Raw genomic sequence first — 60,911 nt, 5'->3', positions numbered from 1 at the left:
AAACTGACCTCACCCAACCTCATGCTAGTTGAAATGTATGTTAACTAATAACTGGGAATAATCAGTTCCATGAGTCTCTTCCATGGGGCTGCGGAAATCCCCGGGGTACCTTCCCACGGAACCTCACTGGCAAAGCAGACAATAAATCAAAGAGGTGTTATTATTCTTGCTCACAGTTGCAGGCAGAGGCTTTGTGCTGTGATCTCAGGTGGCATTTGCTGCACGAAAATGCCAGTCCTGGTAGGAAAGGACAGGACTTTGAATCTGTCATCGTCAAACCAGTCATAATAATTCCTAATATTTATTGAGTGCCTACCCAAGAAATTGTGTGTATTAATTTAAGCCTGATAATGATCCTCTGAGGTAGACTTTATTATTATTCCCTTTTTAAAAAAGGTTTTCTTTATTTATTAGAGAGAGAGAGAGCATGAGCAGGGGAAGGGGTAAAGGGAGAAGCAGACTCCCCGCCAAGCTGGGAGCTCGATGTGAGGCTCCATCCCAGGATCATGGCCTGAGCTGAAGGCAGTTGCTTCACCAACTGAGCCACCCAGGAGCCCCTTATCATGCTCATTTTAACTGTGGGATTGAGGAAACAAAGGCACAGCAAGATTGAGGAACTTGTCTGAGGTCACACAGTAAGTGGGCGGTGGATAAGGGATTTGATCTGACTCCAGACAGTCTGACTCTACGGGCCACAGCCTCACCCACCCCCTCCCACCGCATCGCTGTGCTGTCTGCCCGAGGAGCAATGAGTGCTGTGGGTCCACCGGTCTTGAATCAACTGGAGGGTGCAGAGGCCTGAGACCCCCTGATTGGGGCTGGTTTCTGGTAAATTCTTTTGAGAATAGCACACTACAGAAATTTCAGGAACCTGGGGTAATCTGCTGAGATGCTATGTCCATCACAGGACTCGAGGTGTGACAGGTGGAAGATGGTTCTCATCCATTTTCCTTTGTGTTCAGCGAGGGGGGACGTTCCCTGGAGCTCTTGCCTGTGCTGCCAAGGGCGAGCAGTGCTGAGGAGCCACGGGGCCACCAAGATCCCCTGGTCCTGCCCAGCCACACCGGCTCTGGCCCCCTCCAGCCTCGGCCGGGCGGCGGGAGTGTGGTGTGCACACGGTGCACACAGTCTGGAGTGGGGAGAGGACAGATGCTCCCTAAAGGTTTCAGCACGGTTTCTTCCCCGAGTCCCCATGAGACTGTCAGCTCCACGCGTGCAGTGCCATGTCCCCAGAGCTCAACACCGTGTGACGCTCCGTGGACAGCTGGGTGTTAGGTGAAGGTAGAGCGGAGAGATCACCAAATACACATACAAAGGATTCCGTTGTTTTGAAGTGAGGAAAATAGCCAGAGGAAGGGGAGGTCAGATGTGGAGGAGATGGCAGTGGGAGGAAGGGAAGGGAGCTGCTGATGTGGGGACAGAGTGACAAGAAGACACAGCAGGTAAAGGAGGAGCAAGAGCAGAGCAGGGGGTACAGGTGAGGGTGGTGTAGGCGGGTGCAGGGAGAAGAGGTTGGCAGGGTGCCTGGGGCTACCTATCTGTCCAGGGACCCCACCCTGGGCTACATCACAGTCCTCCGAAGGGCCTGTTCACATGGGGTGCTGGGCCCGCCCCCAGGGTTCCTGACCTGCAAGTCTGGGAGAAGCCTAAGAATCTGCATGGCTGGCCCTTCCTCCTGACACCTGTATGGCTCTGGGACACCCTGACCCTTCTTCCCAGGCTGAGCCCAGGGCTCAGGAGCAGCCCTATGAGTGGGGCTCGGGTTTCCCTGCTCGATGGGAGGCTGCCTCAAGCGACGTGGGCGGAGGAGGCCTGGGGTGGCTGCGTGGTTTCCTGCCCACGTGGGGTCCCACCTGTTCCTCTCCAGCTGTGCGGTCCTTGAGAGCACACAGCGGGACACGCGATGCACACAGCAGCACGAAGCAGGGCTGACTCACTGAAACCAAGGTGGGCTTTCGTCCCCTGTCTCCACCGGCCTGTGCACCACCAGGAATGCCAGCGGTGGGCCTGGGTGCAGGGAGCACCACAGGGGGAGGCCTTAGCAATGGAGCCTCTTCCCATAAGCAAGTTCCTGAGTGATGCCGAATGTGTACACACTTGCATGCTCTGGGCTGAGAGATCCCAGGGCTGAGACCTGTAGAATAGATTCAAGCTCTGCCTCTGCTCTGCCTCTGCTCCTCAAGGGCCCAAGCCCACAGGCCAGCCTGTGTGACCGGCCCCCCTCCCCGGGATGCTGGCCAGAGGTGATCAAGCTTAAGCACGCATGGGAATCACCCGAACAGGCTGCTGGGCTGATTCGGTAGCTTTGGGGTTGGGCCTACGAGTCTGCAACAGGTTCCTGGGTTCCTTTGAGAGCCACCGTGTTAGGTTCGTCTGTGCCAGGCATTTTACCACTTCCACCCAAAATGGTGTTGCTAAGGCCTGGCACTGTTCGGACCTCGTGTCGACAGCACGGGGCTCTGGGAGCCTCTGCAGGTCAGTGACTGTCATGTGGCTCCATGTGCAGGCCCTCGGCATCTGGTGTCGCTGCAGTGGCTGGTTTCTGTTACGGTTCTGTCCTGTGAGCCTTCCCTTCTGCTATCGCTCCAGGAACCACCTCCGCCTCCTCAGCCCTCTGCTCCAGAGGGGTGTCCAAACCTGGATGGGCTTCCAGGGTCCCCTGTCCCCTGGAGAGAAAGAACACACTCATTCTTTTCCCCTGCCTTTGTGCCTCTGCGGGACCTCCTCCCTGAACCCTGTTTGCCACACTCACCCCAGGATGGCTCCCCTCCTCCCACTGCCTCTTTTATTTATTTTTTTTAAGATTTTATTTATTTACTCATGAGAGACACACAGAGAGAGGCAGAGACACAGGCAGAGGGAGAAGCAGGCGCCTGCGGGGAACCTAATGCGGGACTCGATCTCAGGATCCTGGGATCATGGCCCGAATGAAAAGCAGATGCTCAACCACTGAGCCCCCCCAGGTACCCCTTAGTGCCTCTTTTTGACAGGGGCCATGCTCTTGTATCTCCGAAGCTCTACCCACCCCCGCACGACCCCCACTTCACCTCTCTGGCCTTGGGCTTTGTCTTGCTCGGCTCTGTTTTGGCCAGAGCCCCTTCTCCAGAGCTTTCCTCTAGCCCCACAAAGGGGGCAGTAAGGGAAGGACCCAGGAATGTGTTGGTCCTGGTGGGAAAGTCTTGCCTCCTACAAAGTACATATGAAGCAATTATTTAACAAAGGGAAAGGTGAGAAAGGAGCTCAATAAATATTTGTTGAATAAAGGAACACAAAAGCTACTTTCTGTGATGCACACTCCAAAACTCCTCTTAGGAAAAGGCACTTTGAGTCTAAGATCCTTGCAGGTGTGCATGCAAAGTGGGATGGGAGTCCCCTAGGTGGGCATTTCTCTTGGCACAGTGATTTCCAGTGAGTTTCCTGGCAGCAAGGGTCCCACACGCAGAAGGGGCCCCGGGGATAATACATCTGGCAAGCACTCAAGTGAACAACTACCAGCCTGACCCTGCATTAGGGGGGCTTCCCTGAGCCTGAGCAGGGGAGAGGGTTGTGTCAGGCTCTAGGTTGTGCCAGGACGATGCCTCGAGCCCAGTGGTCCCGGAGCCTGTGTCTACTGAATATTTGTGTGGAAACTTGGGGTTGGTTAAAAGTGAGGGTGAGGTGAGGACAGGAATGACGGTAGTTTTATTTTCTCACGGAGCCCCTCCCAGACCAGAGGTGCCCACATACCTGCCCAGGAAGCAGAGGGTTCTATTAGCTTCTACTAGCAAGGCCGGAGAGAGGTGCCTGCCTCCCTTGCCTCCCAAGGGGATCCTGGGGCCATGGGGGTAACTGCTGAGTTGGTCCAAGCCTGATGACTGGGAGTCAGAGGTCTCCTCATGTACACGTGTGTGCATGCACTTGTGCAAATACACACTCGTGCATGCACACAGATGCTGGGACCGTCCGCGTGGTGAGCCCTGTGGCTCTAAGTCATCCTGCCCGGGGACTCATGAGCCAGAGGAAGACTTTGGTAGGAATGTGGGCAAGCAGGAGGACGGAGGTTTGGAAAGGCTGCCCCAGAACCCTCAGCTCATGCTTTTCTCCTGCCATGTCATCCTATCGCCGGGGGAGGAGCAAAGAGCAGGAAGGGGGTCACAAATCAGAGGGACACCTGGGAGCCAGAGACTTTGGGGAAGGCAGTAACCCTGATCCGTCCCTTCCTGGAGAAACCACTGCTCCGGCACCTGGGAGACGATTCCTTTTGTTCTGTTTGAGGACCTACGTCCCCCGAGTGGCTTGGCTGAGGGGAAGGTGGGGTGGCTCAGGTCGAGAGGGAGGGCTGGAGGAGGGGCAGGTGTAAGGTGGGGAGGCAAGTAGGGCTGGTGACTATCCTAACTGTTCTGGGGAGCAGCTGGAGAAGGGAAGGGCTTGAATGGGGAGAAGGGTAGAGAGGAAAGCTGAACTGGGGTCCCCTGAAGCCCCTGGTGATGGGTCACGTGAGCTCAGAATCCCAAATGCAGTCATCCAACGGGGACTCACCGGGCCTGGAATGGGCCTCCCACCCCCCCACCCTCCTCCACACACATTGTGGCCATGGGTTAGGCCTGTCCCTTACAGCAGCCCCCACCACCCCTGCACCTCTGGGGAGCCCTGCCCCTCTCTGCCCCCATGTGTGTGGCGGCTGCTGGGGCCAGCCCAAGGCCAGTGTGCTCTCACGGCTGGCCGGTTGCCCTCCGCTTGCCTGCACCAGGTCCCATGCAGCTCCTCCCTCCGCCTCTCGTAGCCTCATCTAGCTCTCCTCTCTAGTTTCTAGCAGGCAGTCTTGAAGCGTCCAGAATGAAGTAGAGGTGGGTGCTGGTGGGGTGAAGGGAATGGTTCCCCCCCACCACCCCGGCCCAGCCACTGGCTTAGAGTTCCCAGGCCCTTGCTGAGGGGACACAGGCACCTTGGTTTCCCTTCACAGCAGGGCTGGCCATGAGGACATCTGTCTAACAGAAACCACACTTCCTGTTGCCCTGGCTGTCACCTCAGAAAGACCAGACTTCTCACCACTTCAGACCATCCTTCACTCTTGGTGGCCCCCGTTGCTTCAGCTTGTGCCTCCCTGAGCCGACCGACAGCAGTGAGGTGTCCACACAGCCTGCAGCCCACAAGCAGCACTGCCATGTGAGGAGACTGTCCCTGGGGTCTTTACACCTCCAGAGAATTCCTCAGCTCCTGGCCTGTCTACGAGGCAGCTCTGGGGTACAGGAACCGTCCCGGGACTCTCCAGTCACCCCCAGCCTGTTATCGGTCATGGTTTGTCGGTTCCCATGAAGCTGCTCAGGATGAGTTCTTGTGCAGAATTAAGGGGACCCAGCAACCCAGAGAAGGTGGATCTCCTGCTGGGAAATGGGGACAGTATTTAGCACCTCCCTCCTCTCCGAAGGTCCCACAGGCAGGATGGGCAAGGCCCAGGAAGGCCCTGCTGTGCAAACACGTTTCTGCTGCGGAGGAGAAGACAGCTCTGGGATTCAGCAGGCTAAGCCGAGGTCTTGAGCACCGTTTGCTTGACTTTCCAGACCCTCAGCTCTCTCCTCTGAACCATGGATTGGTGACAGGACCTGCCCTGCCCTCTTCAGCCTTGCTCTGAGGGTCCAGAGCAGGCCCACCTAGGGTGTTGGCTGTGTCACAGGGCCCTGGGGGTACAGGGGTTGGGGGCTGGGGGCCCTCCAGAGGCGCAGACTTTACTGTTACTGATGAACCTCTCCTCAGTTGTGTGGATTCCCAGCTCAGCCCAAGAACCAGGCCAGGCTTGGGAGCGACAGAGTGTGTGAGGGACAAGAAAGCACCTGGGCAGGGTTCCCCGCTGAGGACCATACCACAGTCTCCTGGTTCCTGGGATTAGCTGGGGCCGCTGCCCACCTACACAGGAAAGCCCCCAAGCTCCCTCAATCCCATTCACCCAGAGTGACTACAGATGGGCCACGTGTGCAACGAGACCTCCCCAAAGTTTGGGAGGCAGAAAGACGCCTAGCTGGGTGTGAACAGGATAGTGCGGGTCATGCTGGCCTCTCGCCGAGGAACAGGGGGACAGTGCGAGAGCATGGACCTGGCTGGCTCAAAGCTCCGAGACACTCAGGGGCAGGACCTCTTGGAAATGTGAAGGCGGGCTCCAGCCTTCTTGCTGGAACCCTCAGGAACATTCCTCCCCCAGTTCTGTCCCTCAGGCCCTCGCTGTCGCATGAGGCCCTGCCTGGGCTGGCCTTGGACTCAGGCTCGCCACAGTCCCACTCCTTTTCACCCCCTCAGTGACTGGTGACTCTCCCGTTCCACCATTCCTCTCACCAACCCTCCTGCCTCTTATCGCAGGGGCCTTTGTGGGGGCTGCCCGCCCCCCTTCTAGAATGATTTTCTTGCTCCTCTCTGCCTGTTACCACCCACTCTTCTCTCAGATCTCCCAACCGGGTCAAACCTTCTTTTTTTGAGCACCATGTCCTTGTTCTTTGAAGCATTTGCCACTGCGGCAATTTGTGCTACATGGTGAACATCTGCTTCCCTGACTAGGCTGCAAAGCTTCCTGATGACCTGGTGGTAGCCCCCGACCCCAAATGTCCCCAGTGCCAAGACTGAGCAGGACTCTGTAGACATTTGTTGGTGGGATGGATGGATGGTTTTCCCTCTCTGCATGTTGGCCAGGTCCAGTGCCGAAAGGGATGTCCCTGGGTGGCCAGATGACCGTTGACTGAACTTAGGACTACTTGCTTTGGCCAAGTCAGCTATGAGTCCTAGGGACCACAGGTGGGGAGGGCAATGTTACTCCTCCTGAGGGTGAGATCTGTCCTCCTTGGCCTGGTCTGACCCTCCGTCTTAGTCCCTGCAGGCTGCTGTAACAAAAACATTATAGACTGGATGACTTAAAACAACAAAACTTGATTTCTTACAGTTCTAGGGACCAAGAAGTCCAAGATCTGGGTACCAGCAGCTTCTATGCCTCATGAGAGCCCCTTCCTGGTTCGTAGGCAGCTGTATTCTCTGTGCATCCTCAAATGGTGGAAGGGGCGCGGCCTCCACCCTCACCACCTCATCTCTTCCCAGAGCCACGCCCCCACCCGCCTCCTCTAAATGCTATCACACCGAGGATTAGGATTTCATCTGCGAACTTTAGGGGGACCCACACATTCTGTCTACAGCACACCTCCAAGCCCCATCCCGGCCAACCCCACCTGGTAACTCAGCCCTTCCAAGGGCACATAGACCATTGACACAGCAGACACAGGGATGGACAGGGCCCTTGGTTGGGCCTGCTCAAGCCTCCATTTGCCATATACTTGCTGTTAAGTGAGTGACCTTGGGCACTCACTTAACTCTTCCAGCCTCCGTCCCCTCCTCTGCCCTGACACCCCACAAAGCTGCCAGTGAGATGGGACGTGGTCATGTGCAGACACTCCAAAGGCCTTTGGGAAGCACCACATGCTGTGTGGACGTCAGAGGTCCTGCCACTGGTGAACTACTGTCACCAGGTTTCGTGGTACTCGGGCTGAAAGTGAAGTCTCCCAGACTCCTCTCTGTTTCAGGCTCCCATCTGCCCTCCGCTCAAACCCTCTGCTGGTGCCACTCTTCCTTGAGGCGGAGCCTACGTCCACCCAGGCCCTGCGAGGCCTACAGGCCTTAACCTGGGAAACGCGGCTTCCCTGCCCGAGCCCCAGGCCCACCCCTGGCTCCTGGCCCCCACAGCCCCTCGCCCCCATCCCCTCGGCAGCGACTTTCCTCACCACCTCCGCCTCCTTCCTTTGCCTCTGGCGGGGTGCTGACCCCACACGACCTGAATCCTGGTTCTGCCAACCTAGCTGCAGGCAGTGACTCAACCGCTCTGCGACTCGAGTCCTTGTCTGTGAAACTGTCACCCAGTCCCTCTGCGGGTTGCAGCGAGGATACAGTGAGGACACAGGTGAAGCGCTGGCTCAGGCCGGCCAGTGTGGGGTTTACTCCCCTCTGAGGTGTCCCTTCTCACAGCTCTGCTCTCAGGCCTCCAAAGCTGTGCCACCTAAACCTGGTGACACACACAGGGAAGGCTTGGAAGGCCTCCGCCTGTCAACCTCGTTTAATCTCCTCTGAGTTGCTCACTAGGCTTTTTCTACCCTCCTCCATGGCTCCTGAGGACAGAGGAGGCCCAGGCTCCTGCCCAGCCTGGAGCCTCTGGTGTCAGGTGGAGAGGGAGAGAGCCTGGCGTGGGCCAGGGAGTGGGACCGCACACGCCTGGCAAGTCACTGGCCACGGGCTCTGACAAGCACTCCCTCCTCATGGCCTGCCCTGGAACCCGGGGGCCCCAGGGACATGGTGGTCACGGCCAAATCCCTACTGAGCTTTGCTGGGCCCGACTCCTGCACCCTGGGGTGGGGGGACACCCACTGCCACAGACAGCCTCAGATCCCTCCAACCGGTTCAGCTGCAATCCACACCATATGCGGTCTACCCACTGTGTGTAGAGCACCTCCTAGGTGCCAGCCACTGACGGAAGCTCCGGGGATGCAGACGTGAGTAAAGCACGATCCCTGCCTTCCACGGGCTTCCAGCCTAGCTGGACAGACCGACAGACGGACGCCGACAAGCACCAGCTACACTGGTGGTGCCCAAGCTGCAGACGTTTGGAAGAAGGTTGACACCTAGTCTCACCCCGAACATGGAAAGCAGGTGCACGTGCGTGGGCGTGCCTGAGCGTGTGTGTGTGCACCCCCCCCCACACACACACACACTAGCTCTGCTCCGGTGCATCTGTGCTGCCCCCTCTGCTGTGGCCAGCATGCGGCTTCTGGAACCCTGCACAACTCCGCCAGCCACACTCTCGCCTCCATGTTTCTGTTGTCTGAGATACTCTGTCACGATGTTAGGTCTCTCGTGGCCTCATTTATTCACGTGAGGGGCACCGGGTGGTTCAGGGGGTGAGCGGCTGCCTCTGGCTCAGGTCTTGATCCCGGGGTCCTGGGATCAAGTCCTGAATTGGGCTCCCCACAGGGAGCCTCCTTTTCCTTCTGCCTGTGTCTCTGCCTCTCTCTGTGTCTCTCATGAATAAATAAATAAGATCTTAAAAAATTATTCACATAAGATGCTCCATGTTTAAGTGTACAGCTCAGCAGGTACAGCTCAATGCATAGGATTGCATCACCCCTACATGGTCAAGAGATAGAACATTTCCAGCACCCCCGGAAGTTCTGTCAGTTACCCATATGGCTGGGTCCTCACCCCTGGGTCACCCACTCACCACGGGCACTTACTCCCTCTGTCCTGCCTGCTTAATCCCAACTGGACCCCCCAGTACTAAACATCATACTTATGTAGACAACTTTTACGCATCTCAGATACTTTCCGTCCAGTACGTGAACACAAGGAGGAGTTGTGTTGTTTGCTACCGTATGGCGAGCGCTAAGTTATTAGAGCTGAGAATTCTGAGTCTGAGAGCGAGGTAGCGGGGGTGTGGGGCTGGGGCTGTGGGCACACTGGGGACAGATGGGGACGGCAGCAGGTGGAGAAGGGAGGAAAGGGCGTTGTCATCTGAGAACCAGAGGTCGTTGGGTGGGAGTGAGGAGGGGCAGCTGGAGAGGCCAGTAAAGGGTGTTAAGTCTGCCAGGCCGGGAGTTCAAGTGCATTCGACCCCCTGCCTCATTCCCGGGAGCTGCCTCCTGGAGAGGGTGTGATAGGGGAGAGTCTTAAACAGGGTCCTATTTACATGTTAACAGGGACTGGGTGCATGCTGGGGGTAGGTCTAGAAGAGCGACAGCCCCAGAGGCTGGAGACTGGACACCAGGTGGGAGGTGACGGGGACTGAGATTGAGCCTGGGGCAGTGGGTCAGAGAGGAGAGACTCAAAAGAGGGCTCCCTTTCTCCTCCAGGGCAGCTCTTCCTGTTACTCCCAGCCTGCAAGTGCCGACGTCTCCGCGCTGGCCCCACTCTGCGTGTTCATTCTTCGTGCTTCTGGCACTTCAGATCTTCCTCACGCAGGACACCAGGGGGTGACTTGTGAACCCCTCGGGCAGCTTCTGACTCCTCTTTCCTGAAGGTGGACGCATCCTGAGGCCGTGTGATGTTTGGGGCCTTGTCTTGATGCCCAATTAGATGTCCAGCCCCACAGAGGGCTTGGGCTGGGAGATGCTTTGCCAGGAGGAGGTGTGTGAACGATTAGCCGAAAGGTGCTGTTGTTGCTTATCATTTTAATGAATTTTAGCTGAGCTTTCCCTGAGTGTCAAACTCTGTGACAGGAGCTGGGGATATAGAGATGGACGAGACGCACTCTCTGCCCAATAAACCACAACTCGGAGAGATACACAGATGCAAAATATACTGTGAGACACCACAAGAGGGTGTGATTGACTATGGAAGGGAGTGTTCAGGGAAAGCCTCCTGGAGGAGGTGGCATTCCAGTTGGGTTTTGAGGATAAAATGGAGTTCACTCATGGGCCATAGCAGGGAAGGTTGGCAGGCATTTTAGCAGAAGGAATAGTTTCTGCAGGGCCTGGGAGGTCTGAAGGAACGTGATGGGTGCAGAGCTATAATCACTGATAAAGTACTTTCTGGGTTGCTTGGGTGACCAGGAGCGACTCCTGGGAGCAAGGTGTTCATCTTGGGGAATAGGGTGGACAATTCTTCCACGATTGCTTTGTAGCCTCATACTAGTCTGACTGGGCATCCTGCATCTCGCCCTGCTTTCTCCATGACCTCTTCTCTTTCCCTCTAACTCCCTTGGCTTGCTCTGGGTGTGCCCCTTCTGAGATGATCTGGTACTGGGTGCGAGGCACTGCAGGACTTTCGTAGCCATACAGCGAGCTCTAGAGCTGCTCCAGCAGCAACAGGGCAGGAACCCCAGGAGGAGGCAGATGCCCAGGGAACGAGTGGGGATCTGTCTGTTGGGGGCAGGACCCCAGCTGTGGAGCTAGGTAGAGGAGAAGGGAAAATCTCTCCCACGGCTCCCTAGTCACTAAGTGGGGCTCAGGGAAGGACTCCCTGACTTTGGAGAGCACCTGGTACCAGCAGGGTGGCTGGGCAGAATAAGGCATAAGAGCCAGGGTAGCTTCTCTACCTTCTATGGGGCTACGCCCAGGGGGTGGGGCGAAGGCACCAGTTAAGGATGCCATCCCCGGGGCAGCAGGGTGGGGGTTCAGAGAGCACAAGTAGGGAGCAAAACCAGCCTAATCACCTTAAGAAAGGAGGCATTTCATGCTGGATTGTTTTCCTCCACAGAGTGTTGAAGCCTTGGCCAGTGTGACTAGCCTACTGTTTCACACCGATACCTCATCTTATTTGGGGCTTCCCATGTGCCAGGCACTCTGCTATGGGTTTTGAAAACACCGCCTCACCTAATCTCCACACCAGCTCTTCATGGGAGGTGCTGCTAGTTACCACCGCTTCTTCAAGATGAGAAACCACAGTGCAGGGCACGTACCCAACCCGGCCAGGCCGAGAAACTGTAAGAGGCGGCGGGGCCAGGAGCTGCACCCCCGACCCCTGCACAATGCCACCTTCTCCCCAGGGTACAGAGAGAGAACACGGAGCTGTGTCTACACTGCCTGCCTGCCGCCCCTCTGCACCCCACTTGTCTTCCAGTGTTTGCTGCTGGGGGGTGGGCCGGTTCAGAGGTAGTGGCAGGGAGAACAGGGCTGCTGGAAGCTAAGCCATCCTGTTCCACCCTCCCCCTCCGCCCTCTAAGTAGAGGCCAGGGCATCTGAAAATTGGGTTGGCCCTCCTGGAGCTCAGAAGCCACCGGGAGCTGAGTCATAGAGATTTCCTTGGGATTAACGATCCTCCTAGGTCCATGGTACCTGGTTGCGGTGGAGGCAGTTGGCTCTTCCAGTCAGGCATTAATCCTAGTGAAATACTTGGTATTTCCAGTCATTCCGGCTGGAATTAAACTTAAATCAAGCCCAAAAAAGCACAGCCAGGAGAATGTGAGCAAACTCGCCAAAGTAACCAGGCATCCGGCCTGTTCAGATGCTGGTCTCCATCCTCAGGAACTGTGGGTCCTTCATAGCCGGTGCCTGGGAAGCAGGAGAGGTCACGAACAGAGTACCCCCACTGCCCTTCCAGTCGTCTTCCCCACCCTCATCCCTGCCTTGTAAACTGCCCAGCAGTCAGACACCAGGCATCTGGGCCAGGTAGCAGAGCGAGGCAACCCGGGGCCAGAAGCTCTGGGGTGTCAGCCGGGTTGTGCTGCCTAAAGCAGACTCCATCGCCCACTGTGGGACCACTGACCGATGGCCTCCTGGGCCTCCGCTTCCCCATTTGGAAAAACAAGAGAATAGGTGTCTCACTGGGTTACTGGGTGACTGAATATAAAGCGGGCTGATACACAAAGAGTTTATGTTGTGAGTGTTGTGAGTGCCATGTGTTAGCTACTATGGCTCTCGGGGCCTTGCTCCCCTGCCGGCAGGGTGGGCCTGGGGAAGGGCCTGACCGCCAGCGCACACTTCATGCGGGTGATCTGTGCCTGTGAAGAAGTCCCTGCCTCTGGGAGGGTGCTCCCCCTCTGTGGGAGGAAGTGGGTGGACAGGCAGCTACATGCTCCGCTAGCCACACCCCATCGGTGGCTGTGCATGTGTGACTGTGCCTGTGTGTGTGTATTTACGTGTGTGTGTTTACTTGTATATGTGTGCATGGATACATGTGTGTATCTGTGCCTGTGGGTTTGCATGTACATATACACATGGGTCTATGTGCCTGGGTGTGTATGTGTGTTTGTGCATATATGTGTTCATGTATGGACGTGTGCATGTGTGTCGTGTCTGTGTATGTGTGCACGTGTGGGTTTTGGTGTGCACGTGTGTATATATGCATGTGTAGATGTGCGTGTGAGCTGTTCCTTCATGCATGTGTATATGTATTTGTGCTTCATGTATGCATATGTTCATGGGACATGTGTGTGGGTACATGTGCACATACATGTGTGCATGTTTGTACACCTGTGTGTGTGTGTCCAGGAGGAGAGTACAGAGAACCAGCCCATTGGTTCCTCAGTGATGTGTGGATGAGAATGTGTTCCCCCTTCCTCTTGTACCTGGCCTGGACCTGTCTGAGTGGGCAGTGGAAGTCCCCCAAACCCCAGAAGGGGGATGCAGGGATGGGGGGAAGTGAAGGAGATGAACATGAGTGCTTTAACCCAAGAGACGCATTGGGATGTAGACTGGAGGAGCTGAAAGGGGAGAGCAAGCCTGGGGGGTACCTCGGGGGCTTAGCGGTTGACCGTCTGCCTTCGGCTCAGGGCGTGATCCCGGGGTCCTGGGATCGAGTTCCGCATCAGGTTTCCCACAGGGAGCCGGCTTCTCCCTCTGCCTGTGTCTCTGCCTCTCTGTGTGTCTCTCATGAATAAATAAATAAAATCTTAAAAAAAAAAAAAGAAAAAGAAAAAAGGAAAGCAAGCAAAGCTGGTTACTCAGCGGTGGACACAACCCCCTACCTAAGCACTAATGTCATAGAGAGGAATCTCCCAGAAGGCATCAGTGACCAAGCTGGGACTCGAGAGTGGGTGCGCTGATCCCCAGGCCCTGGCTTTCTCACCACCCTGGGATGCCTGTCAGGGGAAAGACAGACAGATGGGCTGGGGACAGTCCCTGAGGGCTCACTTGGCCCGGCTCCAGGGCGGGTGGGGGTGGGGGGTAGGGAGCTCCAGGCTTCCAAGTGCTGGATTCCCAGGCCAGGCCCGGGGGAGAGATTGCTGAGGAAGACAGGAATGCTTGGGAGCCCCCAGAAAACAGGGGGGCCAGCGAGGTGGTTGGAAAAAGGCCAGGATATTGGTATTTTAGTTCTGTTTGTGACACATTATCTTTGGCCAAGTCAAGTCGCCTTTCTGAGCCTCAGTTTGTCCATCTGTCCCTCATCCAGCCCTGGCCTCATAGGAAGCAGCCGTGTAGGGCCCAGGTTAGAAGGACAGGCTTTAGTGGCTCCCAGAGCAGATCCCAGCCCAGCCCTGACCCTTCCCAGCTGTGTGCCTTGTAGCCTGTTTTTTATGTTGTATGTGAAACAGGGCTCACAGTGGTCTCTACCTCATAGGGTTGCCGTGTAACTAACTCCAATAATGCCTATAAAACACCCGACACAAAGACAGGGGCCAGGGAATGTTTATTACTGTTGCACTTGCTATTATTTCACAATATTGTTAGAACAAACCCAGCTTGCATAGAGGAGGCTGCTGAGCTGTCAAAGCCCCTCTGGGAAGGGAGGCAGAGAGTATCCATGGCCTCCTCCCATTGAGAGTAACATATTTTCACCTTACTGACTTTGGGCTCGATCGTGTGACCTGACGAGGCCCATGGAATATGAATGAATGTGCCAGTATGTTCCAGGTGTCAGCAGCTTTACCATGCATCGGCGAGAGCTTCCACCACTGTACCTGCTGACCCAAATGGGGCAGCTCCTACAGCTTCCCTGGAGTAGGAAGTCATGATACAAAGAAAGCCCCGGGAGCCATAGGTGACAGTCACCCACGTGTGATGTGAGTGAGAAAGAAATGTTTGTTGTCATTGTGATCCCTTAAGACTTTGGGACTGCTTGTTACCACAGCTGAACTGACACATACAGACAGTCTTAAGAAGAAGAAGGGTCTCCAAGGAGGTGTCCCATGACCTACTGGAGAAGGAAAGAGCCAAGTCTTAGAAGCTGAAGTCAAGGAAGGGATTGAAGTCGACAAAACACACACGCACACGCACAAAACATGAGGAACCCTCCATATTGTCTGCCCTTCATTTCCATAAGACATTGTGATACTTACAGGTCTCTGGAGCTAGCCAGGTTTTCCACAGGGTCGCCTCACCCCACCCCACCCCACCCCACCCCACCCCACCCCACCCTGGGAGCTCCTCACTTGTTCCTGGCCTTGATCTCTGGGTTGTTCTCACTGAGGGAGCCCAAGAAGCCCTTTGCATTGGCTTCTGTTTTGTTTGCTTTCGCTTGTGCCATCCAGTTGTGGACGAGAAGGAAACATGCCAACACTAGCCCCTGCCACAGACCAAGGGAAACATTTCCTGGCCTCCGGTTGGATGTGGCTCCCTTCCCGTGGGTCCTCCTTCCAGAGCCAGGTCTGTAAGCTTGGGGAGCAAATGTTCTGTTGCCGCGCTCTATCTGGCTCCCGTCTGAGGTTTTCCTCAGAGGGGGACCGGAGCAGGAGGGGGCTGCGGTTGCCTGCCCTCTGGTCCCAGCAGTTCTCCCACCTGGGCGCAGAGGGCCTGGCGGATGCCGCCATCTTGCTTTTGGAAGAGGGGTTGCTCCCAGAGCTGACCTCACTGGTCCGGGAAAGTTTTCCATTTGGAGTGCTTTCCATTCCAGGAGGCAAAGCAAACATCTGGTCACACAGTTCCCTTTCTCCCTGCCAGCGATCCCACTTGGGGATTCTAGACATTTGTTCCATCATTTCTTCATTTTCTTTCCGTACCATCTAGCTGAGCGTTGGCTGTTTCTATCTTTCCTCCCCTCCAGGGAGCCATCCACAGCCTCTCTCCCCTTGTGTCTGTTCCTGGCCCTGACGAGAATTTTCCTGTGGCTTTCTGTGGTCGCCGACCCTGCAATTTACCACCCAGAGCCTGCAGGCTCTCCCTGCTCTGAAGACTTTGCAAGCAGATCAGCGTGGTGGCCCCGGGTGACTGTCGCAGAGGGCCCGGGGAAAGCCGTCCCTGTGCCCCAGCAGTGCTCCAACACCCCCCCCCCAGCTCATGGCAGCTCACAGCCCCTCTGTCCTCGTGGTGGGTGTTTTGGGGGTGCAAGGACTAGAGGCCCACGCGGGCGTCCTCAGGCGTTGCTGGCAGGATGTGTGGGACAGGCCTTGTGGAGAACAGCCTCTTGGCTCCTCACTGCTCAGCACAGCGGTCTGTGGTCCTCAGAGGCCACGCCATCTCCTCCTGCTCCTGGGTCTGCATCATCCTGGCAACTCGGCTCTCTCGGCCCCTGCTCCGAGCCCGCCACCCCAGTCCCTCTCCCCTCCTCTCCATCTCGTTTGCTCCGGCTCGCGCATGGTGTCTGGTGCTTTGTGGCTTCTGCTTCTCTGCTCACCGTCCCTGGGTCTCCGAGCTCTGCTGCGTTCTGCTGATGGGGGCCGTCTCTGTGTGGCTGCTACGAAAACCCCCAAGACGATCTGGCTGGGGCAGTTCTTTCTGTCTGGCACCTGGTCCTAGCTGGACGGAGTTCTTCCGGACCACCTCACAGGTTGCTGGTGGCCTCATGTGGCTACCAGCCTCTGTGTGGCCTTCTTGAGCTCAGGTGCCAAGCCTCGGATCAACTGGTTATTTATGGCCAGGGCTGCATGGTCACACGACCCGCAGCATGGCAACTGGGAGGTAAGGAACTGTTGGAGGTGGCCCTACTGGGCATGCAGGCTGGCCGTAGCGGACCTCGTAGCCACCTGACAGCACCCCCACTGCATCGGGCCAGGTCCACAATTCAGGAGCGCCACTGTCTCTCCCACTTCAGGCCAGCCCAGCTCTCTCCTCCTGCTGCTCGACACATGCCACCCCTGTAGTGGGCCGGTTCCTCTTGCATGTCCCCATCGCCCCCTAGCCAGAGCCCTCCGCCGTCCATCCCCTACCCAAGTGCCCGCTCAACCATTCCGGCTCCTCCTCGAAGTTTCACTCACCCTTCCCTTCCAGGGCATCTGTGAGTCCTGCTACAGATGCTGCCTCTTGCACGTGGTTTGTCCTGCACCATTTTCCATGTGGCTTCACCACGCTGCTCCTTGGTGGGGTTGACATTTGGCCAGGGCCACTGTGGAGTGTCACTCATCACCACCACGGCACACCACCACCAGTCCTATTTTCCTCCGTGGCCCAGACTCTGCAGACAGAGGAAAGAGACATGAGCTCTCCTTCTGGTGGAGACATCGGCCTGGAACCCAAGGATGGTTCAATAACAACAGCAGTATTTGTGGAATCGGATCATGCCGCTTCCTTGCTTAAGACCCACCAGAGCATTCTATTGCACCAGAAGTCACATGGAACCCTCTGTGTAGCCTGCAAGCGCCTGCATGACCTGGCCCCTGCTGACGTCCTCAACTTTCTTTCCAGCCACACTCCCCAGCCCCACCCTACACCACCACCCAGGCTTTTCAGTTCCTCAAAGACACCAGTCTGTCTCCTCGGCTAATCTGTAAACTCCACATGGCAGGTGCGAGGCTTTGTGACCACCACACTGCCTGACACGATGCACAGCACACATAGTAGGTGTTCAATAAATATTTTTCGGTGACTAAGTGAGCACCCTGTGCTTCGATGTGAATGGAGGAGAAAAACATGAGGTACTTAGGAGGAGCAAGAAGGAGGTGAGCCAGGCCAGATTAGAGAGGGAGGTGGTGGGAGACAGGCTGAAGGGGGTTCGGGTTAAACTGTGAGGCCCAAAGGTCTGGCCTGCCCCTGTAACCTGCATCCAGTGGCTGGGAGGTCTTGCTGAGGGAGGAGGAATGTGAATGATTCAAGAGGAGGCCTTTGGCAGTCACAGGCAGAACAGATGGAAGCATGAGAAACCTGAAAGTCGAGAGACAGATAGGGAGCCTTTGGAAATACCCCAGGCCTAGCTAAGGACAGATGCAGAATTGGGGGGAGTAGGAAGCAGGTGGAGTGAGAACGGACAGCTCGGAGGCCTGGCAAGGCAATGGCCAGCCTTACTGGTAGAGTGAAGAAGCAGCCCAGTCCAGGAAGGGGGGGGACTCAGAGCCTCTCTACAGATGCCACAGCCTGGCTTCTTGGAGGGCCGAGAAATGGTAGAGGCAGGAGCAGGGGGCAGGTGATCAGACCAAGAGCATAGGATGGTGGCCATGTCAGTGGGGCATGGGCTTGGCCTGTGATCACTTCCGAGCTCTGTCGCTTACCAGCTGGCTGAACCTGGCTAACCACTCAATCTCTCTGCACCTCAGTTTCCTTATGTGTCCCACAGGAACAATAATGTCCTTGTTACAGTGATCCCCTAAGGTAATACTGGCAGAGGGCACAGCATGGTACCCAACAGGCAGTCAGTCCTGGGTTAAGTAGTAACACTCTTTTGTAACCATTATTATGATTAAGAAAATAATAACATTAATCCTACAAGCTGGCAGCCCTAGAAGGACCATGATTGAAGATGGATGCACAAGAGCTCAGTTGTTGAGGGGAGGGTTGCAGGAGGGTCCTAGCAGGGCCTGGGGACACCGCTGGCCTGTGTCTGGGTTCTCAGGAAGGTTGCTGAGCCCCTTCCTGGGGACTGAAGCCCTGAGGCGTGCCAGTCATGGACTGGACTCAGCCGGGGGGAGCTGGGGGCTGGAGACAACAGGGCAGGGGGCAGGGCTGCAGCCAGGGCCCGTGCTGCAATCTGGTGTCTCCCCTGCTCCTTGGGAGCATTTCACACAAAACGCTTGGCTGAGGCAGCAGATGAAACTACTGCCTTCAGGTCTGGCTGAGGATTTGAGTCACCTGGTGCTCCCTGCCTGCAGGCAGAGCAGTGGCGCAGGCAGGCCTGGTGGCTGAAGCGGCGGCCGTATGGGCAGGAGATGTTTCTCAGGCTCCCCTGTCAGTGGGGTGCCCTCACGCTTCTGCCGAGCATCTGGGCTCCGCCCTGCTTTCTGGAACAAGGGCTTGCCCCACACGCTCACCTCCGCGTGCACGTGGCTGACACCAACACTTGGAAAGGGAGTCAACAGCCTTGACTCAAGCAGAACCAAGAGCAAGCCTGGGCCCTGCTGCTTCTGCGCGGTGGGTTCTCGGGCCATCCCTGAGTGGCTCTGCGCATCCTTCTGCGCATCTAAAAGCACGGAGTTGATGCTTGTTGGGTCCTTAGCTTGAAAGTTCAGTACATGCTAGCTGGTTACTAAAATTAATCAAAAAGCTGTCGCAACCATGATCACATTTTACCTTCCCGGTAAAGCCATGGTCCAGCTGAGGCAGTTAGTGGCTCTGTGTTACAGGGGAGGTCCGGGGAGGTTCCACAGCTGGCTGAGTTTCACATAAGGCCCCAGGCTTTCCACCTTCAAGCTGGTGCTCTGTTGCCTCTGCTCGGGGTGTACAAAGAGCCCCTCTGGCTGCTTCAGATTCTGATTTAGAAGGCAGGAGGTGGATTCAAGAGATGATCTTTAAGCATCAGAACCCCCTGCCCCCCACCAAGATGGCAATGCGGGGAGCATTTCTAAAACTCCAAGCTGAGGGTATCGTACTCAAGCCCCTCAGTTGAAAAGGAACATAACAGGTGGCCATGGACAAATAGCGGAAAATTCTCAAAAGAGAAATCTCAGGCCACAGAACTCCAAGAAAGGAGGTGGAAAGGGGGTGGACCCAGAGCTTCCCAGGGATCTGAAGGATGCCCCCCGCCCTCAAAAATCCTAAAAAAGCATTGATCCTCGACAGTGGGCAGCTCTGAGATGTGAACCTGAATCTTTTCACCCCAGCTCGCTAGCCTTGTGGCTTTGACAAGTCACTTCACTTCTCTTGCCTCAGTTTTTCCAAACAAAAGATCATGCCAAGGAAACAGTCCTTGGGTACAGCTCCTGACATGTAGTGAGCACTTAATCATCAGAGCTACTGCTCTGAACATTGTTGTCACTGCCTTCGGCAGCCTCTCTGCCTTTTAGCTGCTACCTCGCCACGGCCATGGCCAGGCCCAGCCAGGAAGAAAAGAGGCACAAGGACGAGTGTGGAGACGAGGCCAACCCAACAGAAGATCAGGTCAGCTTTGCTCCAAAGCTCTGTGATCCCAAGCAGAACCTTTCCTTGCATCAGTGTGACTAGGGGCCCAGGGAGGGCCGGACAGAGGAAGCAACAAGCCCCAGCCCTCTGGCTGACAGTGCTCAATGCCACCTTGGAAATGACGGCCACCGTAAAGCTAGCCTCACTCTTTTGGACATGTGCCAGGGGAGGGGCATGGTGGGTGGTGCAGACACCTGCTTGCTCAGCCACCCCTCACAGAGCTGTGTCTTTTCCACGCGATGTGAGACAAGTGGGGACTGTCATCAATGCAGTGGCAAAAGGCAAGGGGCAGGCCAGGGAAGTGGGTGCCTGGAGGAGCTGTCCGCTTTTTCTTGGCCTGTCCTGGAGTTACGAAGACTTGGCTAAGGTTCTTAGCACTGAGAACTATGTTCTCCTCTTGGGCTTTCTCCATTACCACCAACTCTGCTCTGCTCGGGTGGCTGACCTGGGGAATTTGTTCAGCGCAAAACAAATAGAAACGTATTTTGTATTGGGTCATTGGCAGTGGGGATGCGTTCTCACTGCCCTCTGGCCTGTGACACTAGAAGCAAGACCAGCCATCATTCTACAGAAACATGAAGGCCACTTCCCTCACCCAGACATACAGACTACAGGCTAAAGGGGCATGGGACCCCCTCCCAGTGTGGTTGGGAACCCCAAGTCTCAGAAGCAATCCCACCAAGGTCTTCAGCTTGTTTGGGGTGGAACAGACATAATTCTTGGATGTTTGCCAGGGCTGTGAGCTTATTGAAGTAGAAGCTGGTTTAACCTAAAATGTAACTATTAAAAAGGAAGATTTTAAAGTAATTTTCTAATCTTCGAAGATTAAATTATGCTTAGCAGAGTTTGGGGGTTGCCAGGTGCTCTGTACAAAGCTGCCATCCTCAAGCATTAATGTGTATAAAACCAGTCAAACAACTGATTTGTACCATCTCTCAGTGAGCCCAGGTCTTTGCCCACACAGAATATCCTGTTTATCCAACGGGTGGATACTAGTTCTTGGAATACTACTTGAAAAACCAGAAGTGTAGGATCTAAGAGTCCTTCCTTGTGCTGTCTGAGTGAGGTGTCTGCACAGTTGTGATGTCAGTGTGGAAACACACTCCCTGCTGACAGGTAGTCTGTTTGGGGCCACGGGGGTGGCTGTGGTAACAACGGACCATTGAGGGCTTCCAGGCAGACAGCTTGTTCAGTTGCACACACACACACACACAAAAAAAAAAAAAAAAAAGAAAAAAAAGAAGGAGGAGGGTGTGAGTGTGCTGGGGGTGGGGGCGCGCTAGGGTTGACTTGCTCATCAGTGAAGATACTGAATGGAACCTTCTAAGCTGGTATTTCTTTGGAACATTAGAATTAACATTCATTCCTGTAAAAAGTGCCCCTTGACAAATACAATTCTGCAAGTGAGCTTCTTGGTCAGACTCTGTCACCAACGCCCACATTTCCATGCACTGAGGGCAGCATCTCTTATCATTTATTCTGCTCAGTGCACTCATGAGGTGGATATTATCTGTTCCCATTTCTCAGAAGAGGAAACTGAGGCACAGAGAGATTAAATAGCTTGCCAGAGACAATACAGCCAGCAAGTGGCAGAGCAGGGCTATGAGTCCAGGCCTGCATGACACCAAAATCTTCCTCTTACACCAGGTTTCTTTAGGTGTGGTCCTTGGTCATTTGGGTCACAATTATCAGGGGTACTTGTCAAAATCAAAGACTCCTGGAATGGAAGGCTCTGGGTTTGGGACATGGGCATATACCACAAGTACCCCAACAGGGTTCCAACGGTCTTGAAGTTTGAAGAACAAAGTCCTACACAAAGCAACAAACAATGCCCATGGATGGTTAGCCTTATCTTGGCACTTTTGGTCAGGACCCCAGGGTGGGGCTTCTATCCCAGGAGCCCACCTGTCTCCAGTGTGATTGACGCACCTCTTCCCCAGGTAACTGACACTGAGACTGATCAGACCCTGTGATGAGATCCTCCCTCTCCTTATAGGGGGCCATCTGGTACCCAGGTAGGTGCTCTGTGCTGACTCAGCACCATGGCCAGAGCATCTTCTGGTCTGCAGTTACAGCGGGGTCACTCCCTTTCCTCTGTGACTTCCAGTTATCCAAGCTGTCACAGGCCCCACCAGCAAGATGGAGGGAGCGGTGTCACCTTTCCCAGGTGGATGTGAGCAGGGCAGCTCCCAAACAGGTTTCTAAACACCACAGGCCCAGTAAGAAGCCTGCTTCCCGGGGACTGGGACATGAAAAGCAGCTCACCCTCTGCTTTAGCTAATTTGTACAGATTGGGGCCCACGTGGTTACAAAACCTTCTCTGTACAGTCTGCTAGCAAGGCCTGTGATTATTTGAGGCTCTTTCATATAAAAACAAGCCCTTTGGGAGACAGGCTATCATGGCTCCCAGGCCCTACTAGCACAGTCATCCCTTTGCTTTGGGGATGGCACCAGCTCGATGGGGAAGAATCTGCGGTATGGGATGGATGGGCCCAAGACCGTGAGAAAGGAGGGAGGAAAGAGCCCTTGCTTGTATCTTTTTTTTTTAATTTTTTAAAATTTATTTACGATAGTCACACACACACACACACACACAGAGAGAGAGAGAGAGAAAGAGAGAGAGAGAGGCAGAGACATAGGCAGAGGGAGAAGCAGGCTCCATGCATCAGGACCCCAACGTGGGATTCGATCCCGGGTCTCCAGGATCGCGCCCTGAGCCAAAGGCAGGCGCCAAACTGCTGCGCCACCCAGGGATCCCCCCCCTTGCTTGTATCTGGCTGTGTCACACTGCTGCTTGTAGACAAGCCCATTGTACCCGTAGCTGATGGCCCCAGGTTCTGCCCCTCTCTGCTGTTCCTTGAGCACCTGGACCTTGTGATCCCACCCGTATGAATGCAGCCGAGCACATGTGGTCCAGCCAGGGAGGCTAAACTAGCAGGCACCAGAGAGAAAACGCATGCCCATGGTGGGTTGCTGGTGACCACCTGTCTCCAGACTTCCTCTCTGGGAGTTTAAATTTTAGATAGCAAAGGAGTTGGGGTTTGGGACACGGGCATAGGCAGAGACTCTAGAAAAAAAGGGTTAAGGCTTATTAGTGATCAGAGGTCAGTAATATGCACTGAGAGGGCAGGGAGAAAAGTGAGCCTCTGGAACGTTTTAGTTCTCCAGCCAGGTGCCAGGCACTGTGAGGTCAGCTCTCCCGTGAGGTCTCCTGTGAGGTTCCTGTCTCCTCGGTACCCCAGCAACTTTCAAATAAGCCTTTCTGCAGCCTAGGGAGCTTCTCTTGCTGTCACCTCTGGTGGAACCCTTTCCCACCCCTTACTGTGGTGACCTGTGGCCTTGGGCTCTAGAAAGAGGAAGGAAATGAATATCGCCAAGGCACCATGGTAGGATGTTGAGTCGTTTTTTTTTTTTTTTTTTTTTTTTTTTTTTTTTTTTAATGCAATCCTCACGGTCTCTCGGAGAGACAGGGAGGGTGACCTCATTTATGGGTGAGCATCCTGAGGGCCCGAGGGCAGAATGACACAGTAGGGGAGACTCTTGAGCTCCGTGTCCATGGCCCTGCTCTTCCTGTGCTATGTGATGATCAGCATAGGCTGGCCCTGTGTTTCTTTGCTTTGGTTTCTATACTGAAAACAACAAGAACAACATAAAACAGACGTCAGCGTCCTCCCTGAGGGCCCCGAAGACAGCCAGCCCCTGTAGCACTTCTGAGGACGCCGTGCACAAGTGAGCTCTGGGCATGTCAGGCTGGAAGGGGCCCTGGAGACCCTCTAGACATCCCCTCCTTTGTCGGGAGAGCATACTGAGTCCAGGGATGGGTAGTCTCTAGCTAACATTTTTTGAAAACTTATTTGCCATACACACTTATGAGTATACACGAATTAGCTCATGTAATCCTCATGACATGCAGGTGAGAGAGGTTCTCTTATTGTCACCATCTTATCATCTTGAGATAAGGACACTTATGAGGTTTAGAGAGGTCAGATAATGGTTCCAGAGAAACAGGCAGAGCTGGGACTTGAACCCAGCCAATCTGATCTGGGAGCCCATCCTTGCAACCACCAGGTGAATCATGCCTATCATGCTGCCATGCTTGTCCTGCTGCAGAGGCCTGGCACTTAGGTTGGCTTCACTAAGCATTATGATGCATGCGATGCTGCCCTCCTAGGCTTCTGTTTTCCTAGACACTTGAGAAACTTTGGTTGTTGACGCTAAAATTTCTGATGCTTGGTCACCACACAATGAAACAGGGAAAGGAGAGTTTTATTTGTGAAGAAAAACAAGTCTAGTATAGAAAGTGCTGATGTGTGAGGTGAAACAGGAGGGACTTTGGGACCATGGAGGTGTCATTTGGAAGTTCAGCTTTAGTAAGGGTGGTGTAAAATCAGAACTGTCCTTAAATTGTCAGACTTGACATTTATTGTTTGGTCAACATGACAGCCCTTAAAGTGTGTGAGTTGGGAAAAAAAAAGTTATTTAATGATATTAGATGCTGTTGGCTGCTAAGTATCAGAAAATACAGTTAAATTACCTAAAGCACAGGAAGTTGTGGGCTCCTGAAGAGAAAAGTTCGGGGGCAGTGTGGCTTTCTGACCTGGTTGTCTTGAGTTGGTCCCACCCATGCTGGTGCGTGGGTCTCAAGACACGTTAGCTTCTCTCAAAGCAGTGAAACAATGGCACCCATTCTGGGACTCACATCTACATATCATCCCACCCAGACAGAGATGAACATTCACCAAGTCCCCTTTTCCAACCACTGAGACAACTTCCCATCAATCCCTGAATGATCCCAGGCAAAGGGATAAAAGTACCCTGATAGCTTGGACCCATCATTAAGACACTGGGGACATCCACACCAATGCTACTCATGCATTGTGGCGGTTCCCCCAGTCAGGGAAGGAGAAAGGGATACTGGGCACCAGCCTAGAATTCTCACTATGACACCTCCTATTTTCTTTCCAGTTTAAAAAAAATTCATTATTTTTAAAATTATAGTTGACTCTCAATGTTACATTAGTTTCAGGTGTACAACATAGTGATTCAACAAGTCTATACCTTATGCTGTGATCACGAGTGTAGCTACCATCTGTCACCACACAACACTATTATGATACCATTGACTGTATTCCCTACGCTTGTGACTTTTACTCACTTCATAACTGAAAGCCTGGGTCTCCCACTTCCCTTCACCCATTTCGCTCAACTCCTGACTTCCTCTCTTCTGGCAAACATCATATTGTTCTCTGTATTTATGGGTATGTTTCTCCTTTTGTTTGTTTATTCATTTGTTTTGATTTTTAGATTTCACTTGTAAGCGAAATCACATGATATTTGTCTCCGTCGGACTTATTTCACTTAATACCTTCTAAGTCCATCCATGTCACAAAGTGGCAAGATCTCATCCTTTTTTATGGCTGCATTTTTTCACTCTTAAGTAAGGGATAGCAATGATTTTATACCATCTCTAGTGTTAGCTTGTAGTCTTTCCCCGTGATTAGCTAAACTTCGTTTGCTATAATTCCCAATGTCCATTAATTAAAAAGCAATTACGTTACTTACTCCCCACTTCATATACCGAAAAAACTAGGGCATATTGCAATCATGTTTTATAAATCTTGACAGATAATTAAAATTATACTATCCGACCGAAAATTGCAAAGCCTTAAATGTCCGCTCCCTCTCACAAACAACTATTACTGGGGCTGTCTTTAAACTGGGTACTCTCAAATTCCCTGGAGAATTTCAAGCCCTGACCTGGCGTGGACTTAGCTCAGGGGTTCTGAATAAGATAAGCAGGGTCACCCTGGCCAAAGGCAGGTCCATGAGGGAACTAGGGGTGGGGAAACCCACAGCCCACCAGAAGGCATCTGTCCCATAGCCAAGAAAATGGGCCACATGACTTCTTTGGGTTCCTTCGGGCTCTATTATTTTCTGATGTAGATCTGCCTTATGCCATCCCAGATTTAGGCAAGCAAACTAGTGGTAATAAATCTGACCCAGGAATCCAATGGGACCGCTTCCTCTTACGGCTCCCCCCAGGATAAGAGTAATGCAGTGGCTCTCAAACTTTTGGGTCTCAAGACCCTTTTATAGGACCCTTTGGGATCCCCTTAAGAACACCAAAGAACTTCTACTTATGAGTTATTTCTATAGGTATTTACTATATTAGAAATTCAAACTGAAGAAGCCCTAAGACATAAGAAGAGAGAGCACACATTCCATTAGCCTCAGACTAATGTCACAACTGTCATGCAGCCTCTGGAAACTCCAGTTTGCACACCTGAGGGAATGAGAATTCAGAAGGCAAAAATCACCTTAGGATTATTATTAAAATACTTTGGGTCCTGGACTCACTGTAGTAGAACAGATATTTTGAGAAAACAGGCCTTTGAATCTGACTGTCTGGGTTCAAATTCTTGCTTCAGTATTTAACCTTCTTGTGCCTCAGTTTCTTCAGCTACAAAATGGTGATGATAATAGCATTTACCTTATGTAGCTGTTGGAAGATCTCATAACATAAATACCTATAAGGCACTTAGAACAGGACCAGTATATGGTAAATAGTACGTATGAATACAAATCAATCACTACTGGCCTAAAATAGGAGCTTATACGTCACTAGTATAAGTGTAGACCTTTGTGCCATCCTCCTGGGGCTTGCCTCTCTGCCTGGTTTATAGACGCTGGTGGTGTGCCCCTCAGCCCCTGTGAAGCTGTGAGCTCCCGGCAGCCACTCCTCTGACCCCTCCTTGGTGCCCAGCACTGTCTTGTATTCAGGAGGAGCCCATATTTCCTGAATAACTGAGTCACTAAATCTGTCTCAAATGAGCAAGCAGAGAAGTCAGAGCTAGCAGCCAGGGCTCCTAACTCACTGTGTTGAGGGCAGCACCACAAAATAACAGTTCATCTGTTTGCTGCGGCCAAGGAGAGAATTAACTTAAAACAGATCACGGCATTTTCTAGATCTGGAACTCTAGAAATTGGAAACCCATCGTGGTATCCAAAAGTGCACATAGGAAAGCACGCTGGATGGCTTCCATTGGCCCATCCAGACCCTCTCTTCCCTTCCAACTCCCCGCTCTGTGTCTCAGGAAGGCTGACTTCTAGGGACTGAATCAACCTGCCTTCTGCTTGGGCTGGGCCACAGGGAGACACAGGCAGGAGATCAGAGGACCCAGGAACAAGCAGCCAGGTGTTTTTTTCTCTGGCTCCCTCCCTGCTGGCAGCAGATCACTGTTTATCTAGAGGCTCCGGCTCCTGTCAGGTAACCCTCTCCTAGCTGCCTGCGTGTGTGTGTGTGTGTGTGTGTGTGTGTACAAGCATGCACACACTGGTGTGGGAGGATAAACACAAAGTGTTAACAGGATTGTTGCTGTGTGGTTGATAATGATTTATCTCTTCCTTATGCTTCTCTACATTTTCTGATTTTTATGCAACATGTATTACTTATGTTAAAAAAGTTGTAGGAAATAAAGGAACACAGACCTGTGAAATCCAGTCGTTTTCACCTAAGGGTTCAAGCTCAGGGGAGACTAGAAGCGCTCAGATCTGGATCCTTTGGGGGTAGATCTGGGCCCTGATCCACTTTGGTTGAAGGAAACTAAACACACTGGTCATTACCCCCTCGATCAGATGTCATGAGGATTAATGAGATAAACATGTCTGCGGGTTGGAATTCTTAATGTGATTAAAAAGAAAATAAGAGGCCCATTATCATTCCTTGGCTTTGAGGTGGCCCTTCGACCTTGGCTGCCTCAATCTTGCTGCCATCCTGACTGCTAGGGCTGTGCCAGGTACACAGTAGAAGCAAGAGGACAAGTGGGAAAGAAGGATGGCTCAGCCTGGTGGCCTTCTGTGGCACGCTTTAGCATGCACAGAATCATTTGAGGATGTGCTAAATGCAGATTCCAAGGCATCTACCCAATAGGGCCAGGTTAGGCCCCAGGAATCTCATTTCAAAAAAGCTGGCCCTCCTCCACTCCCACACACATACATGTGAGGAATGGAAGTGCCTTGGCCACTAAGTTTTGGGTACAAGTCCTGCCCCTTTTGGGCTGTCATCCGGAAGGCTCAGTGGGCAGAGGGAGGGAGGAGGAGGGTGGATAGAGCTGGGTGGCTCAGAGGGGCAGTCAGCAGAGGCCTAAACCAACCTGGTCATCACCAGGAGGAAACCCACAAGCAGGACATTGAATCTGCCTGGGCGATTAGTGCTCCGGAAACCATGGGGACCCACTGGAGGCTTTGACTGATGCTGTGTTCTTTTCCATTTCTTCTCTGATTACATTGATCCTGTACTTTTGCTGATGTTGTGACAGTCTAATTATAGACTTCTAGGCTGCTGAGCAAACAGTCGTCCCCTCTCGGTAAATCCGCCTGTTACACAAGCGCCAGCACTGGGACACTGTCATTATATGCAGCCAACCCCATGGGTGCTGGGCAGCACTGCCACACACCCGTTACCTCTTTCATGTCACTGCTAGAGTCACAAAAGGTACAGGTAAGTTAGGTCAGGTCAGGTCGTCATCATCGTCGTCGTCCTCTTCCTCCTTCTTCTTTTTTCTTAACAGACTGGTAAACTGAGGCCCAGAGCTGTGGCTAATACATCACAGAGTCAAACTGAGGGATGCCTAGGTGGCTCAGTGGTTAAGTGTCTGCCTTTAGCTCAGGTTGTGATCCCTGGGTCCAGGGATTGAGTCCCACATCAGGCTCCCTACAGGGAGCCTCCCTCTCCCTATGTGTCTCTCATGAATAAATAAATAAAATCTTTTTTAAAATCTTAAAAAAAAAAAAAGGAATGAAAATTGAGACATGGTGGGGAGTGGGAGTGGGGGCCGATGTTATTCAAGGCCTCTTTCTTTCTTTTTTTCTTTTCCTTTTATTCTCCTACTAAATATCCACTTGCGGCTTGTTCTAAGAATTTTGAAGAGGAAAAATGTCACCTGGCCAAGAGCAGAGAATATTGGCAGGATAGCATGAACTGGATGGCCTCCATCCTTGAAGATTCTCAAGAATCCATATCCTGGTCCTCCAACTCGTACGCTTCAGAAATTTGTCTGTGTCCCAGAGCTAGATGGGTCAAAGGATGCGGGTTAATTCAAGCAGTGAGCACAAGAGGTAGCTGTAAAGGCTGTAAGGAAGAGGTACATGTTCTGGCCATCCAGCATCTGAACATCTTCCCTCTGTTTGGAGAATCCCCTACATTAAGAGGTAGAGCCCATTCTCCAGAATTAAAGCTGAAAAGATCATGGAGCCTGTTTCTGGGCCATCTTTGCAACCAGGGCTTGGACACATGATCTGGGCTCTGCCAATCAGATGCTCCCACCCAGATTTTTGAATCAGAAGCTCATGGTGGGAAAAAGCAGAGAGTCAAAGACTCCAGTTATCAAGGAGTTGTGGCCATAGTGCTGGTGGCAGTTATGTCCAGTTTCCAGAGGCAGTAGTGGCCACATGTGCCATGTTTACAAAAACTTCATGGCATCCTCCCTGGGCCAGTACCGGTTCTGCAAGATGACCTTCAAGCTTTGTTCCTGGTAGCAAAGGCAAATGGCAAAGTTCTCCAGCCAGCCTTTTGATGCTGTGGGTTCCCCAATATCTTTTAAGTAAATTCCATTTTGCTTAAATCTTCCAAAGTCATTTTTGAATGCCTGCAACTGAAAAATCCGGGCTGATGTGAGGACCAGGAGATCAATGTTTGAACACTGAGAACCACAGCTGGCAGGCAAGGTAGCCGTTCCTAGCAAATGGGCATCTTCTTCCCCTGGCTGACTCTGTGGGAAGGGTGGGAGTCTCTTCCCTAGCAGGCACTCCAGTGCCGGGAATTTCAGGCGTTACAACAGCTGGTGAGACAGACATCCAGGATCTGAAGGTAAGACAGCTTCAGAGTGCACACAGGAGATATGAAATGATCAGCTGACAATTTACTTACACAGAATCCCTTTTCCCTGAAGGAGGATTTGAAAACGTTAATCCTCAGATAAGAAATCTGGAGCCCCAGAAGTGAAGGCAGCCACAACAAAGTGTTGAGAATATCCCCTCCTCTGTTCTCATCTGACCTGCTCGCCAAGCCATCCTGACAGTAAAGTGAGAAAGGGACCATGGTTGGCAAAGGGAGAGAAACGTTGTAAAAAGACAACTGTTTTCTTATGCATTCACTCCCTCATTTGATCGGGGCATACCAGCACTAAGCAGAGGTTACTTATCCTTTTTTTGGATTTTTGGATTTGGAAGCTAACACTCAGAGAGGCTGAGCCATCTGACAGGGGTGTACCAGCCATCTGATGAAACCCATCCTTTCCCTAGTGACATCGTCAGGGAGTTGGGCAGGAAGGGGGTGTAGAGACAGTAGCTCAGAGAGCTGAGGTTAGCACCTCCCAAATTGGGCATCTTCCTTTCTTTGGCAGTGCCACCATCACCCTCTCCCCCTTTCGGGGCCCCTCTACTCTTTTCAGGCTGCCTCAGTTCCCCAGAGTCTCCGGAGCTGTGTCATGCTTGAGTCGGCTAGATCGCTGCCCGAAGATGCAGCCAGCTCTTTCCTCCCTGCCCCATCAAATCTGACTAGTCTCAGCTCCATTATTCCTGTGGTTGGCTCTAAATAGAACGTACGCCTTCTTACTCCAAACCTCATTCTCTTTCTGCAACACCCAAGAAAAAAAAATATCAGCTTGAGGGAGCCCGCGAAGAGATAGAGATTGACTGGCATGGTTTCTAGGTAGGAAGCAGGAAGCCAGGTCATGCTTTGGCCTTACCAAAGACTCATCAGGATGTAGACAATGCCACTGCGGTGGTTTTAATGTAGGCCCACAGCGTAGTGGTGCTCCTTTGCTTCTTGAGTTACATGCTAATGACACAGGTGTATGCAGTTTGTGAAAGTTCACTGAGCTGAGTTTTTATGACTTGTGCAGTTCTCTATGTGTCAGTATACACAATCAAACCTTTACTTAAAAATCTTTTTAAGAAAGATTTTTAGAGGAGGGTAGTTTAATAAGTGTTTATCACAATAATCCATCTCGAGATAAGGTACTACAAAATCTTACGACTTATGAAACTACTACATGAGGATATCTGAGCACCAACTAGAAGTGGGGTTTTGTTTTTGTATGTGTGTGTGTGTGTGTTTGCTTTACAAAAATAATTGGTGACAGGATGTCTTATTTAAAATAAGATTCTATTGGGACATAAAACATTTTCAGAGTCATGGCCACAAGTAAGGCACACTGGCATTTCCTTAGCTTTTGTAGGTATAGATAAAGTACCTCAGAATGCTAAGGTCTTTAAACCATTTTGGTTGGGTGTGTTTGTTCTGGCAGAAGCTGGAGTTTGGCAAGGAGGCTCCAATAATCTTGGAAAGACAGTTTCAATATCTGGTCCCGTGTCCAATGGGCAATGACTTCTTGAGACTCCTTCCAGCTCTTGGATGCCACAGTTTTATGAGGTAGAAAGAACACTGTGTATTTTAGGAAACAAAACGGACAAACAAACAAAATCAGAAACAAAATTCTAGAGAAGGCAAGTAATGCCTCAAGAATAAAAAGGGAACCAAGAAAAAAATACATACACATATATGAATAATTAATTTCTTCTCTGGCTCTTGGTTCTCCCTGCCCAACACGCACCCCCCCCCCTCCCGCCCCAGTTGTCAAAGTCACCTACTGGTCAGGAAGCTGAACAAAATTTTACCTACACAAAGGTAAAAGCAAACCATGCCAGGTCAAATTCTAGGTAAGAATTTCTGAACTGTGTTCTACCTTAGGCTACTTTTGCTAATGATATCCACAAGGGACTGAAAAAATAGAAATGGTCCAAGAGTCAATGTAATATAAAATTTTGCATTAAGTTTATTATGATCAAGTGTCCTTTTTTCCCCCCCCTAGACATTCTGGTTTCTAAGTAACTGGTTGCTTTATTCTCTTAAATGAATCTTTCATTCAACAAATATTCATTCATTCATTCATTCAACAAAACTGTTTGCCATTGGTGCTGAGCCAACTGGATTCCAAATGAGAAAAAATAAATCTTGACCCCAAGCTGCCCAACAAATTAATGTGTGATGAATCATAGACCTAACTGTGAAGGTTAAAGCAATCAGGTTCCTAGAAGAAAATAAAGGCAATGATCCCTACGGCCTTAACACCAGGCAATGATTCTTCAAACAGGACATGAAAGCCCCAGTCCTAAAATATAAGATTAATAAATTAGACTCCTTTAAACTTAAGAATTTCTATTTGTCAAAAGATAGCATCCAGAGAATGAAAAGAAAATCACAGACTGGGAGAAGATATTTGTCATGCATATACTGGGCAAGGACTTATACCCAGAATGTGTAAAGAACTCTTACAGATCACTAAGAGAGACAACTCTCTACAAATGGACAAAAAGACTTGCACTAAATACACTAAAAAGATATCAAATGGCCAGTTGCGTCTAAGAAATTTCTCGACATCACTGATCACCAAATAAACGTAAATCATAATACAATACACGCTCGCCTTTTTAAATTAAAAAGACCGATGATACCAATACTGGCAAAGATGTGGAGCAACCGGAAATCTCACATCGCTCATTGGAATACGAATTGTTATACCACTTGAGTAAACCATTTGGCAATACATTTAAAGCTTAATATGTATATACTCTGTGATTCTGCAATTCCAATCCTGTATATATAGACCTGAGGGTATAAAGGTACAGTTATGCCAGATGAATAAATTCTGGGGATCTAATGTACACCACGGTGACTATAACTAATAGTACTGTATTATATAACTGAAATTTGCAAAAGAGAGTTTGATATTAAGCATTTGCACTACACATACACACGTGGTAACTATGGGAGGTAATGGCTAGGTTGGTTGTGGTAATCATTTCACAATGTACATTAAAACATCATGTAGTACGCCTTAAATGTACCTAATTTTTAATTGCCAACTACACTTCAATGAAGCTAGAAAAAAAAAAAAGATAGTTTGTAGCAGCTTCATTCAGGATAGACAAGAACTTGATGCAACCCAAACATCTACCAGTAGGAAGAGTATATCAATTATTGAATATTTATACAATTAAATAATATACAACAATGGAAAAGAATGAACTATTGTTACATCGACCAAATGGATGAATATTATATACACACCGTTAAGTGAAAGGAGATGGACACAAAAATGCACAGACATGTAATTCATCCACATCCAGTTCAAACCCTGGAAAACTAACCTGTGGTGATAGAGGTCAGAACAGCGTTGACCCTTGAGGGACACGGAATGGGAAGGGGCATGAGGAAGCTGGAGATACCTGAGTGTACACATACATAGAAATTCATCATGGTGTAACCCCAGCTTTGTGCACTATCCTGAATGTATATCTCAAAGGGTGAAGAGAAAAAAACCAGACCATACACCCTGATTTCATGTCCAACAATAGAATCACTGTTGCTTTCCCCCAAGGAGGCATGCTGATATCCTATCTCATCAACCTTCCGGGAGACTTCCCCCTGCCCCCAGAGAGCTCTTGAGATCTTGGCAGACACGGATATTTCAGGCGGGGTCGCAAGGGGAGGGATAGGGAGATCCCGCACCTGGGAAGTAACCTTCCTCTCCACCACCCAGTAGGGGGATCCGCACAAGCTCAGTAAACGTTTATTGATCACTAACAACAGCTACTATTTGATATGAGCAACACTTGCCACACAATTTGCGTGAGACACTGCACTAATAGCCTTCCATGTTCTTATCCAATACTTACAGAAGCCTAGGAAGCTGCTCTAGCTTTAGCCTCATCATACAGGTGAGCAAACAGGTTTACGGGGAGAGTTAAGTCGTTGCCCAAGGCCTTGCAGATAGACAGGTGGTGAGCGGAGGTCCCAGCTCACACTGACCTGAGTTTCGAACCTGGACCCCAAGCCGCTTGCTACGGAGCCGGCGGCTGGTGTCCAAGCCCGGCTCGCACCTTCTATAATACACGCGGCCCTCGGGGGCGCGGCCACGCGGTCGCAGTTGTCAGCCTGGGCGACCGGACTTCTCGAGGCCCGCACCCGCTAACCACACACAGGTGCAGCCTGCGGGCGGAGGGCCAGCCTCCAGGCAATTTGCTTGGGGGGAAGAGGAAGGCTTCCTCGGCTCACAAGCCACAAGCTGTTGTGTGTGTGTGTGTGTGTGTGTGTGTTTCCAGACCTCAAAACACACGCGGGAGGTAGGCGTCGGGGTGTCACTGCCCGCTCCGGAGAGAAGAGGAGCAAGGCCAAGATCCCCGGAGGAGCAAGAGGAAAGCAGGCCTGCGAGGCAGCAGGACGGAGACGGAGGAAGAGGCGACGGACGGCGACGGCAGCAGGAGCCCGGCGGAGAGCAGAGCCCCGGGACTCCGGGGTTGGGGCGGGGGAGCCGGCCAGGCCCCTCGACTGCGCCTGCGCCTGCGCCGCGCTCCCGCCCGCCCACCCCGCCCCTTCCCGCCGCCGAAGATTTACTCGTCTCTCGGCAACCATTCAGCCGGGGGCCAATCAGGGGGCCCCGCGCGCCCCGCCCTCGCCGTCAGCGCCGCGGCGGAAGGACCCCGAGGGCGCTGGCTCCGCCCCGCCCCGCCCCTCGCTCCCCGGGGAGGGCAGGCGGGGCGGGGCGGGGCGGGGCGGGCGGCGGCGGGGGCGTGGCCAGGCCGTATAAGAACGGAGGGGGCGGCGGCGGGACCGCTCTCTCGGTGCCGCTGCCTGGGGGCTGCAGTGACCGCGCCGAGGACCTGCCTCTGTCGTCGCCTCTTCCGCCGCCCAGGTGAGTCCCCAGCCCCCTGCCCTACAGGTGCGAGGATGCGGCGGCCCCGGAGCGCCGCGCGCGCTGCCTTCGGGGCGGGGGGGGTCGGTCCCGCCGAGCGGAGCTCCGGGCTTCCCAGAGCCGGGGGGGGCGGGGGGTCGGGGGGAGGCACGGACAGGTGCTCCCTGCCCCTCCAGCCCCCGCGACGGCACCCGGCGCGCACGCTCATCCCCCGCCCCGCGAGGACCAGGCGTGACGCCCGGGGAGGGAGCTGCAACTTTCCAGAGACTTCGGCCGGGGCTTGGCAAACTTGGGCGAGTTCCTGCTCCGCGCGTCCCGCGGGCTGCGTTCTGGCCGGCGCGGGCGGGGAGGCCGAAGAGGCCGAAGAGCTTGCGCCCCCCGCGCCCCCGCGCCCCCGCGCCCCCGCGCCCCCCGCGCCCCCCGCGCCCAGGCCGAGCGCGAGTTCGAATGCGGCGGTTTCGGGAGGCGCAGTTGGAGACGGAGCAGGCCGGGGAGGGCGGGGGCGCCGGCGCTTCCCCGGCTGGGCGCCAAGCCCGGGGTTTCCAGGTCAGGGCAGAGGCTCTCACTTTCCGTGGACTCGCGCTGGACGGTGCCCCCGCGAGCAGCCCCGGGGCCCGAGCGAGGGACGTCCGCGCGCCGCAGGTCCCGGGACTGTGCGGGATGCGGCGACCGCGTCCTGCCGGGCCCCTCCCCCGTTAGGGAGGACACTTGCCCGCCGTGGGAAGAGCGCAGACGAGCAGCAGCCTGGGCTAGCGGGGCCGCGGGGGCCGCCCCAGGTCGCAGAGGTGGGAGGGGGGTCGGAGGAGGGCGAGGGCCTGAAGCTGACCGGTACAGCTTGGTAGCTGGACGGCTAAACGCCAAGGCGGATGGGGACGGGGGCGTGGGGACACCAGACTGCGCTCCCTCAAAGTCAGGGAGGACTGGCGGGGAGAAGGCTGGCGAGCTTCCCTGGGGAACTCGAGCTCACCCCGGTTCATCGCGACTGGACCTCGCGGGGGGCATCAGCTCGGTCCCCTTCCCTCCTTCTACCCTGGAGGGAGGCTTCTGCAAGGCTGCATCCTTGTCTGGGGTGGCAACCTGCTGCTACCTCTTCAACTTTTTCTTTTTGATGGACGAGTAACATGCAAGCAATGGAGGGCTTTAAGTGCCGTTCTTACAGTCAGCGCTTCTAAAGACTGTGGTAATCATTTGTATGGTGACAGTATTCAGGATATTTGGTAGGTGGGTCAGGAACCTGAACCTCCCCAGGAAATAAAGATTATTAAATTCTTCTAAAGTAGATTCCTGGCTTGGCCCAGCTGCCCTTCATGGGGAAGGGGGTTGATGAGAGTGGCCATTGTTGGCTACACTAACCTTTCCACGGGAGTAACTTGGCAAGGAAGCCCACAAGGAAGCAAGCCAGGCAGCCTGGGGCTGCCCAGGGGTGGTGTGTGTGGTGGGGGTGGAGGGTGGGGAGAAGGGGGTGGGGTGGGGTAGGAGCACTTACCAAGAATTGTGCTGTGTCTTGAGGGAGTGAGACCCACCACACATGAGACCCCGCCAGCCATGGGTGGACGGGGTGGGGTGGGGAACTAGAGAGTGCTGACTTTTCTCTTCGCTTTCAGGGAGGCAGTCTGAGCTGGACCAGCAGGGGTTCTGTCCTTTGACATTCTTGTTTGTGAAGATGGAAAACTTAATATCTCTGGAGTCAAGCTTTTACTTGAGATAACTGAAACCTTGTGTCTTAAGGTATACCCATATCTTTAGAGTACATTTAGTCTCAATAAGGAGTTTTTAGAAAGAAGGTTTTGGTGTATTGTATATTTTTGTTCAGGTGGCTGTGGGGAGAGTCCCATTATATAATGTGAAAGTTAAGCACACACACACTTTTTTCCCCCTCAGCTAGGAGGCATCTAAATTGCTACTCAAAATAAAGCTCTGTGATTTCATGACCGTGTCTGTCCCTAGAGCTCACAACAACACCCATTGGGTTGAGTTTCCTCCACCATATACCTCCCTTATATCCAGAGATTAAGCTGGGGTTCCTCTGCAGGAAAGGACGTGGATCTTGCCTATTTGCTAGGATGAGTGTGATTTAGTTGAGCACCAGTGGTTCTCCCTCCTTGGTTCCCTTGGCTGTTCCATGAGTACAAGTAGCTCACTGAGACCCCATCCTGAGTTACAGAACCCTCTCACCTCTGCATTTCCCAATATGCCCCACATAGCCTATACCCCCCAGTGTTCAAGGCCAGGGCAAATTGTGCACATCTTGCACTACCCATCAAAGAACAGAGAAGTCCCCGTACTTCTGAAAATCCAAGGACCTGCCTAGCAATAAAGATAACATAGAGGAGACTGTAGTGTCCTTGTTCTCCCGGGGCCAAGAATGGGACACATTTGATACAAAGTTAGCAAACGACATGTTGTTGTTTTTTTTTTTTTAACCGCTCAAATAAGTCATACCTTGTCTTCATCTTTCATCTCTGATATATTGTGTGCCTGGGGCCAGTCACAAAGAATGACGAGCCAGAAGCTCTGACTGGATGTGGTAAACTTTTTTTGTATGTGTGTTACCAAGAGACATTGTGGAAACCCAAGACTAGTTTCATGAGTTAAGTTTAAACTTGTGTTGTTATGTTTGGGTTTCTTGGTCCCCTGCCAGATCTCTGGGCTCTGTGTGTGTGTGTGCGCGCGCGCGCACACACGCACACACACGCACACTAAGGGAATAAAGGGAAGTAATGTAGAACCTGAGGTGTTACTTGAGATAAAACATTACTCTGGTTAGATAAGGTCCATTGCTTTTTTTGTGATGTCACTGGAGTACACAGGTAATATAGAAAAATGTGTTGTGTCATCTTGGTGTTTTGACTATGGCCTATCAAATTGGCATAAGCTATATTATGATGAAGCAGCCACCTCTGTGTCTAAAGAAATGTTCATGTGTTTAAAAAAAGCCAGTTGGGTACAGCCATAGTGTTGATCTTCTGTGATGCTTCCCAGACTTTTGGTCTCAAGCCTTTTTGTCCATCTACTGTGTGCATTTTAAGGAAGCTCGTATTTGGAATTTAGATGGTGTAGACGAAGCATCTTTGCATAGCCCAGCTATGTAAGAAGCAGCCTTATGAATTGTTGAGAATCAATAGATTTTGTACAGCTGGTCCCTCTAGCCTGTCTTAGAACTGTTTGCAGAACTTCTTGGAACAACAGGAAAAAAAAAAAAAAAAAACCGAATATGAGGAAATAATTGCTGATGTTAAGTAACTCCGTCCAGGGTATTTTTCAGTCTCAGAGCCTTTTGGAGGCTTGGTCACTAAACTGCATAAAATGTTTATTTCTTGGATAACTGTGATTGAGTCAGTAAGTAGTTAAATGCTTCCCAGGCAGTGGCTAGTGCCAGGTGCCGAGGAGGCCAAGGCAGTGGTATGTAAAAAGGCCTGTGGAAGTGCTCAGGATGCAGGAGGAGCTGGGACAGCCTCAGAATGTACGGGCACTCGGATTTTGCTCGTTTGTCTTAGCCACTGGCATGTGAGCCCCAGGAAAGCAGGGATCTGTGCTCACTGCTGAATCCCCAGCGTCTGGAGCAGAGCCTGGGCCACGGAAGGTGCTCCTGTTGATTGGATATAGTGCATTCAGCTGCCATTCCTCTCAGCGAGGGAAATATACTTGCGGTGGATTCATTCTGGTGGGCTAAGGTGCTGGAAGCTTTTTGGGTTGGAAGCTTCCAGCCTAAAATGCCGAGTGGTTTCCAGGCCTTTCCCTAAATGGTGGCCTCCTTTTAGTAGGTTCAGAGCCGAGGGGGCAGTGCCTACTAATTGGCCCGCAGCTGAAGCTCCTTCAGCTGAGCTCCAGACCTGCTGTCCTCCAGCACTTCCCACCCTGTCCTTCCTGCCCATCCACCCCGACGCCAGCCTCACGTGGCTCACTCAGCCTTTTTCTCTCTAGTTCACTCGGCTGCTAGTTCTGCTGATCTTTTATCTTTTTAACTTTTTTGTTTCCCACTGCCATCACTGACCTGGTTCAGGGCCCTGCAGACAGCAACTCCAGAGAGCAGTAGCGGGGTTCTCCTCCTGCCTCTGGCCAGTTCCATGTCCCATGCCCCTCAAACACCACCTGAAGAACTCCCAGGAACTGCCCATCCTTCCGGAAGCCCAGCTGCTTTTCAGGACCTGTGTACCTTTCTGACCTTCTGTTTATTCTCCATTTCCCGTGGATGAAGTCTTCTTAACTCTGGTACCTTGCCTCGTAGAACTCAGACTTAAATATTTTAACAAATCCATGCTATTCCTTCCTTACCAAACTGTATTTTGACCTAGCTTTAGGCCCTTCTGAGAGGCTCCTAAGGTTACCCCATCTGAGGGTCCCGTATCTCATCACTTGCCTCTTCAATACCTTACAGTTCTGCTATGTACCTTGTTTTCTGTTTCTACTTTCAAATCTTCAACTGAATGAACACAAAAAGTCCCATACCTGTCTCCATATGCACTCTCTGTGGACCCATTTTGAGAAGAAAATTCTCCACGAGTCTTGAACTGTTTCCACTCCCTTGTGTTGCCATATGCTTCTCTCCCCTGGCTTAGCCCTCACGAGGATGGGAGAAAGGGTCATCCTCCATCTCCTCTGGCTGTCTATGCCCTACCCTCAAACACACCCGGTTCATCCCTGACTTGCACTTGTGGCTGAGGAGGTGGGCATGGCAGCTGACTGGTCCCGCATGGTCTTGGCCAGTTGTGGCATTGACATGGAATAAGCGTCAGGTTGCTGCAAGAGGAGAGATGAAGTGGTCAGTATGTGAGCATGTGTTACTTATCCAGGGCCTCGGCACAGGCTTGCTCAGCTGGGAGCTAGCACTGTCGCTGTCTCCAGCAACCAGGCCTCCTTGTGGTCTCCATACTTCCCTCCTTCCTGCCTCTGAGGCCACCTTGGGTTGGGAGGATGTGCCTCTACCTCTTTAGGCTTCAATTTCTCCATTGTAATAGACCACTGCTGTCCAGTAGAAACAGGAGAGCCACAGTCATGTTTCTAGTAGTCCTCACATCAAAAAGTAAGTATAAACAGGTGAAACTAATTTTAATAATTGTATTTAACCCATTATAGCAAATGTTAGCATCGCTGTATATCATCAATATATCATCAATATATATATAAAAATATTGAGATATCCGCCCCCCTCCCCATACTGAGTTCTTGACATCCAGGGTGTATTTTACATTCAGAGCACATCTCAATGTGAACGTGCCCCATATTGAGTGCTCAGGGGCCACATGAGGCTTGTGGATACAGTATTGAGCAGCACTGGTCCAGTCTAGCTGCCCCATGTCTCCCTCTCCAGTTCTGATTCTTCATTAGTGGGATGTAGGAGTTACCAGCAGCGGGTTGTGAAAGAAGAGTGTGAGCCAGGGGGTGAGCGCTGCAAGGGCAGAGGCCTTCGTCTCTTGCTTACTGACGGGTTGTAAGCGCCTGAAACAGTGATGGGAACATAGTAGGCACTCAGATGCTGGAGAAAACGAAAGGAAACTCGGTCATCGTGGCCAACTTACTGATAAGCATTCACCCTATGAGTCACACCTGACACTAAATCATAGGATATTTGATTCCTAGTCTGGTGCTCATTCTTTCGTTTTTCTGTAGTCTTAGAGAATAATCACAAGGTAATAGAATTTCAAAGAATTGCAGAGGACATGATGATGTCCCACTAGCAGGGGACCAGGGCTCTGACAGTTTATCAACAATTAAAACATATCAACAACTGCAATTTGAAAATGCAAGAGGAAATAGCTTTCAAGTAATAGGCGTCCATGAGCTGCCAAATGACAGCCACACATGACTTGGTAAATGCTAATTTCATGGTAATCATCCTAGTGGGCCGTATCTGTGGCCTGCACAGCTCCACACATGTAGAAATACCAAACACAGGGTGATTTGGCTGTGCCGGCACAGTGGGTACAGAAATAGGTACCACCACCTGTTCTTCTTCACTTTAATGCCTCCCGCCACACCCACCCAGCAGTGCCCATCCATCCAAATTGCCATTCTTCCCAGCATTTATAATGTCAAAGGGACCGTTGAGTGACATGTTCAGACCTGGAGGTTAGGTACCTGCTACAAGGATGGGTCCATGCAAACCTGAAGCCTGGATGGAATTGTGCCTAATTAGCATCCTCACAGAAATGGAGGCCAGCTCACATTTAGTCATATGTGAACGGGGTGTGTGTCTGTGTCTAACGTATGATAAGTGCTGCACTTGAACTTGGCCCTTTCCTGATAAGGCCCAAGGATGGTGCTAGTGATGGGACAGCAAACTGAGGCCCTCCCCCTGGACAGCTGACAACTGCCCAAAGTTCTAAGCTGGAGAGTTAGGTAGTATGCAACACTTGATAGACCCTGGGGGCCATCAGCTCTTAGAGCCTCTGGACTGTATGGAAAGTTGGCCATCCTTATGGTAAACAGCCTCCTAGGAATCCTACTATTTTTCTCTAGCTAGTCTGTCTTGAAAGTGGTGGGGCCGGCTCTAGCAATCTCTTTAAATGAGTCAGACCAGTAAGATCTCTGATTTAGAAAGACACATTTCATAGGAGGAAGTGGGGCTCCAAGTTGCAACAGAGATTATTTCAAGTGGTGGATGTAGCACTTAATATTGCTGACACCCCGGAAAAATCAAGACTTCCCTGCTTAGCTTCCATCTACAGATGTCGGTGTCCTGACCTTGTTGATGTTTACGTTTGCAATGAGTTCAGGGTATTCCTTAAAACATATGAAGTTCTGCGGCGTCCCTGTTATAATATGGGCATGTGTTTTGATTCCGTCTCGTGCTGCTTTGCAGCCACAACGTAAGCTCTTCCAGCCTTATCTCTGCAGCCACACTTGCTTAAGCATCCTATTTTGAAAGATGTGTAAGTGCTTTCTGTTTGGAGTCCTCTTAGGGTGGGTGTCTGTGGACAGAGCCCAATCTCTGATAACCATGAAGACCATCTGGGGACTTTGATGGGAAGTGAGGACTTGGAGGGCCCCTGAAACTCAAAGCTCGGTGGGAAGCCAGCTAGCACTGGGTTCTGGTGGCCTGTTCTTGCTTCAGTCCAGGACATTCCCCCCTTCCTTCAGCGCAGGCAGTGCCCCGGATGCCGTGGGAATCACACCAGGCTCTGGGGCTGTCGCACACATTGGTGTTGAGCAGCTAGGATGGTACTGATAACCCTGAGAAAATAGACTGAGACCTCTGGCCCAATGTGGGAACGGTGAGTGTGAGAATGGTCCAGCTGCGGCATCTGTTGTGTCCCTGACTTAGAAGTGTCTTCCCTGGACACAGTTCTGTGGCACAGGGCAGTTGTTTCTTTGAACTGAGGCAGCGTGTTTGCAGGTGTCTTAGGAAAAGCTAACACAGGATACATTTTACTGTCCTTTTAAGAAGCAAGACATTGTTTTGTCTGGTGCTGTTGCTTTGGGCTGTGTCCTAATGTAAACCCTTATTCCACGTACATTGACATGAGACATAGAGGTGCCTCTCAGTTCCCTGTGACATTTTCACATGTCTGGGGGCAGAGGAGTCTCCAGAATGTGGCCTCCTCCCTGGGTGCTGGTGCCCGGATCCTGGTGAGAGGCTAGCCACTGGCAGACAGAAGCTTCCTCAGGCTGCCCCCTGGTCCTCGATGACTCCTGGCTTTCACCAGCCATTTGAGGACTAAGGGAGGATTTCTTACTTTGAGCTCAGTCTTTCTCCTTTGTGCCCACTGATCTGCTGCTGCTCAAGTCCATGGACATTCAGAAAGCCTGGCTTGTTTCCCTAGAGCAGAGGAATTTCAAGGGCCAGACTCTGTGCAGTTGGGAAAAGCAGCAGGTGTGCATTCGGCAGTCTGTTCCAGGCTGTTCTGTGTTCAGCTCTGTCCCAGCCCTCCTTCCCAAGCTCGCCCGAGGGGTTCCCGTCACTTCTTGTGACCTTACCTACTTTCTGTCCTCAGCTGCGGTTGGGTTATCAGTTTCTGGGATCTGGAAAGTGGCCCTCTTGTCTGCAGAGTGTCCTGTTCCGTTGCTTTATGGGCAGATCAACACTGCCGATCTTCCAGCCAACAGAGCGCATCCCCTCGGCTGCCCCTGCTGTCCCTGTGCTCTCTGGGAACCACTGGTTTGCAGCCTGGCCCGTATCCCGGAGCTCCCTCAGAGTGAGCAGCCTAGGCCTTCACTTCAGCCGCTGCTCCTTTAAAACAAACAGTAGCATAATGATTAGTATTTCTGTACGTAATTACCTTCAATTCTGTTGGATCCAGCTGTGGTAATCTTGAGGGAGAGGGTCTCTGTACTGACGGCTGTGAGGTACTCGAGCTCTGAATGCTCCTGCCTCGCCTCTAGTGCCTGCCATCTGGCCTGCCTCACTCAAGGGCCTTCGCTCATCTAGCCAACTTCCTTCCCACCTTCCTATGAAAAGCCTTCATACCCTTTACCGCTTTCCTTCTTCTTCTTGCCATCTACTTTCTACAACTACCTGAGCAACTGGCTCATCTTCAAAGCCCTACCCCCACCCCAACACATGCACCCAGACTTTCCACCTCTGAGGAAGCCCCTTGATCCCATTTGTGTCACTTCCTGGCAGGACCTCCTTGGACAGTTAATACTTTGTGCAACCTCTTTGTTCCCCAGTCCCCTTAACTGTAAAGTGGGGACAGTAGTAGTGCTGGTGTGCAAAGCAGATGGGTTGATCAGATAGTTTGGTGGCTCATGTTAGGGCACCTGGCTAGACATCTGGTCACATTTGGTGTCCCCTGGAGGAAGGAGTAAGTGGTTTCTGAGTGGGTAGCATGGGTAAGATGTTTACATTATGAAACAGCTGCTGTGCATCCCCATTGAGAAATACGGATTTCCCACACGTGGGCCATGAATTGCCTTCTCTGGTGCTCCTCTGAGAGGCACCTCTCAACCACCTTGGCATCCTCGAAGATGGACACTGACTTGTGTCCTTTGCTCAGCTGGAATCTGCTCTAAAGCAGGCAGTGAAGGGTGATTGATTCAAGCTTTGTTGTTTTCATGTCTATGGTAGATGGAAAGTGTCACAGTCACAGGGGTAACCTCATTTTTTGGATAGGACCAACACAATCTCTGTTTTAGAAGATCATTATATTTTTCACAAGAACTGGTCACCCCACGGCACCTATGGGGTTGTGGCAGGAGCCTGTGCCCTCTCTCCACCTCCCACCTTGCCAGTGGCAGAGTGAGTGTAGTGTGGGAGCTGTTGTCCGTTCCGAGGGTTCGAATGCTCTCTGGAGTTGAGGACCTGGGGTCAATTCACTTCATCTTTTCTGATCCTTATTCTTTTGTGCAAAAGCAACCATTGTAGCTCCCTCAGAGTGCTTGTGAGGATTAAATGGGAATTGATGTGACGTGGCTTATGCTAAGTACCCTGTCTTCTGCACACACATCTGTACCTTCATTTTACAGGAGGATAAAAAAAAAAAAAAAGGCCCAGAGTTGTGGCTTTTCTTCCCTTGGGTCACTGGAAGAACTGGTGCGATAGAATAGTAGGGTGTGTATTGCCACCCTCTTTCACTTCTGCTTCAACGAGTAGTTTCTTTTTCCTGAAAGTGCCCTCTGCGGTATACTGGCGGGTGGGTAGGTGGTGTGCCAATTTTGTGTGGAAGATGCCTGCCTCCAGTGCATGGGTTCCCTCTCAGCCTGGAGCTGGGGACAGTGTCTTTGTTCTGCATACTCACCCCCTGGGTAGTAACAACCAGGCCTGGTCCACTGCCCATGGCTGGCTCTCTTACTTCAAACTGGAAAGTGTTACGGGGAAGGTCCAGGCTCTGGAGGTGACATCTAGTAACAGAAAAGGAAATGTTGTCATCGAAGGAATGTTGAAATGTGTTTGAGTTTCTTTTGTATTCTTAAACCCCAGCAAGGTCAGAGGAAGAGGGTGTTGCCCAGTTGTCTCTGGAGGGGATGGAGGGCTGCCATAGCTGAGAACCTCGTTCACACCTCAGCCTTTCCATAAAACCTTTGGGGCGGTAGCTTCCAGAGCTTTCATGTGAAATATCACAGAGCAAGGCGTACATATGCACTGTCTTTAACTTCACAGGTAGAAATTTCTGCATGGACTGAGAACCCTTTGGGCAGTGACTATGTCTAATGCCTCGCACAAATAGGAATCAGTGTTGATTTGACCCACGTCAAGACCCAGAAGCATTACATGGGCTCTTTGTGCTTTTCTCCAGCTTATCTGTCTTCCTGTCTTGCTTGCCCACCTTGAGCCCCCTCACTTTCCTAGCCTCTGTCACTCTTGTTTCTGGGATCTAGCTAAGCTAGGAAACAGGACTAGAAATAGTTTTCTCTCTCTTCCTCTCTTTCTCTTTCTGTTTCTTAAAATTTTCTTTTCACCTAGGGCTTAATCATAGGTTTTCAGATCAGCCTGCCTTTGGGGGCCTCTGTCCCAGGCCAAGGGAAGCAAAGGTAAGTGAGACATGAACTTTTACTTAGGGATCTTGGTTTATTCTTTGGGCTCTGTCGGGTTTTACCTCTCACTTTTTGCTGCTATTCCTGCAAACCTATCTTTTTTCAATGTGCGCATTCTACTCTTCTGCTAGCCAGATGATGGAAGAAAACATTTCAGGGGCACCTGAGGTTGTTGGTCATCATGAGTCCACTTTTTAGGAGATTGAGTACTTTGACTGAGTAGGTGCTTGGTCATCCTCACTTGTAAAGAGGTGCCTGAATTTCCAAGTCAGTGAGAAATTCTGGTTTCCCACCTTGCCCAATTTCTCCTGTGCAAAATACAAGGAATCTGCTTCTCAGATAGTAAAAGGAAAATCAGACACTTCAGTTTGAATTTACCAGGCTTCAAATCAGTTTTGTTTTCTAGTCATCATTTTGTTAATTCTGCTACCTAGAGTTTGTCTTTAACCTGGGCCTTTCATGCGAGCGTGTGTTCCACATGATTCTTTCATGTACAGACTATATCAATGTCGATTTCAAGAGGTTAATTAAAACTCAAACTGTTACACTAAGCTCTGGTGTGTTATCTAAGCCCTCAGGCCCTATGACTGGGATATATTCTAGTAATGCCAGTGTCTGTTGGAGTCACTAAAAAAAATATACTTTTGGTATTTGAAATTGTTTGGATGGGTGAAAGAAAACAAAGAATTCCTTTGTAATAGTCCTCAGTAACTTATTTTGGGCTCTTTTAATGAACTAAGCACCAAATATGAACCCAGCCTAAATGTGAGCCTTCAATAGCTTGAGCTCTTCTGTGTCTAAGTCATAGTAAACTGGAAGAATTAAGAACTACACCATGGATTTGTCATTTGTCACATTCCACAACATGCTTTTATATGAACTTTTTTCTAAGTGAATCACATTGTTCATATGTATGTCAGAAAAAGTTGGCACGGATGATGCCAAACACAGATATCTTAGGTGCTGGTAAAGTGTTGACTGCATTTATGACGGTTCTTGTGACTGTAACCAAGAATCAACATAACGGCATCATGAGGGTCATTGTAATATGTCTGACATGAGAAATAGCAATTGTTACAAAACTACCAAAAATTACTTTTGGATAACAAACATAGAAAGGGACTAGATGAGATGATGTATCTGTTATTTTGAAAGTCTGGAGGATTTTTGACAAATGGTGGACATCTTCTATTAAACAGTAGAGAAGTAGAAACTTGACTAAAAGACGTTCTTGGGAACAAATGGCCCCTACTCCCTGCCTACCCCCCCAGAGATCAACTTTTAAGGCTCGGAGAGGAAACTTCTATGTGTATTTGATTTGGGGATGCAGGGATAGTGGGGAGTGCTAGGAAAGGCATTGAAAGAATTAAATAAGGTAGCAGATGAGTCAGAAGGCTCCTGGGGGGTGGGGAGAAGATTTTCGGAAATGGCTCACAAGATTTGAACTGTTTTCAATTAATATATGCATAGGTTCTAAATTCCAAAAAGGATAAAATAAATTTCCCACCTGCCAATCTAGAGGCGGTATTTGGTAGAGGCTGAAGTCCTCGTGCTGCCTTCCAGAGAGCTGTATAATTGTTCAAGCGTGGGCTTGTGCTTTTACCCATACAGTGTTGGTTTTCTATGAATAAATAAATCTTGACTAGCATCTCACATTCGTACAGATCTGCCAGCGTTCTTTTGGACAACTGCATGCAATCGTAGCCTGTTATGTACATGTATTAAGTCCTCTCACCTTTTACTGATGATTCTGTAGCTTCACAAATAGCTCTCCAGTGAATATCCTCATGCATACTTGTTAAGTATACCCACAGGATAAAATCGAAAAGTAGGTTTCCTGGAAGTAGAATTGATATATAAAGGGTACAATCCACTTAAAATGGAGAGTCCCACACTGTTCTTCAGAAAGAACCCATGGGCAGTGTGCCAGCGGGTTTCTGCCTCTTGATCTCTGCCAACCTGACAGGTAAGAATGATATAGTAAAATTTGAATATGCCCATCCCTTAAGGTAAGGCTGAGTATGTTTTGCATCTGAGCTGCTGTTCATGTATTTTTGCCCCTTCTTCTCTTGGAACGCTAGTCTTTCTGCTCTCTAGGAGCTCATTCTTCATTAATAAAATAAGTACTTTGCCTCATGTTGCAAATATTTTCCTAGTGTTGTCTTGTGACTTTTTTGTGGTGTTTTTAACCATGTTGATATTTTTATGTATCAAGTTTTCTACTTTTAGGTTTTATGTGATATGGGAAGGACTGCCTAAACTACACATGTGTAATAAACTCTGTGTTTCCCACGGACTCTGAGGGGTTTGTCTTCTTTTGCTTAAATCTTTAATCCATCCATCTAGATCTTAGTTTGGCACAAGACAAGGCACCACCTTCTTTACTGTTTAAATGTAGATAACTATCCACATATCTGAACTTTTCCTCTCTGTACTATTTTGAAATGCCTCCTTTATTATATATGAAATCCCCTTATGTATTAGATGTTATTTCTAGATTTAAAAAATTCTGTTCCACTAATCAGTCTCTTTGTACCAATACCATGCTGTTTCAATTATTGTGGCTTCATAGTATCTCTTATGGGGCTAATATGTACGTCATTCTGTTTTTCTCATAACTTTTCTGGCCATTCCTGCCTCTCGTCCCATATGAACTTTACCCGTTTTCAATCTAAAACAGATCTTAACTTTGAAGCTACTACAAGTTGAGAGATTTAAAAATATATGGAAGTTCTCGTGCATATGTCATCCCCTTCTCTCCCCGCTCCCTTCCTGGAGAGGGAATGTAGCTTCCATCAGATTCTCACTGGTGTTAGATATTCGTCCTCTAAGAACTACTTTTCTAAAGGTGGGGGTAGCCCTGACTTTATTTTTTCATTTTTTTTTAAGATTTTATTTATTTATTCATGATAGTCGCACGGAGAGAGAGAGAGAGGCAGAGACACAGGCAGAGGGAGAAGCAAGCTCCATGCAGGGAGCCCAACATGGGATTCGATCCCGGGTCTCCAGGATCGCGCCCTGGGCCAAAGGCAGGCGCCAAACCGCTGCGCCACCCAGGGATCCCTAGCCCTGACTTTAATTTTAGAAACTACCCCCTCCACAAATCCTTTAAAGACAAAACAAAACAACAATGCACGAGTCAAAAGTCATTCCTATAGCTATATTTCTCTGCAACATTATTGAAGTGGTTCTTAGAGATACTTTTAAAATTAATTGTTCTTTATCTTCCAAGAATTAATTCAATGCTACTCCTCTGTCATTGTAACTTCTCATACCTGTATCATAAACATGAGACTTGGACACAGTAGCAGGTGACACACAGGTAGAGAAAGTTGTGTTTTTATAGGTAGATCAACATCTCTGATGGAAATCTGTGTCACCAAGTGACAGATAGTTTAGCAGTTTCTCACAACAAAGCGAGAGCCATGCTTTTTACAGTGATTTGGATTTAATTGTGCAGTGTCCTGGGTAATAGGCATAGTGTACCGTATGCTGATCGTAAAAGGGCCACAAAGAACCAAATGTACATAGAACACAGTAAAAAGATGTCCCAAGCCTGACTTGAAGCCAAATGCTAGCCACAATAAACATTAAATATTTCGTCACAAATTTTGCTTGTTATCCTTAATCTAGGAGTGCTTTGGTAGAATGATCTAGAGAGCCTAGAGCGTTTTAACACTGTCCAAACAGGTTTGAAGGGAAACTTACCTGCCCTGTGGCAAGTGTTCTTCCGTAGCAGGCATAGGAGGGCTTATCCCCAGATTGGTCTTCCTAGAGCCACTTGGACCACACGACCACCCTTCCTGTTGCCGGCCAAGCAATTCAACCACTTAGTCTACCTAGTAAAGGGAGCCTGTGCTTTAACTTGAGAGGTGTGTGATGGCCAACTGGACAACTTGCTGGGTCTTGGCTGCATGTTGCCTTCTCTAAGTCGCAGCCCGGAGCTCATTGCCTTTCTGTCCGCTTACATCCTTCCCCGTAAGTGAAGTCTTCTGTGGCCTTCTTGTTCACCCCAAACAGTCTTGGGGCACTCCTTTCTTCTACCTTTAAATTCTATTTTTTCTACCACACACTGCCTACTATTGCTGTGTTGTGTTCTCATCCACCTTCCTAATGGCCAGCTCCTGGAAAGCTTGCCTTGATGTGTCCTGGGATGCCCCCAACCCCGAGTGACAGCCATCCCATTGCTCCGAGCCATTATGTGAGGCAAGGATCCCTGGCACCAGGGCAAGGCCTAAAGCTCAAGTTGGAACCTCAGGGCGGTGATGGCAGATGTGCGTTGAAAATCAGCAGTCCCCAAACAATGAGACTGTTAAGGTTGTGGGGACGGGTTTTGTGTGTGCCTCACAAGTCAGTAAGGTGGAGGGCATGGGAAGACTCTGTGCTTACACTGAATTGTGAGGATAGCACCTTGACATTTTGTTTCTGCTCTTACGTCTTTCTAGCTAATGTTTGACCCACCTGGATCCCCAAGCACCTTGACTTTCAAATAGAGCAGTATTTGTTTTTACATATTAGGATTTCCAGGGATCTGTTGTATTTTATTTTCTGAAACATGTCACTTGGTTGAAAATTACTTTGGTAACTATGGTTCTAGCAAGTGAAGCGTGAGATGGCATGTTTTTTCCTCTGAGTTCTGAGCGCTAAGTTTTAGGTAGCCTCAAGGTTCTAGATTTCAAAATACAGTCAAAAGATCCCACTGCCCTGAAGACGTGGGAAATGTCCTGCTAAGGGCCCCCTCTTGCTGGCAGAGCCGTTCCACCATAGCGCTGAGCCAGGCCTTTGCCTGCCAGGAATCTTGTCATTCAGACCACTCCTTGGTGTCCCACTCTGGAGGACAGAGGTGCTTGGGACAGGGCAGACCAGTCCAATGAATGAAAAGGATGTGGGATTCTTGCCAACAAGGTAGCCACGTACCTGGTTCTAGAAGGACTCCTCTGACCTCCTGCCCTCTGTGTGATGGCGGCCCAGAGTTGAATCTTCATCTCTTCATGGAGTGAGGGAAATTTTTCCCCCAGGGGGTCTTGTGTTCAGGGTGTGTGTGCGGGGGGTGGGGGTGGGGAGGGCTTGTATCTTAGGTATCACCCAGCTTAAGATGCAGGTAGGTGTGCAAAGGCAGCAGAAGTAATTCTATAGGGATCCCTGGGTGGTGCAGTGGTTTAGCACCTGCCTTTGGCCCAGGGCGCGATCCTAGAGACCCGGGATTGAATCCCACATCGGGCTCCTGGTGCATGGAGCCTGCTTCTCCCTCTGCCTGTGTCTCTGCCTCTCTCTCTCTCTCTCTGTGACTATCATAAATAAAAATTAAAAAAAAATAAAAAAAAAAAGAAGTAATTCTATAAAAAATGAGGACAATTAGCTAAACCCATAGTACGGCCCTCTATTGAGATTGTTTAGGTTGCTTTGTTTGATGAGTTTGTCTGCCTCCCTTCACAAAATCACCCTCTTGCAGACAAAACAAGCAAAGAAACCAGCCCCAGGTAAAATTAGGAGGCAGAAGGGGTAGGTTTGCGTATAGGCTGTCCTCCCTGGGTGCAGGCCCGACTCACATCCTGTAGCCCTCGTGGCAGCACCCAGCCCCCACCCGTTACCGCGGTCGGCTGGTCATGCAGGAAAGCCTTCAGAGGTCAGTCGGCTTCTGCTCCGAGTCCCTCGAGCTGCACGGCCGTGTACAAGTGAATCCTAATTCTGTTTCTCACCCCCTCACTTTCAGTTTCCCCACAAGAACACCGCCCCCCAAGATGGCAGAGGAGGGCAGCACCACCAGGGACTGCGTGTCCTTCAGCGTCCTCAACTGGGATCAGGTCAGCCGGCTGCACGAGGTCCTGACCGAGGTCGTACCCATCCATGGACGAGGCAACTTTCCAACCTTGGAGCTAACCCTGAAGGACATCGTGCAGACCGTGCGCGGCCGGCTGGAGGAGGCAGGCATCAAGGTGCAGGACGTGCGGCTGAACGGCTCTGCGGCTGGCCACGTCCTGGTCAAAGACAACGGCCTGGGGTGCAAAGACCTGGACCTCATCTTCCACGTGGCTCTTCCCACGGAGGCGGAGTTCCAGCTGGTCAGAGATGTGGTGCTGTGCTCCCTTCTGAACTTCCTGCCTGAGGGTGTGAACAAGCTCAAAATCAGCCCCGTCACCCTGAAGGAGGCGTATGTGCAGAAACTGGTGAAGGTGTGCACGGACACGGACCGCTGGAGCCTGATCTCGCTGTCCAACAAGAACGGGAGGAACGTGGAGCTGAAGTTCGTCGACTCCATCCGGCGCCAGTTCGAGTTTAGCGTGGACTCCTTTCAGATCATCCTGGATTCCTTGCTCTTTTTCTACGACTGCTCCAGCAGCCCCATCTCCGAGCACGTCCACCCCACGGTGATCGGGGAGAGCGTGTATGGGGACTTCGAGGAGGCCTTCGACCACCTGCAGAACAGACTGATCGCCACCAAGAACCCCGAAGAGATCCGGGGCGGGGGGCTGCTCAAGTACAGCAACCTCCTCGTGCGGGACTTCCGGCCCACAGACCAGGAAGAGATCAAGACCCTAGAGCGTTACATGTGCTCCAGGTTTTTCATCGACTTCCCAGACATCCTCGAGCAGCAGCGGAAGCTGGAGACCTACCTTCAAAACCACTTTGCCGAGGAGGAGAGGAGCAAGTATGATTACCTCATGATCCTCCGCAGGGTGGTGAACGAGAGCACCGTGTGCCTCATGGGCCACGAGCGGAGGCAGACTCTGAACCTCATCTCCCTGCTGGCCTTGCGCGTGCTGGCAGAGCAGAACATCATCCCCAACGCCACCAACGTCACCTGTTACTACCAGCCGGCTCCCTACGTCAGCGACGGCAACTTCAACAACTACTACGTTGCCCATCCTCCAGTTACCTACAGCCAGCCATACCCTACCTGGCTGCCCTGTAACTAACCTTGAGACCTGAGGGTTTCCACAGTAGGAACCCCTCACTAGGGCAAGGGCTCTCAGGTAGGGGAGCCTCCTTCTAGATGTAGGTGTTTGGCTTTTAAAGGGGAACTCAGCTCTGACTCTGCTTTTTTTTTTTTTTTTTTTTTTCTTTGTGCACCCATTGGAATGGGTCTCCAGCATATCATGAGCCAACCCTGAAGGGGCCCAACATTCCAGTGCCACTTTGGAAAACACTATAGGAAGTAGGACCCATCCACATCTTTCCAGGAAAGACACTAACCTGCCATGTCCCAAGCGTCCGCATGGGGAGATTGGAGCTCTGTGCGCCAATGGAACCTCGGAGAATGCTTGGGCAGTGTCTCTTCTCACTCCAGCCTAGAGTAGGCTCTGTTGGCCCTCACTTGGGATTCTCAGCTGTTCTATGAAAGTTGTGGCTGTCGTCTTATTTTCTTGTGCCAGTTCTAGCCAGGCAGAAAATGGTGGACATGAGAGTGGTCTCGTGACTTCATTTTTGTTGAAGGGACTGAATTGCTTATGTGGGCAGAGCTAAGGATTTCTTTCACGAATAAACCAAAGCCGGTAGCTGGAGAATTGAGATCTGGTTGACAGTGGTTTATGGTTTAGATGCTGTGCTCTCACGAGCAACCGTGAGATATTGTTGAGGAAAAAAAAAAAAATGACCTTTGCTTGAAATGTAACTTGAAAACAAAATAAAATGTGGAACATAATGTTAAAGCAGAATTGTGGTGGTGGCGGTGGGGTGGGGGAGGGGGGCTGATTGTAAATAGGAAACGTGAATGTTCAATTTTTTTTCCCCTTTAAGGAATTCTTATTGAATGACACTTTTTTTTTTTTTTCTCTCCCTCAGCAGCTCATCACTTTAGTTTTGCTCTTCCTAAGACTAAGGGTCGTGCTGAGTCTAAAGGCCTTGTAGGAACTGACGTGTGAGGGTCTTCCCATGTTTTAATTGGAAACCCATTTTGGTCACATTCCAAGTATGACCAGCTGTTTTTCTGGAGTACCTTGGCTGATTATTTTTTGTTTGTTTTTGTTCTTTCTTCAAAAAGTGATTTCCTTCTCTGGGCTTTTTTTGGGCAGCAAATGAATTCAGGATTTTCAATAGAAGTGAATGACCTGTGAGCTGACCTGCTGTTGTGGGCAGAGTTCTCTGACTTAAGATTGCTTTAGAATCGAACCTGCTGTCCCTGTGCAGAGGCTTAGCACTCAGGAGGGCTCCATGTGAACTGGAGCAGCCAGGGCACCTTGCAATGATTAATTCTGTTCTGTTTGGGGAAGAGTGGAGTAAATGAAGAATGGTCCTCCTCATTCTGGTAGATTTGACCATACTTGTTTATGTTCTGCACTTTAGAAGGATAACAGTGTTAATCTCCAGTCTAAAGCAAGCTCGGTAAATGGGAGAGAGTTCTAGGCCACTGCTTTCCCAGTAGATTTAGATAAGGGATTTTGTGTCTTGAAACTTTTGTGGGATCTCTTAGAAAGCATCATTCCTAGGGTATAGAGGACAAAGGGATTTTAGCTTCTTCTAAAAAGTGATTCCATCAAATCCACGCTTCTGATTTTTCCTTTCTCCTGTGGCCCTAAAAATCCCAAACCCTGGGTGATTGCTTTCTTTCCTCCTTGCTTTAAGTGATGAGGATACCTTAATGCAGAAATGCTTAGCAGGTAATGTGTGGTTTACCTTTTTCTAAAGATGGTATTTTCAGGGTTTGTTTCTTTTAATTTTTTTTTTTTTTTTTTGGAATGTGATGTCTCGGTCCTCTTAAACAGCAGGTTGGGCATGACTGAACCCCAAGGCTTAGCTGGTATCCGATGTTGTGCTACACTAGGTGAATAGAAGCCATTTCTGTGTGTAAGTGAGCAGCTGCAGTTTCCCTGTGAGCCATAGTTCCGTCTAAATGCATTGGCTTTGAGTCCAGGCCCGTCCTACACTGAGCTCCTCAGCAGCTCCCCCCAACCCCAGCATGCTTCAGGGTTAGAAGAGGTGGGAAATGAAGAGTGAATCCCAACTTTAACAACTACGTTTTCATCCATGACATTAAAAGGCCGCCATGTGTCTAATGGCAACATCTTTGCACAAAAATGACAGATCTGTTTAACCAAAGCCTTGAGATGTGATGAAGCCACCAACATAAGCACTTGCTAACAGAAGTCAGTCAGTATTGCTTCTACTAGAAGGCTGGAGGATCAGGGTGATGAGGTGCCAGATGAAGATAGAATCAGAACCGCATCAAGTAATTAAATTTCCACTTCGCCCTTGGAGTTCTTTCTGCTTATATATATATATATGTATTTTTTTTTCTAACTGGTACTAGTCTTCCTCTGAAGACAAAGAGAAGCACAAAAGTCACTAGAAATTACCAGTCTCCTCCCCCAACCCCCAAGTTCTTTACCACCATTGCACGATGACCATCTTGGTGCAATCTGTTCACCTGAAGTTCTTTGCTCTGCCATTTTAGAGTCTGAAGGTAGACACATGTTCTAGAACCATCAGGGTAAAAGGCTGCACTGAACAAAGCTGCACTTTTAAAACCTCACCCTGGTCCAGTGGTGTCTCCGCCTCCTCTACAAGGCCTTTGCCGGCCTCAGAACAGGCCAGGTAACCTTGAATTTCAGGTGTTTGGAAATTCCAGCTGAAACCTGCCTTTCATGCTGCTCACACAAGCATCAGGTACTCTGAACTGGTACCAAGACCAGTGATTCCTCTTTTTTTACGTGTGTTGAGTAACATGAAATTTGGCAGTGGCCAAGGGCACTAAAGTTCAAGTACGAATTCTAATATAAATTCTAATACAAATTGTAAGCAGGCTCATTTGCTTCAGGACTCTGAAGTTCTCTGATGCTTTCTGCAAGTATGCAGCTTGTTTTCCTGGCCTGCTTCTTGGAATCCGTGTGAGCAGCAGTGCGATTAAAACAGTACCGTTTCCCCTTGCGTGGGCAGAAAGGCACAGCCTAAACTCCTGGCCTTGAGCTTGTATCACCCTTAAATTTTATTTTGGCAGTAAGACACGATTCCTCACTCAACTTCAGCTCTGAAACTAAACTCTTTATCAACTCACACCTTCAAATCAGGGTTCCTGCTAACTGTGAGCTGTGGTATGGTCCACACCTGGGAGCACCTGGCCACTAGGGAGAGTCAGGGAGGAAGGATGCTGGGGCCCTGCTTTGTTCTAACAGTTGTGGTTTGGTAGTCAGGTTCCCCCCACCACCACACACACCCCAGTTTGATGAGTCCCCTGGGGACTGGAGTCACTGTGAGCTCTGTGTAAACCCATGTTTTGTGGTGACATAATAATAATCAAATCGCTAATGCCCTGAAACTGCTTTTCATTCCACCTCCCTGCGAGCACTAGCTCCTTACCTTCATGGTAGGTTAGGATCTTAACCAGCACTGCTTTGTTAACTTTGAGAAATGGTGCCACTCAAGAGCAACTTCCTAACTTTAGGGATACCTCTTTTCTAGTTAACTTTGTGATACTGGTGCCTTATTTTAGGATGCACCTCGATTCTGAGCTCAAATGTACTGATAGTTTTCCATCTGTGGGCAGAGGACCTTGTAGCTCACTGGGGACCATTATTTCCTGGGTATCAGACTGGGACTTTATGTGAGGGAGGACCCTCCTGCTGGATTCTGTAAGGTGAACAACTCCTGTTTGCTGGGGTTGGATTCAGATCCTTAATCTGGCAGAGACCAGAATGTCACAGCTGATTTTGGAACATGTTCCAGTTCAGCCAGTTACATGCAGAGGACCAAGGGAGGTAATGTAGGGAGGATGTGTTTTAAAAGACCTGGCAACTTTTCAGGATTACTTGTGGAGACTCCCCAAGGTGAGGATCAGGAAAGAAAATGTGTTTTTTTTTTTTTGTTTTGTTTTGTTTTGTTTTTGGTGAGTTCTAAATCTTGTTTACCTATCACTTTTTCGAAAATAGTTTAAGTGTAAGCTAAAGGAAATGCTTGGAGGTTTGCTTGGACTGGTGAGAGTTGGTACAAATTGTCATGTGTGTTTGTATAGGAAGGTGAGAAGACAATCCGCTAAAGAGGAAGTCATTAAGTAATATGGATATATGGGCGTTTTAAAACTCAAGCCATCTGGCCTCCCCCCTGCCACCCAAAGGATTAAAAAAAAATTTTTAAAAAAGAGCTGCTTTAGGAAAATTTATCCAGTAATTTCCAAATTAATATAGATGAAAAGCAAGATGCTCATTAGACTGAATTGGAAACTTTTTGTTATTCTTCAAAGCATAGCCTTCGAAATTCTAATTTCTTAGTGATGCCTAAGATATTTGAGGTTTCCTCTTTGGTGCGATGGCCACTGACCTTCTTACGTGATGAAGGTGAAATCACTTGTCAATGCAAACTGTATTAGAAGTTGATGAAATAAAGCTTTGAGTTTGAGAAATAAAGATATATTTAAAAAAAAACCCAAAACCTTGTCTGTTATGGTCATTTATTCATGTCTCCTCCAGAGCGAACCTACTTCAGCTTTCAGGGAACATGTTGCATGGCGGTGGGGGGTGAGGGTCAATTATTAACATTCTCAGCCTTGGATACTTCTCTGAGAGCTGGTGCTTTCTCTGGGGGGAAGAGGTGTGTGCTTACCCTTAGCCATAATTCCCTTCATATTTGGGGTCTTCTCCAAGGTACCTGATCAGTTTAAACTGAGCTGCATTATTAGCTTCATTATTAGCCCCTGGGCTAATGCCTACATCAGATGGTATAGTCCTGGGATCTGCCTTCACCGGCATCCTGTTTGACTTGATGTTAAAGCCTGGGCTCTCTCGAGCTTGACCTTGGTTCCAAACCCATTTTCCCCAGTGGAACCTCACCTATACCATATACAACTCTGTACAACTGCTACCGTGGTTTCTTCGTGTTTTAAAGGAAGTAGAGAAGTGGCTCTGGACCTAGAAACCACTCAGGGAGGTTGGAGTGACTTTTTCTCTCCTTCCACCATCACAAGAATTAGGATTGAGATGTTTCCAAGTTCGGTTTGCCTCAGAGCCCACTGCTGGATCATTCTCTTCTCATCTACACTGCGTGTTCCTCTGAAACATCCCTTGGCCTCTACCTTTTCGGTGCTGCCTTTAGCTCTTGCCCGGGCCACTTCCTGAGTCTTGTCACTTGTCTCCTCTCCATTTTTCTTGATTCACCCAAGGGCTTTTTTTTTTTTTTTCCTAAAGATTTTATTTATTTGAGAGATGGCACAAGCAGCAGGGACGGGCAGAGGGAAAGGCAGACTCCCCGATGAGCAGAGAACCCGACGCAGGACTCAATCCCAGAACCCCAGGACCATGCCCTGAGCCCGAAGGCAGACGCTTAACCCATGGAGCCCACCCCCAGGGCCCCCCACTTCCCACCAAGGGCTCTTTCTAAAACAGGTGTGCCTGTGCTCCTCCCATACATTTTAGCCTGCTGAAGACCCTATTGTTTAAGGGCACATGTCAGAGTTAGAGACGTGGGGAGCCCCGCAGGGCCAGCCCCAGCCTACCTGGGCGGTCCTTCCCAGCCTCTGCTCCTCCCATGCAACCCAGCACGCAGTGGGCCTGTCACAGCGCCGCGGAACTGGCCCACCTCGCGCTTCCCCTGCCCACTGCGTCTGTGCACAAGCTGACTAGGTTGCGTCACTCCACGGGGCTGGTGGACACCTGTAGGTTTCATTTCCCCCGACTGCCTCCCACACAACTGGCGGAGATCTGCTGCCTCAGATGTTGAACCTGGTGTTTTCATCCCCAGAGGACTTGGCCCTGGGCCACTAGCAGCGATGAGGCTGGGTTCTGGATATTTACCTGGATGTGTTGTAATGCCTCCTTCTAGTGCCAGAAAACACAGGAGCCCGGGCATCATCCGGACTAATATTGACACGCAGAGCAGCTTGTGTGGGAAGCGGTGGTGCTCCATTCCCTGCAATAAGCAGTCATGTCCCTGCCCCTGTCACATTATTGATCCCAAGCTCTTGACCTCCTGAACGAGGTTGATACTTAGCCCCAATCTTCACACTCCGCTGAGCCCTTCCTGACTCCCTGTCCCCCACCAACACCCCCACGGATCTACCCATCTGGCATCTCATTAGAACTTTCCCTGTGTGGCCTCCAAGTGTTAATTACTCCGCGCTGGAGTGGTGTTTCCGTTGCCACCACGTACACGCAAGATCCCGGGAGTATGGTTTTCTGATGAGTGGGGAATCTTCTTCCCTTTCACCGTCCTCGTAGTGACTTACCTAGCTGTAATTTGGGTTCAATATCTGTTAGAAGGTGCTGAAAGCATTAATGGGACTCGAGAGTGTTTACCAAACACCCTCTGGGAGAACCCGAGGCCAAAGCTGCAGTGTGACACACCCTCTACGACCTTACCTTGGCGTGCAACTTCATTCTTTGGAAGTTCTTTCTGTGTATCTTAAGGCAAATAGAATCGAAAGGCAAGGCAGGGGTGGAGTCCTGTCTGGGGCATGGTAAGGGGCTAGGTGGCACCATGGAGACTGTTTGGTCCAGCACCTGCCCCTGCCCAAAAGCCAGGGGGGATTTGGTGAGTTGGACACACTCCTGTCCCAAACAACACCACAGAGCTAGGCCCAAGGTGAGTTTCTTGTCTCCAGGCCCCATGCCTTCTTCTGTGCCACAGGCTGTGTCCCTGTTCTGGGGGTAAATGCTATCTAGAAGCATGTGCTGGCCTAGCAGATGAACCACAGGTCTCCTGGCTGCTTGACTGACATCCCTCTCTTGAGCAGATTTCTGTGAGTGCTGCCAAAGAGGCTGGGGCCCTTCAGGAGGCTTGGGTCCATGCCTAGGTAGGTGATTCCTTGCCTATGTCAAGGCCATCTGGCCCACTTGTTCCAGCCACCGTCGCACCACGGGTCTGTCCCCTCTGGGGCTTTTTCATCCAAGCGAGTCACCACTCAGGCTGCTTTTTACCGTAGGACATTTCTCAAACATGGTCCCAGAGACGGCAGGAAAAGCAGAGGCACTTGCTCCCCAGGGAGGGAGGAGTCTGGGGCTGGGGTGTTTGTGAGGGAGAGAGACGGTGACAGCCCAGCAGCCGCTTTGCTCTGACTCTCCCAAACCATTTAAATCCATTCAGTATGGGTGACGTGTGAGCCTCTACTCTGGGAGTCCGTTGGAACCTAAAATCATGAGAAAACTGAGTGACACTCACTCACATTCGGCGTTAGGGTTTACCAAGTACATGTTACAAAAATGTTAGCTCGTGGACCTCAGGAACCTGGGAGTGGGGATCAGTGCTCCCATTGACGGACAAGGAGCTGCCCAAGGTTACCTGTCCTGTGCTTGACGACCTGACTCCATGGCCCCCTTCTTCCCACTGCTGTAAGCCTTGAAGGCAGTCTGCAAAGTGCAAATCACTGTGCAGATGTTAATTGTTATACCAGTCCCCTCTCAAGGGCCAAAGAGGTGTTGAGTTCCCTGGTGAGAGATCCGCTTCCACTTACACAGGAAAGGAATCCTTTGGACAGACCAGTGGCTTTTCTCAGACAACCCTCCCTTTGTGGATCAGGTTGGCGGGGGGACCTACTGCAGGCCCGCTAACATGTTCAGGGGCGATCACGGAGCGCCAGGTCCTGTGCTCACAGATGGGACGATGAAGTTTACAGGGGAAACTAAAATGTCACCTACTCTGCAGAGCCAGGGCCGGGCCGTGGGGTGTCTGCCTTCCAGGCTCAAGCCTTTAGCCCCTGTAAGATATGCCGTTCTGCTTCCAACGTGTATTTTTCAGGACAGCATCTTGGAAGAGGCACATGAGAACAAGCATCCCACCTTCCAACAGGAGGCTTTGAAGGGAAGCAGGTACATCTCCCAGGTCCAAGCAGGTACATCTCCAAGGTCCACGGTCAGTTGGAGCAAAAGGACTGATGAGTTAAAAACAAAAGTCAAGCCAACTGACAAAGCTAAAATAGGGTGCCTGTCTTGGATAGTAGCTGGCATGAAATTTTAAATTAGAATAGAAATGAAAACGTTTCTTTTCTCCTCAGGCAAGGAGTTAGGGGTATTAGAGGGGTGTTTAACTCCCTGCAAGCTAGAGGGCGGGGCAGGGAGCTCAGGAGGGCCCAGCTCCCCCATGCCTGGGGACAATGAGACCCAGAAGGGAGGGCACTCTGGAAACTAATACCAAAACCTGAAGTGGTTCCTGGAGTCAAACACCTGTAGATTTTCATGTGCTAAATATAGTTGAAGTTGGGTCATCTTATCCTTAAGTAAACACTACAGCTAAGCAAAGATGAAAGATGTTTTTGAAAAAGAATCTTTACATTGGCTCTTGGTAGCTGGGGGTGGGGAGAGGAAGCATCTGGTAGTGGTCATGGTCATGGTCGTGGTCGTGATGGGGCAGCTAGGAAGGGCCCCCTGGCCGCGTCTTGTTCCTCTGCTCCCCACCTGCCCCTCTGCTGTTTCAGGTTCCCAAGCAAAATGTTTCTCTGTGGTCCTTCCCTTCTCTGAGCTCAGCTCCGTGTATCTTATTGTCCCAGTGCTTCTGTCCCTCCCCCAGTGAGAGATCAATTTCCTTCGCCTTCCTGTGATCAGCAAGGTTGTTGCGGGGGGGGGGGCAGTTGGGATGGACCCAAGAAGAGCCCCTCTCCCCCTGGCACGGGTCCCGGGTAACGGAGGCAGCTCTTCAGCAGGCTTATTTTCCACCCAACTTAAGATACTACTGAGAGGCCAATGATTCCTTCTCTGCCTTTTGAATCTTGGCTGCTGCTGAAGGGGGCCCAGCCCCTATTTCTGGAAATGTCAAGCCAGAGGCTCGTCCTCCTGGTCCTCGGGCCCACGGCCCCGCAGGTTACGCTTGCAGCCACCTGCCTGAAGGCCAGTTCTGAATGCAGCGGGGTTCGTGGGAACTGAGGTGAGGAGCCCCAGAGAGGCCGAAGAGTGATGGGACATGAGAGCACGAGCTTTGGGGCCAGAGGGCCCACCCCAGCATGTGCCTCATCCTTCCCTGTGCTGTCCGGAACCACTGGCAGCCCAGCTGTTCACAGAGAGACATGCAGGTGATGGTGACGCTGGCTTTGGAGTCGCCGAGCGTTGGAGACACAATGCACTTGACATCAAGCCCCATCGATGGCATGTCTTCCATGATATTGACTGCCCTCCGGGAGTTTAGTTTGCTGGGGGGACTTGTAGAAACTAAGTGGCATCTGAAGCACAAACACACATGTGCCACAGATTCT

At 50.7% G+C, this 60,911-nt stretch overlaps 1 protein-coding gene and 1 long non-coding RNA gene across 8 annotated transcripts; one reads left to right on the top strand and one right to left on the bottom strand.

Annotated features, from left to right (window-relative positions):
* Window positions 1-14,047: 14,047 nt before the first annotated feature.
* On the bottom strand, window positions 14,048-34,077 carry LOC140601086 (uncharacterized). 5 transcript variants are annotated; one of them, XR_012004136.1, is made up of 5 exons: window positions 33,806-34,077; window positions 30,893-31,083; window positions 18,810-18,988; window positions 16,568-16,764; window positions 14,048-14,571 (listed from the first exon to the last, which is right to left on the bottom strand). It is a non-coding gene; the product is annotated as an uncharacterized lncRNA (long non-coding RNA). The 5 variants fall into 5 exon arrangements; XR_012004139.1 differs by having other exon boundaries at window positions 14,048-14,568; XR_012004140.1 differs by lacking the exon at window positions 14,048-14,571 and adding an exon at window positions 14,818-14,940.
* A 166-nt stretch (window positions 34,078-34,243) lies between these two features.
* On the top strand, window positions 34,244-56,167 carry TENT5C (terminal nucleotidyltransferase 5C). 3 transcript variants are annotated; one of them, XM_072769605.1, is made up of 3 exons: window positions 34,254-34,393; window positions 35,998-36,121; window positions 50,520-56,167. In XM_072769605.1, exon 3 carries the CDS (start codon window positions 50,548-50,550, stop codon window positions 51,721-51,723), a length of 1,176 nt encoding a protein of 391 aa, XP_072625706.1. In that variant the 5' UTR covers window positions 34,254-34,393; window positions 35,998-36,121; window positions 50,520-50,547; the 3' UTR covers window positions 51,724-56,167. The 3 variants fall into 3 exon arrangements, with proteins under 3 accessions (XP_072625709.1, XP_072625706.1, XP_072625707.1); XM_072769606.1 differs by lacking the exon at window positions 34,254-34,393 and adding an exon at window positions 34,822-34,939; XM_072769608.1 differs by lacking the exon at window positions 35,998-36,121 and having other exon boundaries at window positions 34,244-34,393.
* Window positions 56,168-60,911: the final 4,744 nt, after the last annotated feature.

Source organism: Canis lupus, chromosome 12, assembly GCF_048164855.1.
Source record: "Canis lupus baileyi chromosome 12, mCanLup2.hap1, whole genome shotgun sequence".
NCBI classification, from domain to species: Eukaryota; Metazoa; Chordata; class Mammalia; order Carnivora; family Canidae; genus Canis; species Canis lupus.
Note: the sequence above shows the minus strand (reverse complement) of the source record. Positions and strands in the feature narration are given on the sequence as shown.

What these genes read in the sequence shown, in the direction of transcription:
- TENT5C (XM_072769608.1), top strand. Translation starts at nt 50,548, where the DNA reads ATGGCAGAGGAGGGCAGCACCACCAGGGACTGCGTGTCCTTCAGCGTC.